Genomic DNA, 72089 nt, shown 5'->3' with positions numbered 1-72089 from the left:
GATATTTGATTGAAACAGGAGGGTCTTTTTGCTCTGTCTTCTTATTTGAGTTAGAAGCTGCTTAAAAATGCGTAGCCAGGGTTTGTGTCCCTGCATCCACCACCTGACTGTTGGCACTTTGTTACTGGTGACTGAACCTGTGAAGTGAGTCCTTGCAGTAAGAACAGGAACAAAAGTCAGGATTCAAGTTCCCTCCACTACACTTTCATTTAGTACTGAGATTCCAGGACTAGAAACAAGGCCAGTCCTGATTAATCATGTAATATTTTTTTTGTCTTGAATATTCATTAAACCTGTTTTCCTTTGGGGCTCTGAGCTCTGATTCCCTGCCTCTCCCTGGTTATGGCTCACCAGCTTTCAGTCTTCTCCATCCCGAGCTCCCTGCATTGTCCCACCTTTCAGCCTCCCCCCATGGACAGCCCTGTTCCTGGGATCATGGCACATCCCCACACCCTGCCACAGTCCCCAGGGGAGAGCCCCGTGCCCCCAGGCTGGGCAGGATGCAAGACAATGCCCTGCAGCATTTGCTGCTCTTCTGGTCATGAAAAAGCTGCACCTTAAGAGTTTGGGGGGGTACAGATGCTTTGAAGATTGCAGTAGCTTCTAACGCTCGTGGTTTTGTACCTCTGTGCTGAAAAACTCTCATTTCTCCATAGGAGTGGTTTAGATCTGTCAAAACTCTGTGTTTAGCTGCTGGTTTAACCAGCAGGGACTGGATTTTCTTTCCTTTTCTGTCAGAGGGTTTGATGAGAGAACTGGTATCAAGAGGATCAGCCAGAGAGTGATGATAATGCTTTTAGCATCTGAGCCAAAGCCCACTGCCTTTTGTGAAAGCCTTTTCATTGACTTCAGCAGGGTTTGATCAGCCCTGTGCCTCACACAGGACTGGGCAGGCTTTGCTTTGAACACAGTTTCAGCATCAGACACCAAAGTTTCCAAAGGCCACCAAGTGGCCCGGTCACAGAAGTTTCAGAACAGGCAGGGCAGCCAGGGGAGAATAGAATCGTTCTCTTCCCCTATGCTTTCAGTTCCTTAAACACCTTTTTCATGCCTCTCCCAATATATTTCTTTTTCAAGTATTCCCCAGCATCTCCTAAAGCATCCAAAAAGAAAAGACATCGACTCATTTTTAACAGATAGAGGTAAACCCCCAAAGATTTTGTATAAATAAACAAATAAATATGAGGCGAGCGAAGAAAGTAAATACAAAAAAAAGATGATTAAATGCTTTGAGAGGCTGACAGGGAGGCATTAGTTTAACTCCTCTCTCACACAGCCTGAAATCTGCTAAATGCACAGAATGCAATTCTCCCCGTCTCTATTTATTGCATTATGCATAAACTCTGCCATCCAGGGAGACAGGCAGATCTTGACATGCTGTGACAAGCTGCCAAAGTTTCTGCAGACAGGAGGTTCCTGAGCAGCCTCACTAAATGAGGACAGCCCACACGTGCTCCTAATGAAGTGAGCGAGGAGCTGTGCCCAAAATCTGCCTCCCTGGGCACCCGCACCAGGAACAAACAGGGGATGGAAAAACCTGGCAATGGGAGCAGCACTGGAGCAGTGGATGTGAACTTCCACACCTCCCAACAGCCATTGTTGCTGCTTTAAATCAGAAATTAAATGAGCATTCTCGAGCCTGTGGCCATCCAAGGATTTAAACTCATTAAGATGCTGTTTGACTCCACCTATTTTTGGGGGGCGAGACCACAGTCTCATTTCCTTCTTAGGTTTTCTGCCTCGTTACACATTAAAAACTGAAAGCTAATTAGCAGCTTGCATAAAATGCAGGAGGGATGAGGGAAGGTGTGACAGAGACAGGTGGCTGTCACCAGGGAATGTCTCTTCCCATAAATGCTGGTGCCCGTTCACAGGCTCCAGGAAACCTTGCTCTTAGGAAAACAAATGCCAGCTGCAAAGCACATGGTGTGTGCTCTGCTCCTCTTGAGCAGCTTTCCCTTTGCACCCCCAGTTAATTACAACTTTGAGGGGTAGCAGCCTGCAATCATGGACGTGCAAACTCATTTCCCTTTAAATGAAACCTGGCTAATGGTTGAATTTTACTGGAACAACTTTCAAACAAACATCTCTGGAACTTAAAAGGAATCTTAAACTCCATTAAATAACACAGTTCCTTCACAGGGATCTCTCCTGGGAAGGGATGTCTTCAATTCAAGTGCCATGTTATGACAAGCATGACAGACTTGATAGCGATCTGTTCCAACTCATGACATTGCTTAAATTAGGTTAGATAGAATCTGTACAGGCTTTCGAAGGAAAGCTCCTCTGGGTGAAAGCACTATTATTTTTGTTAACGGCAGTGAATTACGATTTTCTTCTCCTAGGAGTCATAAACTGTGTTTCCACACAGTGCTACATCATGTAATGTATGTAATACATGATTCCTTAGCAGGGGTGGAAACTGTTACATTTGCATACATTAGAGCCAGAGCTGTAATCAGAATGTGTTTTCCCGCTTCCTTCATTGAATATTTATGGATTTCTTTCCCTCTTCCCCCTCTGCTGCACATGCCTCTCCTTGACCTGGTGTCTTGCTCTATCTCTCTCAAGCTGTGGAAGGGCTGGCGTTCGTGGCACGCTCCTGTTGCTCACAGAGCCCGAGTGCCTGGCTGGTTTTCAGGCTGCTCCCAGCCTCACTCACTGCCACACACATCAGCCACAGCCATGTGGGAAGGCAGATGGGGGCAGAAAGCAGCTCCACTCCATCGCTGAGGGCTCAGGAGCACGTCAGGCCAGGCAGCTGCTGACGGCACCAAGGACACCTGAAGGTGAGCAAGGGGAGGTTTATGCCTATAGCAACACCTGGACAAGCTTGAAAACACCACAGCCAGCAGGTGACAGGGTAGGAAGGCACAGGGTGATGCCTTCAGTGCTGTGCCTCTGTGTTCAGTACATTCCATAGTTATTTCCAAGGGCTCAGGTCTCTAAAGATGATCTTGGGCTCCTAAATCTCTGATGCTTTGCTCAGAAATCCTATTTAACAGTCCACCAAGCAAACCCGGGCTTGTATTCTTTCACAGCTTTGATAGTTCACACCTCGAATTTAAAATGAGTTATTCAAGTGCAAACATAGATGATAGACTTAGAGGATTTGTTCTGGGCTCACATGAGCATACCTGTTTTCCCATCAGGACAAAGCAAGACAGGGGACTGACACCCATTTGTAATTTGCAGAGGGGCTGGAGGGCATCTGAGCAACCTGGACAAAGGCAAGCAGCAAGTGCTCTGCTTTTGATGCCACACGTGAGCACAGAAACAAAGCAGCAGAGCTGGAAGACTGTGAGAAAGATCAAGAAGCAGAAGAAATCCAAATTGCTTTTGAATGCTATAAAACAACAAGAAGTATACACAGTTCTAAGAAAACTGCTTGGATCTCAAGTCCACAGACCCACACTTGGTCTGTTTTGCTAAACACAGTGTCTGCAACTTGTGTGGCAGCACATCTCCAGTCTCCCCTCCAGGTAAAATCTGTGCAAGTGCCTGAGGTTAGGGACAAAATGAGAGGTGGGTGAGGTCCCTCCCTGGCTCCTGAGGAGGGCTGGAGCACTCAGAGGTCGATCAGGGACGTGCTCCCAGGCACATTGCTGCTGATCAAAACAGAGCAGACCTTGCTGGTGTCCATCATGCTGGCAAGGCTCAGCCAGGTTAAGAGGAGCTTTCACATCCACGTGTCAAAAGCCCACAGTAATAATGGGCTGCACATTCAGGACTGAATTATTGCCCGTGCTGGGAGGTTAGAGAGGAACCAAGAGCATTCCTTACCCACTCACACCAATTTAAGCTCAGGTTGCCAGAGTGACAGGTTGTTATTTCTTAGCTGAGAGATCATTCAAGGCAAACCTGAGCCCTGCAGGCAGCCTGTGGGCAGCCCAGCACACAGCCAGGGGCAGGGGCTGTGCTTGAGGCTGCAGGGCAGGGGCCACTGCCACCAAAAGGACACAAAAAGATCCTCTGTGCTGCCACAGAGAAATATCCTCTGCCTCTGAGCAGATTTATGGCTGGGCTGCCTGGGAAGAGCTGCCTTTAATGAAAAGGGGCAGAGAGGGTGGTTATAGAGTGAGATTCCTGAGGTGGCAGTACATGGTACTCCAAAGGTTTTAATACATGACCAAAGATGTACTTACAGCTAAAAGATGACTAGGTGCCTAAAAATGCAGAGAAACCAATGGGACCAGATCTCTGAGGAAGAAGGTTTTTCTTGGGATGGGATTAGAGGAATTTCCAAGTCCTCCCAGTCAAGGGAAATGCAATGACAGGAGTGTGGCACCTCTCTGCTTCTTAAAATTGCAGAAATAGCTCTGCAGAACTGGCCTTTGTGCTGAAGAACAGTTGCAAAACTAAAAGGGAAAAACAAATTTTAAACAGGATGATGCAATCCCTGTGCTGTTGGGACTGCAACAAAGCAGAGTGTCAGGTGGTTTTACTTCCTACATTTGAATTGGTGACAAGTTTCATGGTAAAAAAAATATGAAAAACATCTTGAAATAACTTTGGCCTCTCTCTTCCCACATGAGACTCTAGTCACAATTATCTAATAATTATGTTACAGCCATTTGCCATCCTGGGAAGGACAGACATTGTCACTCTGCTGCTGCACTCACCCTGGAAAATCATTCCTGTAATGCAAACAAGGAAGGAGCATACTTTAAAACACTATCCAAACTCACAGTCCTTAAAGTTAGAGGAACCACACACAACTGAACAGACACAAGTCCTGATTTCCCACCCAGTTCAGGGCAGATGTCCCTGCAATCCCAAAGTATGGGGAAATTTCCTGTTGTATTGGATCACAGTTCTTCAGCTGTTAACCAGCAGACTACAGTGCTGTTAATCTAAAATCTCTATGAAGACAATATTATTTGCAAAGAGAACTCTATATTTATGGCTGATAAATGTCATTTGATCATTTTTGTGAAATTAAATTTAAGTTCATACTGCATGCTCCCCAAACTACTCTATAAAATTACACTTAAAGCAAAAATTATATAAATCATAGACAAACTGATACAGTCCTTACCCCTTAAAATCCTGCATGGGTATTATCTAACCATGATATATGCAAACAGAATGCAAATTAAATAGCAATGGGTGTGGTATATATGCAAATTTCAAACCCTCCCCAGTCTCAATTTCCCCTTCATGAGCTGCCTACAGCTACAACTCAGAATTTATAAGCCTCTCAGCCTCTCTGTCATGGGAATGAGGCAAAAAGAATGGAAAATGATCCAAAGCCAACCTGCTGCCTTAGGCCCTGCTCCTGTCCAGGGATTTGGCCAGCCAAGGCAGTGTTGGTTTGAAGCAAGGTGAGGCACAGGAAGGTGTGGGACTTGTGAAAAACCCCGTGGCCAGAGGGCACCTGGAGCTTTCTGTGCTGCCCAGCAGAGAGCTGGGAGCTCAAGGGCTGGGATTCACCCAGGGAAAGCTCCATGGACAAGGAGCAGCCCTGAGGACACACCTGGCCAGGAGGAAGCCCTGCAGCTGCTGTGCCCACTGCCCCAGTTCCCATCCCTCCCACTTCCATCACACACATCTCACTTTCCCACAGCACAAATTGCTTTCACCAGCACCTCCCCACGGTTTCCAGTGCAATCTGTCTCCTTGTTTTCCAGCAATAATGTGAAATGACAAATTCCATGAAGAACTCTATCACACCTCTACCTAGAGGGGATATTTTTTATGTTGCTAAGGACTAAGTGCCTGGATTTAATTTCTGTGAAAACAGAGCCCAGGTGTTTGGACAGAAAATATTCCCTGTTTCAAACCAAATTAATATTTTGGAGAGTCTTCACTCCTAAGGTGAGAACTGCCAGCAGAAATGACCTGTGCTTGGGGCACATAGGTCAGTATTTTTCTGGAGGAAACATGAAAGTCATCCTTTTTTGTGACCTACCTGCCACTGACACAGGACATCATCACACTCACCCAGCACTGAAGGGAAATGCCAACAGCTTGAGTTGAGTCCTGTACTTCAAACCCAGCCTGTCCCACACTGGTCCCAGGGGGAAATTTTCCATATGCTAGATAACAAAGCATTACAAATGTTCTCCTCTATCTCTCCTAATACTTGAACACCTCCCCACCTTTGATTCTCTTTAAAATTTCTTTTTCAAGCATTTGTTTGAGCCTTCTCTCAAAGGCTGTGGGGACTTCCACCCTGTGACAGCCTCACTGTGTTTTTCTCAAGAGCCTTCCAGTGGCTTCCTTTCCCTCCAGGGCCCTCACCAGGGAACCAAGGCATCACTTTTGGTTTCAAGAGACTCAGTAATAGAGGATCTGTCTGCCAAACCTGGCAGACTCACACTTAACAGTTTTCCCTCACAGTTTCAAAAGCAATAGGAGAAAGCAGTCCCAGAGTCTCTCCTTCATCTTCCTCTTTCCTAACTCACACACTACTAAAGGAAGTTGGTTATTTTTCACTCCTTTATTGGACTCACTGCATTTGTCATCAAGGCCTTACCCTGAAGACAAACCTAAAGACACACCTGAAGGACAGAAGTGAAGGTTTTCCTTATCCCATTTATTGAGGACTAGGAGAGGGAACAGAGCAAAACACACAAGACTGGTCTGTAAGTCTGTCCAGTTCAGTTCCAGCACTCTCAGCTGTATCTCACCACTCACAGCCCTGGCCACTGAGTGAATTTGCTGAATGTTACTACATTTTCTGCTTTTATTAGACCTCCACGAGCCACACAGCCTTCCCAGTCACAGCCATGTAGAAAGGAAACTTAGTATACAGAGCAGAGATAGGGCTCAAAGAACAGAGGATTAAATAATTAATTTTGGTTCTGAGAAAGCACCTCAAAGAAGCACAAATGAGAGCCTACTTTTTAGTTCAAACTCAGGGAAGGCAAACTGTATGTTCCTGGAGACTGGGAAAGTTGCCTTTTCCCCTGTGAGCACCTTTTGGAGATAGCACAGTTTCTCTGAGTCCAGAGTAGCCTGAAAATTTCTGCATGAGAAAAAGGTATTTGAAGAGGAAATCAAGGAAAAATGCAGCTTTGAGCACAACGTGCTTGAAGCCTCATCCACTGCAAATAGAACACCCTAATTTGTGACTGCAAACCTGGGAGTAACACGATGATCAAAGGCAGTGTCTGATAGCGCAGTACTTGTGACTTGTTCCTGTCTGTTCTGTTCCCACCTAATTATCCCTTCCTGAAGTGAATGGCAAAAGAGTTTCATCTGTTTTTACAAAGCTCTTTCCATCAAATTAGTCAGTGAGGTACATGGCACAGTTACTGCTGGTAAAACCTACACCTAGGAACAACTGGAGACAGAAAAACCATCTCTCAGTGCCTTGTTTCTTTATTTGACAGATTTAACCAGCTCCTACAGGGGGAGGCAGGAAAAAAGTGTGCAGGAAAAGGCCCAGCAGACACCACCTTCCTCTAGCACACAGGTGCCAGGATGGTGCTGCACATCCAACACTCCTTTATCCCTACCAACAGAAACAAACAAACCAGAAAACCCAGGCACTTTTCCCTCTCCCCAGTCCTCTCTCTGCCCACAGGAGCACAAACCCTGTGAGGAATGACTGAGGGAGCTGGGGGTGTTTATCCTGGAGAAAAGGAGACTCAGAGGTGACCTCATCACTCTCTACAACTCCCAAAAGGTGGCTGTGGTCAGGTGGGGTTGGTCTCTTCCACCAAGCCACAACTGGCAGAAGGAGAGGACACAACCTTAAGCTGTGCCAAGGGAAATACAGGCTGGATATAAGGAAAAAGTTTTTTACAGAAAGGGTAATAAAGGGTTGGAATGGTCTGTCTGGGGAGGTGGTGGATTCACCATCTCTGGATGTGTTTAAGAAAAGTCTGGATGTGGCTCTTGGTGCCAGGGTTTAGTTGAGATGTTAGGGCTGGGTTGGACTTGGAGGTCTCTTCCAGCCTAATGATTCTGTTTTCCATCACTGATGGGCAAGGTCCACCAAAGCTGCTGTCATACAGGATGCTGTCCTCAGCCTTTCCAAAACTTCATAGGGAATGCTGGCTCATGTCAGGGATTCTGCAGCTCTGGTGAAAATCACACATCTTCCCAAGGATGTAGAGAGAGCTTGGATCAGCAGGGTTATCCACCACTCAGAAGGGTCTTAGCCCATCCTTATCCTTGGAAGGAGCAGCTCCTACCCATGGTCTCATTGGAAGATGAGCAGTTCCGTGCTTTGGGAGCTCTCTCTAGCACTCAGCACTTACTTTATCAGCTGCTGTTAGGCTGCACCTGTGCTTTGTTCTCCTGAGTCTGTCAAAGTAATAATCCACTTGACATCTCCTCAGTCTGCTGTACATTTTATGGTTTTATGGCTTATTCCTCTACAACATCGCTGTGTACGTGCATTTCGGGTGGGCTGACCTTGAGAGGCAAAAGCTGCTGTTAGATAACTACACCCATAAATCCAGCTCAGCCTCGAGTCCTGCTGATCCCTCTCCATGCTCAGCCTAACCCAGGTCTGACTGAAACTCCTGGGAAACCTCTGGCACTTGACATATTCTTCTTTATCCTGTCTTCACGCTTCTCTGACCAAGTAAGCTGTAGTGTTGCTAAGCTTTCCATTTGAAAACAATCCTTCCTTATTTGGAAATAAATTTAAAGCAGTGAATCAGGTAATTATGGAAGACAGATCCGCAAGGGGACAGGAAAGGTTACCAGGCTGTTCCCCCAATCCCAACAGAGAACCATATCTTCTTAAACTATTCATGAAAGGTCTTTAAGCTCTTTTGAGAGTTTCCAAGGGTGAACCCTGCTGCATCTGTATTTAAACACAATTTTTAATTTATTCACATGATTTAGTCCTTGCACAGGTTTTCATATCAATTCTAGGCCCATGGAGTGAATCAAATCAAAGATCATTATTCTTGAGGGGGTGTCAAGGAGTGGTGTTTGCTTTAAACTGGTGCATAAAATACACAAGACACTGTCAAAACAAGCTATGTCTGCACTCTTCAATCTGAAAATATTCCAAACTATACACTGCAAAACACATGAAGTTGGAAAGTAACCTATGGGGACAAATAATGAATAAAACAATTTGATGCCTTTCCAATCTGACAAAACAAAGAAACATTCCGAGCGGCAGTTCTAAGGGATAAAAATCATCCAGCTCTTCATTACATGTGTTAATTTATGCTTTACATATTTTAAAAAACATTGAATTTTTAACTTGGAAACCTGCTATTGCATCTCTCTCTGAGTGACACTTGGGCAATACACAGAGCAGCACTGGCAGATCTAAGCACTGAGCATGCTGCATTTGCTGTTATTACCAACTCTAGCTAATTCAGCAAGGGATGGGGCTTTTCTGAATGGTTGGTTTTCCTAACCACAGATGGCCATCTCCTTCCACCCACAGCTGTGGCCTTGGTGACATCCGTGGGAGGAAGGCCTTTGGGCATTTGACTCCATCACCTTACAAGAACATCAAATTCTTTGATGTCTACCTTAGTTTGTTAAACCAGTTGCACCCAGTTGAGGAAGAAATGCAAATCTTGCACAGAGTCCAGCAGAGCTGAGAGAAGCCAATCCCACTAGGGCTCAGGAAACAGAAACCACCAGGATGAAGTTGCTGTGATAGCAGTGCCCTAAATCTTCTCAAATAACAGAAAATATTTCTTCCAGCTTCACCATTTGATGAATCAGTTCTGAAGGCAGTTGCTCATCCTGGAACACCATTAAAACAGAACAGGGAGGGGGAAAGCCTGACACTGCCAGGTGACTGCAAGATCAGATGCCAATAAAACAAGTCAGACTGGGCAGGATTTCAATTTGACTGCTGTGCTTAATCATGACTGTCTCACTGAGATGTGACTCAATGCTATAGACTCTTGAAAAGACACCTCTCTCACCTTTGCTCCTTCTCTTCAAGAAGTCTAGGATACATTCCACACTCTAGGATATATTTTAGTACATACCAGACAAATGAAGAGGAGGGGTTCACTGTTCCCTAGTTTCAGATGCAGAAGGCATTCCTGCATTGAATAATCAGAATTAAAAATAAATACATGAAGGAAAACCATACAGCAAGAAAATGAGATGATCAGCAGTATGTTCTCCTCCAAAAAGAAAGACTTCTAACTCTCTCAACAGAATTACAGATCAGCTGCCTACCACCACATGGAAACTTAATATGAAGACCTTCAGCTATCATGTTATTATCTGGATTTTCTTAGAGGTAAACACATTTTGCATCCTATTTTCAATACAAAATCTGAAATCTTGTATTCTGGAAGCACCAGGAATCTCAGACTCTGTTGGAATTATTACCAACTAATGAGAGCAGAGATCAGAGGTTAAACTACACACCAGCATGGCTGAAAACAACTGAAACTGCTTTGCCTTTCAAAGAAGCCCCAACTTGTCCTAGGTGAGCAAACCAGTCAGGAAAAAAGTCATTATGTATTTTCTTCTGCTGTTTAGATGCCCTCACTCTGCCTATTCCCTTTATCCCTACCAAGAAGGTCACTCCATGAATCTGTAAGCCAGCAAAACAAAAAGTCAGCTCATTAATCAAGTACATATGGCTCTCCCTGGAAAAGAAACTTTCACCTACAACCAAACTGATGTCTGTGTTTCTGTGCTCCAGAAAAGTTTGTTTTTTGTTCAGAAAAAGCACCAGGATTCAAAAAATCAAATCTACAAAGTCATTCTTTCAATGATAAGTAATTTCTTCAACCTTTTCAAAAGCTGATCCTTGACCTTGAAGATTCTGATGTATGTTCTCCTCTTGACACCTCCCTGCTCCCTGCCAGCTGTCTCACTTTGGCACAGAACAGGGACGCAGCCCCTGAAGCAGCACAGAGCTCTGCTGACACCCAGTTCTGGTTGTCACCACCTCCCTTGCACTCCTAGAATAGTCTGCAGCCTTTGATACAAAAACTGAAGGAACCACTAATAACAATAACACCACAAGTGGGCAGTTCAACCCCAGCACAGCTGCTGCCACTGGTGTCCAGCAAACCTAAGCTGGAGGCAGGCTCTGTTCTCCCATCCATGAACAGCCCATGGACACCCACATCACCCTTCTTCATCTCTTTAATTAGGAAGGATGATTGGGAAAGATGGAGAGGGTGCTGCAGGCTTGGTTACCAGCAGCCTGCAGATGCCAGTGTCCTCATTCTCCACGGGTGCCACCACTGACACCCCCAGCCTGCCAGAACACCTCCAGGAGCACAGCTCTTGGAGAGGAGCAGATGGCTTGAACTGCATCCAAGGAGGCTGGAGTGAATGAATCCAAGCACAGCCACAATGCAGGATGAGGGGAAGGATTTCTTTTAACAGCTCGTGGAAACATCATCTGCCCCTCTGTGGAAAACCACACTGCTCACGTTTGTCAGGGCTGTGCCTTGGGTCTGACACCTTGCAGAGTCTGGCTGCTTAGGTGGCATCAGTAATCCATGAATTTGTCACCTCTGGGCTGGATTATAATAACTCAGTGTGTTTTGAAACTCAGTGTGGAAACTGTGCACCAGCTCCAGCTGGTTGAGAATGGGGAACAACTGCTTATTTCATGGCTTATGCCAAGGGCAGATCTGGTTTGTGCTCAAGTCTTTCCCATGGCTCCCAGCCAGTATCTGATGCCAGCTTAAGGCCCCCAGTTCTATTTTTCAAAGCAATTAGTGTCTCAAGTTCCAACCACATCAAAGTCTGGATTCTCATCCATGAATCCCCATGGCATCTGTGAGCCTTTGAGAGGTCTTAAAGCTCAGAACAAAGCATCTAGGGGAGCTGTGAAGAAAATAAGGTGGGTTTTATCAGGAACTGTGGAATATTTTTCTAGTGGATATCAGGCAAGTCCATACTCTGACACACTTCAGGCATATTTCTTTAAGGTGGATTTACTTCCTTGCCTAAATTCACAATTTTTTCATGCCAAAACTCTTCCCAAAGCCCTCATCATATCAAATGTGGTGAGTTTCTACTCTCATTTGGAAGAATTGGAAGAGGCCCTACAAAGTCTATTGGCAGTCAACCCTGCCACTGCCCTTGCCCACAACATAGAGATGCTCCAGCAGATTAATACCCACAGAGAAAGTACAGAAAAGCAAGAGCAGGAGGAATGTGCTGAATGCTTCAATCCATCCTTAACTTTTTTTTTTTTTTTTTTTGGATGACAGACCATACCCGAGAGGAAGTCAGAAATTATTTCCATTTGGTATACACCTACCTTCTCATATCTGGCAGTTTTGCAGCTTCATCAGATGAATTCTTTTGTCCCATTCCTATTATGAATTGCAAGTAGATTTGGGAGGTTTGTTATTTACTCCTCCAGGTTAAGTGCCTTGACAAGAATCTGGGGTGATGTTATCCCACGTAGCACACCAGCCTGCAGGCAGACTGATTTGTCTCCAGTATCACCTAGTGGAATAATCAGGTTTATTTCCTGTGAAAGCTTGGTTTTCCAGTTCTCCATAATTTTAAGAATTACAAAGGGACTGTCTTTTGCAGATGGACAGGGTTGTATACACATTATGTGTGTTAAGCAAGCTTTAAAATGCAGTTTCCTCAGGAACTGTATTTTTTCTGTATAGCTGTTTTCACTCAATAATCCTCCTGCTGTTTTTCCCCCCTTCCCAATGCATCCCTCTCCTCCTGAACTTTCTCAGCACCAAGTCCTGCTTGTGGTAGATGTGATTATCTTGCTGTTCCCACCAACATCCATGGCACCTTTTGTTAGAAAACAAAACCCAGAGTAGGCAGGCAACCCCTCACATTCATCATCTTCTGCCCTCACTCAGACAAGATTAAAGACCCTTCAGTAATTAAAGATGGAAAGGTGTCATTGAAAGGCACAGGGCAGCAGGGGAAGGTGAGTTATCCAAGCGACACATCTGTGAGTCTCTTGTCTCTTCTGACCCCTTGTTCCGAAGGCTACTGTTTGTAAATCAAGATTAATGAGAAGAACAGCACTTAAATGCACCTGATCATAAATCTGGGAGAGTTAGTACACTCTCTGACAAGATTAATATATTTTATATCTGACACTGTCTGTGAAATGTTCTGTCTTCAATTTATTACTGCCTCAGACCCGAAAGTGGAGCACAAAATTTCCTTGCAGAGCAAATTTCACTTTTTGCAGAGTGTTTTATTTGCAACTCTATATCCATTTTCATTCCTCTTGAGGTTATTTTCATTATGAAATAAACTTTTAATATAATTCCAGTATAATTATACATAAACCAACATATTGGCAAAAAGCCACAGCAGAGTGTTGTTGGTTAGATCATTAAAGCAATTTGGGAATTTTTTGAGGAAACGTCATTTCACCTTATTCAAAACATGGTAAATGAAGAATTGTTCAAAAATTTTTTAGCTGGGGAGAGAAAAAATCTGTAACCTAAACTACTTTTTAATATATGTTTTTACTTGAAACAGATTGAATTTCACATAGACCTGCTTTTCTCCTTTGAAATTTATAATGATCAGCAAATACTTCATTTACATTTTAAAAAGTCTGAACTCAAACTGCAGTAATTGCAATTTACTGAAACTGTTTTTTTTTTTTTCAACTAAGTCAGTTCCTTCCTTTAAATTCCCTCAGCTGATGACTAAGAGTGGTTGAGATTTTCTGTCTTAATTTGAAACAACAGCATTTTTCAAATCTTGAATTTCTCAGCAGTTGGGAAACAATTCCCACGGTGCCGTAACAGCCACAAGAATTCTGTGACAAATTGCATCAGATATCCAGATATTCAGAAGTTTTTGAACATGGTCAATGAACATGGGGATGATTAGTCCCTCAAGTTCTCCTTGGTGGGCTGAGCACACCTGGGATCAGCATCAGACATTACAGAGAGAATTATTTTGTGCAGTGACAGCATGATGTGACACATAACAAGCAGAGGTAATGCCACCCAACTCATCCCTCGTAGCTGAAATCTGGTGGAGCAAGCAGAGCTGGGGTTCAGTCCAGCTGGAGGATCTCCTCACCAGTTGCTCCCCCCTGGTCCCAGTGAGTGAGCCCCAGGTTCCATGGGCTGGTGGCACATCTCTGCCCATGGCCATTCCCTCCTCCCAGGGCTGTACTCATACAATCTGTGCCAGAAAAACACCTCCTGCCCCCTTCTGAGTCAAAACCAGACCTAGAGAATAACCAGAGGGTTGAGTTTTATTCCTCTGGAGAGCAAACTATGGACACAGAACATCCATATTTAAGATGCTCCTTCCACAATACAGCTCCTGTGGCCTCCAGGCTGACACATGCCATGAGAAGAACATGCCTGACAGAAGGTAGTTTCCCTCCCAAGGCTCATCCCTGTTCACAGCTCCTGTCTTTACCCTATTTGATTCTCCTTTGCACAAACAGCCCCACTCTCACCAGTCCCTGCCCTCTGACACCGCATTCCTAAAGGCAGCACCCCACAAAAAGTTTGCTTCTCATTATATTTCTTGATCTTCACTGCCACTGTCACCTCCTCCCACCACACCATATGTTCCTCATCTCTTCCCTGCTGAGCAGTCTCTGGTCTCTGAAATGTGACAGCTGAAGTGACCTCCTCCTCCTGGTCCCCAGCCCTGTCTCAGCAGAAGTCAGGGACTGCAGTTGGCACACTCTGCTCTCCTCAGGAACACACCTGCAAACAAGGGTAAAAGCACGTCCTCATTCCACCCTTAATCAGCTCTCTCTGCTGATGATGTGGGGTTTTGGGACACAGAGGTCTCCTGTTACTTGGCTATAGAGTGTTTAAGCAGTTTCTCTCACCTGGCTGAGGTCACTGGGTGCTTCACAACACAGAATCTTCCCCCCATATGACTACAGGCTGCCCATTTCTAAAGCCTTGCTGTCACATTTTGCTCACCAGCACCACAGAAGAGCTTCTGCCATAGTGTGAGCTCTCAAAGAGACTCTCAAGACACAAGGTCAGAATCTCACCCACAAACAAACCTGTTACTCCTGTTCGTGCTCCAGCTCCGCAGCCAGGACTCAAATAAAGCAAAGTCAAGTTCTCTAATCTTCCACAGTATAAAACACCCAGCAATCAGAGGCTTATTAGCAGATAATGATTTACTTTCTACCCACCGGTTATTTGCAAAGATCATCCACTCTCCCTGTCTGAAGTATCATCAGGGTTTCTCCAAAAGTCTACTCCATTTATCATTAGGGGGATTTACACTGTAAACAGGACAGCTGCATTCCTAAGTCTAATTACCCTGAGAAGACAAAGCACCGTGTGCCTACACATCACACTGGAATTAGAAGTCCAGGTAGAACAGGAGAGAGGCTTTTAATTAAACAAAGTCAGTTACCTTTCACAGAAAGCCTACAATTTAATTTAAGCACACACACAGGAAGAACAGCAGGTCAAGCACCTTCCCCATCTCGTGAACCTGAAGCCTGGTGATTGCCACACACAACACAATCATTTCTACCCACCTGCCTCACATTTCTCTTCAGGAGTATTTCATTCCCTTCTTGGCTTTCTTTCCTTTAATTAGGAGTAAGGAAAGGTTGTAGTGACTTCATAGCATGTCAGATTTAATCTGCATAAGACCCCACAACATGTTGGAGGAATGTGTGGCAGGAGTTTTTAATAAAGGATTACAGAATGCACCTGCTGTGGCTGAAATATTGTGAGCTTTTTTGAAGCTCTGGGAGGCCTGCATTAGGTCAGCCTTGACTTTAACATTTATTACTTACCAGCCTTTGGCATTGGGATGAAGTCTGGAGCATGGTGATGATATCAGCTGATTTAAATTGCCAAAAAAAAGTGATCAGATTGTTTGCACAAAACCAGAGAAGTGTTTGTCTTAATGGCTGCTGCAAAGATGGGTAGGATTCCTCTGCCCCAGACAATATTGGTTTTTTTGTTCCCAAATGTCATCAGATAATGACTTTTATGCCAACAAGTTAATTGCAAAAGCAAAGCAATGAAAATATATACTGAACCATAGTCACGTATTTCCATCATTTGCTTCCAATTTAGTGTAATGAACAGAGAGTTTTGTGAAGGAAGATTGCAGATGCCATGGAAAATAAATGCTATTTCTTTGCAAAACCATCACGCAGCCAAATGAGCTGCCAATTCTCCCCTTTGCTTGCACCTCTTGCACTGTTCACCTCTCCCATCTTCCACAGGGTGTGGGACACGGGGACAGTCACTTTCCCCAGGGGAAGGAGCTCAGCCCAGGACACACTTTTGGCCATTTGGTGCAGGTTTGGGACAGACATCCCCACCCCAGCCCCTGCAGAGCTCCACCTGCTCAGGCAGGTCCAGGACTGCTGGGGCAGACAGAGGCAGCACCTGAACACTCTCCCATGTGTTTGAGAAGCCTCCTGCTCACACTGCCTTTCCATTTGCTGGTTTTGAGGTGGTTTGAACTAAGAAAAGCTGGCTGTAGAGCACTGCTGTCGTGTGCAGTGCCCTGCCTGGTCCAGCAGCTGTGGCAGGAAGGAGAAGTTGCACAGACCATTCACCAGGGCTGCAGAGCTGGGCCAACAGCCCCCTTTGGAGTGCTGGGGGTCTCCTTTGGAATAAATCCCTGTCAGTTCACTGCTCACAGGTGCCAGCCTGCACCAGGCTATTCACTCATCCCAGCCCTGTGCCTTCTAATGGCTCACAACAGAAGTGAGAGACATCCCGAAAATACAGGAGCACTGACAAGTGCTAATGGGACTGCTCTCCTGCTTTAAAGCAATTCTATTAGCACATCATGCTGCAACTGAGGGTAATTATTTCCAAGGGAAATGGCACACCGTGACCCACGATGGGCTCTCACAATGGCCATTAGGCTCACATGTGACTAATGCACATAAAGACATTAACTGAAGTTTGAGGATTTATTAAGATTTGCAGAGACATCTCCAGGGCCACAGAAGACAGTCTCCTTGGGCTGCAGACACCAAATGCAAAGTAAGAAAAGTTCTCGTTGGCTTATGAAGCTGAATAAATTAATTTCAGGTTTTTAGTAGTACTTTCAATTATAAAAGGATACCTCTGCAAATCCAACATTTTATTTAGTAAACGCATGAAAATGAAAGGGTTGTCTCTCATAATATGTAATAAAGTATTACATTTTCCCTTCAGTTAACATTACTTTAACCTACAAGACTGAGGAAAATCCAAGAAGTGTTTGGACAACATTCCCAGACACATGGTGTGATTTCTGAGGCTGTCCTGTACAGGGCCAGAAATTGAATATTGATGATCCTTGTGGGTCTCTCCAACTCAGGTTATTCTATGATTCTACCTCTGAATATCAAGATAATTGAGAAAAAAATAGAAAGGGGTTTAAAAAATAGTGTTTACATTCCACATTTCTCATCTAGCGTTGTTCTTCTCTCCCTTCCTGCGACCTGATGGCAGCACAGCATTGTGCATCAATCCTTCCCTGCCACACATAAGCAAAACACTGATAAATGGGATTCTCCTTGTTCCTTTGCAGCACCCAACTGGGTAAGCCAGTGCTGGAGAGGGATGGAAGCCAGCAGCTGACTCCTCTGCCACTGGAAAATCTCCATCTGTCCTGACACTGGCTCTCTGTCACATGCCAGTCACGCTTTCATCTCCCACCCATGCAAACCCATCCCAGCAAGGGTGACACTGCAAGTTCTGCTGTGCCCTGCCTGCTGCAGCCTCAGAGTGTGACAGCCTTGCCAGCAGCAGGAAAATAAACTCTCCCAGGGGATTCTACAGGGGCTTGTTGAGAGTTTTAGCACCACAGACAACTGAGAGGGTGTCAGTGAGCCACCAGCCTCCCACACCTCTCAGGATGCTCTGCTGTGGCAGGGTGGCAGCTGGTTGCTGCTACAGAGCAGCTGGCAAACCTTTAGCCCTTTACAGGAAACCATTCTGCAGCACCCGTCTGCAGGAACCAAATGCTCTTATGAAGATTTTCCCCGGCTGCACAATGCTGTAAATGCTCCTGAAGAACAAATTGTGCTGTTTTGAAAGGATAAATGACTCTCACCTAATTCTGTCCATGCAAGAGCAGTGCAGGAGGCTTTAATGACTCTCTCTCCATTGCCTTTTGAATGTGTGTTTATGCACAGTTTGGATATAAGGATGGAAGGAAAAGGAGAACAGAAATGAGGAAAATTTAGATCTACATCTCGGGCTGAATGAGCATAGCAGCAGCTTTCACCACACAGCCAAGTTTTGCACTGCCTGTAAAGCCTCAGAGTAGCTGCACACAGTCAATATTTGACAGACAAGTTGGCAAAGCTCTCACATCTCCCATCACCTGCTTGCTGCACAGCAGACTGGGCTGTGGGTGTCTGGGCTGTGGGATGCACACCAGGGAAGCACCACAGTCTGCCTGTTCCCTTGGACCTGTGCCCTGGGGACAGGATGGGAACAGCCCCGGCCCCTGAGCTCTCACTGTCACAAGGAATAAAGCAGAGAGGGACAGAAGTGCTTTCCAACACTGATGGAAAACCTTGGGGCTCCATCATTCCTGCAGGATTTCTATGGATAAAGCTCACACCAGGATTTCCTCTGCATTTACCAGCCTGCCTGCATTCATTCAAGCAGCCTGGCACTGCCTGTGTGTCCCTGTGCAGCTGGAGCTCAAACACAATCCCCACGGCAGGGCTCTGGCCAGGAGCAGCACCAAATCCAGCATTCCTCTGTCCCAGCCCCCTGCCTGGCCACTCCCTGAAATCAGCTGAGAGCCAAACCCCACAGGTGCACAACAGGACATTTGTGAACCTGACAGATAAAAAAAACTTAAAGGATTGACTTTGTCATTCATCAAATATTGATTTGTCCTAGATCTGAGGATACAAGGAATCACACTCTAGAACATAATGTGCAGTGGGGAAAAGCATTAAGAAAGGAAATAGTTTATAATTTCACAGGCTATTTATTCATATATATATGAATAGCAGCTATATAGATATATATCTACTTATCAAGCAGGGAAAACACAATTGGCAGGCTCAATAATGTCATTCCTTCATTAAAAACACCTCCAAAATCTCCAAAGCAATCCTTGAATTGAGCCTCCTGTAAGGAGGAAAAAAAAAATATTGTTGGAGAATACAGAAAACATTCCTGCCTCTTTCAGCTTGTCTGACAGAATATAATTCTGCACACCTATAGATCAGCAGATCAGTGATCCAGGAACATAACTCTGCTGAAATATTCTTGATGTGGTGAGCATTAATGGCTCAGAATAGGCCTGTAGGGTCTCACCCATCAGTGCACCTGCAGCAATTCAGAAAACTGTAGCATCTCTGAAACTGCCATTGGCCCATTAAACCACAGGGCTACAGAAGAACCTCTCTGTAAAGGAGGAGCCAAATCTGATTTGATTTGGCAGACTCAAATAGCCTCATCAGAACTATCAACTAAAATATCTTCAAAGGTGCTTAGGGGGCTTTAGATCATGTTGGAAACCGTTTGCATGCCGTGAATCCAGAACTCCAATGGATAATCCAAGATTCCATTCATGAATTCATGTCAACACAACACAGCAAATCCTCCCCACACAGCCCAGCCAGTCTTCCTCATCCATCAGGGTCTTTCCCCAGAGAGAAGACGCCCAAAAATCTTGGACATCTTGGATGGATTTGTGCCATCACTGCTCAAAGGTACAAGGGGGAAAAGACACAACATTTAGAGCTATACCAAATCCATATTTTAAAGGTTCCTCTGCAAAAATACTTAGAGATATTCGGAGAAAGCCTCTCTAAAACAGAAACTAAAATATTGATATGTTAATCATAAATAAACATCTACCACAAATGCAGCTCTGTAAGAAGACTCCTCAAAGGTATTATAAACAGCTCAAAAAATTTCTTCTTGCATGAATTCCAGCACTCCAGATCTGTTTGGTGTTAGGCTTAATTTTCAATCATGAAAAAAAGAGAAGATTTTGCTAAAAGAATGCAAATATCCCTGTGCTTCATAAAAGAAAGTTCCTTTTTTGACATGATTGCCCTGATCTAATTAAAAGCTGCACTTGTCACATCTTGGAAAATTAACTGTCTTCACACAGAGAAAATGCTATCATTTCAAGAGGTCACAATAAATTACTTATAAACAAGAAAACAAAATTAATTCCTGATCTAAGCATCAAATTCTTTTCAGACCTAATTAAAGAGCAAAAAATCAGCATCCTGAAGTGACTCTGGGATGCCTCTCCACTGGCAGAATAGAAATCTGTGTTTAAGGGAACAACTCAACACATTTGGGAAAGAGATGGAAAGCACCAAATGAATAATATAAAAGATGAGAGACAGGATTTTATGCAAATGTAATATGCATATCAATACACCCCAACACTAGAACAGTGAATGCATCATTATTGTGGAGACTGGGGGATTGGCTTTGTTGTCATTCAATGCCAAAAAATCAATGCTCAGTATCCTTTTCTCATAACACTGTTACAATTCATAAATTATTAACTGGAGCCTTTTGTAAAAAGTTCCTGTTTACAAGGTTACTCTGTAAGTTAAAGTGTTTGTTTGCCCTCAGATCTCTCCTGTAAAGCATCTGTGGGTAGATTTACATGATGAAGTTGATAGATTTGTATTTTGACAGTACATCTGTCATCCTCGCCTCCCGTGTCAAGAGGTTAGGTGTGCACTTGGTGTTATCAGGTGGCTCATTAGTGTCCTGTGGGATGTGCTACCTTGTCTGCTTTGCTTTAAGTGACAAAAACCTGCTCTTTCTAGCCCTTGCTGCAGGAATTCACAGCCCCTCTGCAATCGTTTGTGTTTTCTTGCTGTCGGAAGGTTGGGTTCTCAGCACACGGACAGAGAGAATGTCTCTGGACACAGAACTGTGGGGAAAGCTCAGTCCTCTCACACACCCTGATCCATCTGAGGGTGCAGAGCACCCCCATGGCCTCTCCTTTACAGGCTGGAATACACATTTACACACTAGCACAGCCACATCACATCTTGCACCATCCCTGTGTAAAAAATGCACATTAACCAGAGCCAACAAGCCCTGAGCTCACTGCTAACCTCGGGCAGGCTCCTGTGCTCCCTGCAGGGGCAGTGCCTGATCCTCAGGCTATGAAAGCCATGGGCTACTGTGGAACGAAGCAGTTTTCCCATTACTTTGCAAAGGCCCTGTAAAAGTTGTTGAAAGCAGCAGCACATTCCTCTGCTCTTCCTGCAATATTCCTCACGGATTTGCTAATGCCTCCTGCTGACTGCAGGCACATCTTCAAAAGGCAGAGAGAGAACATCATTGTGCATTCATCTGGACCCCTGTGAACTCATCAGCTCCAGGAGTTCCCCAGGAACCCGAGTGACAGCAGAGTTTAGTCCTGTGAAGAGCGGGGCTGTTCTACAAAGCACCGATTTTATTTTGTTGGGAGTTAGAGTAATGCATTTTACATTGATTTTGCCACTGTAGTAGATTACTTTGTGAGCTACTTAATTTCAAGGGTAAGCAAACAGCTGACGATTTTGCTTGCAAATCACTTGTTCTGGTGAATTTTAAGCAATGGGCATATTTGTTGAAAGACGTGGTAAAGAAAAAATCATCATGAGTTTGTAAACTGGAAAATCACCCAGTGCACGAGCTTGGGTGGATCTGTATAATGCTGTACAGCAACAAATTGATTCTGTACCTAATTTTATCTTGTCCTTTAGGCTCTTTTCCCACTGCTGTAAGGTTCCTTTTCTCATGGCAGCTCAAGGATGGTATCGTAGATGTTCCTTTAAGGTGCATGAAAATTATTTTGCAATTTATTGTGACTCTCTAAGGCCTCAGCCATATGAAGACCACAGGTTAACAGTCCTTGAAATGTCTTGAATAATGCTTTGTATCAATAACATGAAGTATCTTGAGGTAAAGTTGTCCTACCCAAGTCTCATTGTTGCTCCTCTGGCTCACTGAGAGCATTTTTGGGGTTGGATAAACTTTGCCCTTCACAGATTTCTTTTCATGTCTGATCCAACCATTCTGTCTCAGTAGTCCTAGTAAGAAATTTCCTGACTGGAAGGCAGTTCTGTGAAAAATCTCTCTGATGATGCAAATTTTTTTTTAAATGGAGGGAAAAAAGCACATCCACCCACAACCTTGAACTGCAAAGAACAAAAATCAGGATTCTGTGCCAAGAGCCATGAATGGGACCCCCAAACCTTCACCCAGTGAGAACAGTAAAGAGCAGAAGGGATGCTGAATTACTACAATTTGTACAACTTTGTGTAAATTCCTGTACCAACCCATGCAATGTCATGGCAGAATGGATTGTCATTAAGTGAAGCACAACTCCAGTGAGCAAACAAAATGTTTGTGTTCCTGTTTCTCTGCTGGAGGACATCAACACCTAAATACCAAGCATGCAAGTGGGGTCAGTTCTGCAAAATTTCATTTACAAAGATAAAAACCTTTTATACCCCAAATTTAAGAAGTCATTGCTAGTGCTGGATTATCCAATGTCCCCAAATAACCCCTATGAGGCAGATAAAATGCAGGTTATGGCTGAGACAGACAACTGAGAGAGTTAAGAGAACTTTAAAAGCTGAAACCTTCGCAGCAGCTTGAGGTACCTCCCTTTATATCCACAAGGAAATATGGTAGCTGCATTCCAGCTAAAGCCCAGTGTCCTGGTAAGAACACTGTTTAACCACTCATGATTTCACAATGCTCTTAGATACCTTCCAAAATGAAAAACTTACACTGGCTAGAAGAGATTTATAAACCTCTGAGCTTCAGTCCTGGAAGAGTGTACAAAGACTGAAGGTACAAGTGTTTCCTTCTCTGTTATGGAATGGGACAGGAAAGGGAAAAAAAGAGCTGATTTTCCACTTAAGTCTCCCTCATGTCTGCACCTTTTACAAGTCATTACATCTCGAAGAACCAGAAATACATATTCATTTTCAGGACCCATCTTGGGCTGGTAAAATGCAACAGTGGCTTTTCACAGGCTTGTGCCTCCGCATTCAGAGCAGCCTGTAATGATTTTTCTGGCAACATTTCACTGCCTATCATTTTGCATAAATGATGGTAATAACAATATGCTACCAATGAAACAACATGCTACCAAAACTGCTCTTCTTTTGGGTGCATGTGATTTCTGTGTGTTAATGGGAATGTCACACTCACACACAGAGCAGGGCAGAATGACCCCTGAAGTGTTTTCACTCAATTTCTCCTGGTGGGTGGCTTTGTCCTCACAACCATAATGAAGCTGAGGTACTTTACAAAATAATAATTTTATAAAATAAAAAGGTCTCCTGAAGGTTGGCACATGTTGTTATTCTAACCTCTGTTTGTGAAATTTCATCCAAATTAGAAAAATATGATAATTGAGACATTCAACAGTAGAGTTCTAGACTCTAAAGCACAAGCAGGTAACTCTGCCCAGACACCTTTTTTTTCTTTGTCTTTTTAAGTAACTTTAACAGCAAAAGACATAAAGGGAATTATTTAGAGATATACTGCTTATTCATCAAGGCAAATGGAATAAAAGCTCCAAGTTTTATCATTGTTTAGTTAATCCTGCTCTTGCAAATGGGATTCTGGTTTCTCAACTAAACTCTAAGGTAACTGAAGTGAAAAACAGTACATACTTCATATTTTCAGGTATAGGATTCTCATTTTCAGGCAGTGAGAATCCCTGCAGCCTTAACCTTCAAAAATGCACCCTCCTGAACACAACCAATATATTCCAAATTCCAAGGTGAGCAGATTCATTGTGAGTTTGTCCAGAATTATTACCCCAATGCATTGCTGAGAGACACAGTGCTGCAACAAGCAATCCTTTAAATGACATTATTACAGTTTAGAGGTACTAATTTATCCCAAATGTTTGTTACAGGATCCTCTCTATCTCAATAGATACAGAAGCATCTATTGTTATGACAGAAGTCTTGACTGTTCTCTTACCTCAGGGTCTTTTCAGTCTGCAAGCAAATTGTGAGTCTTCAAAGCCATTTTCTATTGTTGTAGATTTGTTATAAACTAACCCTTGAGAAAATTTACAGCAAGTGTAAAAAATTTATCCACTCTCTTTAGATCCAAATTTGAACGAAAATCCTTGAAGATAACAGACTTAGAGGTAAATGGAAAATGGAAAAAAATCTATCATGAATTTAACAGAGTTGTAGGATGCAAGAAAACCTTGAAAGGAGTTATATTATGATAATTTAATTTTTAGATAAATAAAATGCCATATATCTAGTTTAATATATATCCAAGCATTTCTTTTAATACTATAGATATTTTCTTCTCTGACTGGAGAAGACAAGGAAGGTGGTAAGGAATGGTTGAGGAGTGAACAGTGGAGTGAGTCTCAAGGTGAGACAGGATGGAGCTCCTCACCAGTTTAACACTCCTGAAAGGCAGCAATGGCAGATGCTAAATAAAGCACATGATTCTGGCAATCTATACTCAAAAACATTCACCAAAACTGCGAGGAGGGCTACAAAGACAGGCAGAGGGGAGAAAAAAGGACATGGAGAAGCCACATGTTATTTTATGGCTACTGAAATGTCACCTGCATGAAAGGAAAGGCATCAGAGTCATTCTGATGAGGGACAAAAAGAACACAGTTAAGAAATATGATACAGGTATGATCAGGATATGAATCAGTTCAGCTTGGATACTAATATATTGTCAGAGAAGTGAATGTCTGCAATAATCTTTGTCCAGACAACTGCACTGGATACAGCAGCAATCCTCAAAAAAAAAAAAAAAACAAAAAAAAAACAAAAAACAACCCACACAAACAAAACAAAACAAAAACACAAAACAAACCACCACCAGACACATATCACAGCGTTTGTGCAATGAGTCAGAAAAGGCTGTAAATCAACCCAAGATCCTCTGGAAAAAAGCTTCTTTAGGAATATAAAATCTCTGTCATGGGCTGAGCTTTCAGGAAGGCAACTCATTCATTTGGACCGTATTTCATAATCCCATGCTACCAAATTTACTTTGCAGTTTCCCCCCTTCCTCAGTGACAGCAAAAGCATCATCCAGGGGGCTATTTCAGGGCATGTGACACACTGCACTCCTTTGGGGTAGGACTGAATTAGAGAAGTTTTGGTTTTGTTCTCAATTCCACCACAAATCCAGTGTACAAGCACTGGAAAGTTACTTATTTTCTTTGTATTTAGCTTCAAAAATAGACAACTTTTCTCTGAAACTCTTTTTTTTTCCCCTAGGACACCTCAGCAATGGTTTTAACTAAGCATTGCTATGGACCACTTACCAAAATAAATAAGTAAATTCCAGTTATGGGTCAAGACTGTACAAATAGCAAATGAAAAGGATCTTCCCTGATGACACCATGAATATACATGCAGAGAAACAACAGAAATAGTAAAGGTCATTTTAAAATTTAATCAGAAAATCAAAACAATGGAAAAATATTGGGAATGTAGAGCTCATTAGGGCAAGCAGAGTCTATTAACTGTTCAGCTGTCCAAGCACAGAGCAGAAAATCTCTTGTTTGCTTATCACTGAGTACAATGACCACTATGATCCCAGCTGTAATCAAATACATCATTGAAAGTGACCTAAACCAAGGAAATCAAAATCAAGAGACACAGGGCCAGCTCTTTCTACCACTGACTGGTGGAATTAACTGGCTGAGTGCTCCCACTCACTCCAGCAAATGAGAAGTTAATAATTATGACCCTGGACAGCTTCCCACTGCTGATGGGATCTTTCCCATACACTGGAAAGCTTATGCACAATGACCTACATTAGTAGAAGACACCTTTTTTTTTCATTTTTCACCTTTCTTTCTATATAAAAACTGGATGTGCATTGTTACCCCAGTATTTACACAAAGCATAACAATGACTTCTGTCTCTGGGTCACCAGCAGTTCATCTGCACCACTGCACTTCAGGCTGCTGCAATGTCAGGGGGAACAGACTGCTCCGGCTTCACCTCTACCCCCTATTCTATTTATGAAGACTGATGGCAAAAAACTCTAACAGGCAAATAAGAAAAAGAGCATGAAATGCATCTACAATAATAGGGAACAATTATGTGTCTCAAAATGTAACCACTTGGAAATTCAGTCTGTCAAGGAACTGGACATTTAATTATTATAATCATTCTAAACAAGAACTGATTGAAACTGAAGATTCACTTTTATCTAGAATTTTGCTTATGAATTTTAAGTATGTTACCTATTAGGATATAACCAAAGCTATGAAAATCCAAACAAATTACTCCCCTCCCAGTAAGCCTTCCTCATGCAGTACAAGCCTGCTCTCCTTTTTTTGAGGCATCTCAATGAATATTTCTAGCTAATGGCTAAATTCTTTTCCATATCCAGATTCAAAGAGGCAAGGAATATGTATACTTTGCTATTCCCCTAGAGAATGGATTTATTTTAGGACAAGAAAAACTATGCCTGCTTTCAAATTTTATCTCTTCCTCATGCTTTCCTGCCATCACTTATGAATGTAAAGGTTAAACTACCTAGAACTATCTAAGGAAATAAATCTAATTGCACAGCTATAACCAAAGTTTACCCTACAATAATTGCTACTAATTCTATAAGTTCCATCTTTTCACCTTCATACCACCTTGATAGGTACTAAATTACAGTTGAAAATACACTAAGACATAATTTACTAACACAGTCCCACCAATTCACTGGGATCAGCTTTGTATTTTTGTGTTGTACAGTATGCAAGAAACACCTCAGACAAATCCATAAAATCTTACAGGTTGAAAAGACCTTAGAGATCATCTGCACCTGTTCTAACATCAGCATTTTCTTTCTATGATCCCCTAAGATACATTCATGACCTCAACTCATTTAAAATAATTTTACATATCTTTGTGTCATTAAGAAAGTCTTATCCTGGGTGCACCACAAGAAGCTCAGGTGTCCTCTTCCACAATTTTCAGCCAGGTCTCAGATCCTTGAGAATCCAAGGTGCATTTCAAGTAGAACCAAATCTCCTTGTGTTTTCTTGTGAAATTATAATGTACCACTGAACAGCAAAATCCAGGTTCAGGAACTGCAGCCACAGCTGAAAGAAGTGCTGTCCTTTCTCCCAACTCCTTTGCAAGTTCAAAGGATTAAGTCAATCACACCATGACAAAAAGGGGTCTCTGTTAACAGCCAAGAACAGTTCCACATGCCACAGTTCTGGGAGTGGCCCTCAGGCTCAGCCTTTGCTACCGTGTTACCTGTAAAAGAAGAGGAAAGAATTACACAGAATTGACCAAGAAAAGGATGATATCAGGATCATTGTTGCTGCAAAAGAACTGTGCACACAAATAGACAATGAATGAACTTGCCCCAGCCACACCTTTGTACCACACAGAGAAGCAGAATCTACACAGAAATGTTAATTATGCTGGTATTTGATAACACGAGGGAGATTTGCAGATAAAGAAATGGTGGTTCACCATTAAATCTGCCACCAGCATCTCCTGGAAATCTGCTATTTTACTTTTCTTCATGTCACTCCCAACACCACTGCCTCCAGCACAAGAGTAGGATTTGCATCCCAAAGGGCCATTCATGCAAACTGCTGCCCATTCCCAGTGGTCCAGGCAGCACGAGGGGGAATAAATTGTTCCTGCAGCAGAAATCTCCCCCAGGACCCTGGAGGGGCTCAGGGATGTGTACAAGCCTTAATGCACACACAGGGCACAACCCAGCAGCTCTGGCTGCACAATGAGGAGGGTCCTGTTGGATTTCTTGGCCTGGAAATGGGTAAGAAGAGGCAGCTGGAAGGAGGAAAGCTTTGTCAGCTCTGCTCTGCAGAGTCTACATGTGTCACAAAACTAAACAGACACTCAGCATAGAGAAGTTTTTATTTCCTTCCCCGAGGGAACTGATGGAAGATGCAAATTTCTCAGCTTTGCACATTTTAACTGTCCCACTCAGACACTAACTATTCATCTAAATACTGAGTAGTGTCAGCAGTCTCCTGTGCTTCAAATATTTTAGTTCCACTATTTTTACATATTTTCATGGAATGAAAAGATAAAGGACTTAAAGTTGATTAAATGGTATTTCCTCTTTCAGTGTATAATTAACCTGTGGAAGCCAGTGTCCCACGTAGCACTGATCCCAGGGTCTTAAAAGGCTTTAAAAATTGATTACAAATTTAAATAGTAATGAGATCATCTCTAGTGCATAACAGAAAAAAAATTAGTATGGAATGGATCTCGACTATTGTGTTTTAGACATAAGGCAACTATTAAATTGGAAAAAAATAATGAATATGTACACTTTCTGTAATTGTCCCATAGGGTTTTGCTGAGTGTGATTTGAGCAACCCATTGCTGAGGCTCACAGGTGGCTGAAGAGTTTGGTCTACTGGTCTGGCAGTTCAAAGAGTCCTCTTTGTGTAAAATTTTAATAATATACCTAAGAAATATATTGTTTAGTGATCTGAGGCAAATCTTTGGTTCATTTTCAAAATAATAATATAAATTACACCATATTTCCCTTTTCCCTGTGACAAGAGAAATTGCATTTCCACTCGAGTTTCCTTACAACTGTCCACAGGAAGGAAGAGGCAGCTGCATGAAGGAGGATTTGACACCTCAGGCCTTCAGTCACCAGTGCCAACATAAAAGTCTTTGTTCTGCCCCCAACATAAAGGATCTGTCGAAGGCATCAAGGATAATTCACCCTCATTCAAAGGATAATCAACCTGACTCACTCTTCTCCAATAAGGTCCTTTTGGTATAAATATCAGCTCTCTTCTGGTGTGTCCAGAGATGAATCTGTCTTGTGCAATATCTGGAACTCCTAATTCACCTGTCTCACCCTGCAGTGTGATCCTACAATGCTGCTCCTTATCTACAAATGGGTTAAAAATCAGCACTGGGAAAAAACTTGAAAGGCTGAGGGTAATTTTTATCTTGCAATAACCGAGTCCCAGTCATCCACACTGATTCCAGAGTTTGCAGGCCAAATTCCAGGTGTACTGTCCACCACAGGAGAGCAGCAGGACCCAGGCATGCTGCAGAATACATCTTTGGCACTTGATAAATAACATTGGCCATGGACTCATAGAAAGGTTTGGGTTTAGAAGATTCACAAAGGTCCTCTAGTTCCAACCCCTCTGCCACATCCAGGGATGCCACATCCTCTGTGCCACTGTGCAATGTCTGTAGAGCACCAGTATCACACCACAGCCACCCAAAATTTCCTCTCACCAATCCAGAAATTAGTGCTGTTTCCACTCCTCAGAGCAGCCTTTGCTAAACAACATTTGGTGACAGTATTGCTTATTAAGTCAGGCTGCAACCTAATGAACAACATCCTTTCCCAGCTAGAGGAAGCTGTAAAGGGAAAAGCTGAGCATATGTCTCTCCTTGCTCTTGCCTGCTAAGGACTCCTGGTTTATGATGAATTTAGACATGCAGTTTGCTGTGACTTGTTGAACTTCAATGCACTGAACTCATTCTAAATTGCCAAGCAGACAGAGGACATGATATTTTCTCTCCATAAATTAAGAAATAAGATGACATAGCAAAGGTTTGGTTTCTTTAAAAAAAATATCAGGCAGCTACAGGGTGGTCTAGAATTAGAAATATTCTGAACCAACCTGATTTCCAGTGGTGCTCAGTGTGGCACAAGTGGCATCAGTGCAGGTTCCCAACAACTCCCAAGCCAGGCTGGTATTTTCAAAAGGTAAAAGCTGTCCAGCACAGGGATCTAACTTTATGTGACAGTGGTAAAGATCTCAGACCCCTGTACTCAGTCTGCAAATTGAAGAATTGGTTCTGGAACATGATTATCCCTCTAGCACCGAGCACAGTGAAATAGTTTATTTGGCTCACTGAAGACTGAATCAGGACCATTTTCAGTTTGACTGCAGGAGTGAAGGGGCAGTTCTGACCTAATATTTCCTCTCTGAGAGCAACTGCATCAATCACAGCCTTCCAAAATTTTGAGAAGGCCAAGACTAGTGCTCACATCTACATACACAATGCAGTAAAAGCAATCAGCAGACTGGCACCTTTAAATACAGGTGATCTCTGTACTTGCCTTTGTGGTTTTGACTTTATTTCCACTGCTGCAAGACCAACCTGAATAGTCTGGTAGCACTTTACAGTCCTCTCCATCCAAACAGGGGTTCATGTGACACCACCACTTCTGCAGGACAATGGAAGCTGGAAAAAAAGAAGCAGAGAAAAGAAGCAATATCTTTTTTATCACTGTTGGTTTTTTGCAGGGAGGTTGTCGGTGCTGAGTCCAATTGGTTGATTTCAAAAGGTACCAACAATAATTACTGGTTTAACAGTGAATTCCATGGAGGTAAAAAAGTGGCTAAACCCTTCACCAGGTAAATGCAATATGCAAGTGGTGAACAGGCAGGCACCACCAGAGACTGACTCCAGCACTTGAATTGACCTCTGGAAGTGCCTTTCCATCTCCACTGCCTACAAAAATGACCTGTCTCCTTCATTTGCGTGCTTCAATCAAGTCCCTGCAGTAATGGAGCTCAGGCTTCTTGTTTAACCCATGTCTGCATATGGGAGACTGGACAGAGAAATATCAGTTTCCTCCTTCACTGAGTGAGAAAACAGAACTGCACAGAGATGTAAACCCGTGAGGTCTGTCAGCAAATACTGCAGGTAAGGATGGGGAAACCTCTGGAAAGCACTAGAATATCAACTAAAAATCTACTTGCAGTCACACTGCCACTTTTGCAATATGTTTTGGAAGGCTACAGTTGTACACCTTAACTGGGCAGATTTATTAATTTCTACCCTTAAGCCAATTTCTATTAAGACTAAGCCTATTACTTTTAGAAATGTAGTCATGACTTTATAAGCCTGCTGTTAACAGCACAAACACCTGCATGCATTTCTCAGTTTTGCATTGTCCATGGCACACATTAGATCCCAGAAAATTATTATGAAATATATCAGTACACAATCCTACATAATCTATATTGGATTTCAAAATAAAATATGGCTTAAAATGTTGATTCAGCCAGTCTGCATTATGCTATTATGTGCACAAACTATTGAATAGCATGCCTTAAAAGATAACACATTCAAAAGAGATGAACAAAAATAATGGAGCCTACTTCTTATAAAACACTTTTTTCCTTTTAATTTCAAGACATGTTTGTTCTTCTGCAACCTTTAGATTGGAGTGTCAAGCAGGCAAGCTGACATCAGGATATTGCCAAAATGTTCCTTCAATTACTTTTGGTTTGCACTTTTACTGAAAAGCATTATGAAAAAATACACTTCTAGAACACTGCTTTGGCTATTATAAACTAATCTTTCAGTCTTGCAACATTACAAAATAAATGTATGAACTTCCACCAGTCATCTGGGTCTCAGATCATTTGCATTGATACTGACTGATTATGGACATAAAGTTGTGGATAAAAATAATGAGTGGAACCTGACTGTGCATCCTGGGAGGTGAGAGATCATTTCTGATAAGGTCAGTAAGGATGGAATGAAAAACACCCCGAGAAGATGGCAGCACCCAACAGGGCTCCTGCACAGAGAAAAACAGACAAACCAAGGCAGTGTGGGGTGGAAAGAGGCACCATGACCCATCTGGAGGAGTGGGAATGAGGAATGGCAAGCCCCAGGTCTGCTGGGGCAGGCAGGGCTGGGAGATCTGAGGTGGGAGCAGCAGGAACCAACCACAGCAGTGAGAATTGCTGCCCTAATGGAAATGATCACCACTGCTGGGTTAAGGTCTGAAGTTCAATGGAAATTAAAAAACAGCTGCAAGCAAATTCCTTTATAAAATCATTTTTTTATTTTTGTTTTTGGTTGGAAAATTAGCTCTGTTTTGTGTATATTCTTCCCTTTAAACTCAGGACAAATTACAGGCAAATTAAACAAGCCTGCATTAAGGACAAACGTGCTGGAAAAAGACCCTAAATGTCTGTATCAGTCTGTGAAATGCAAATTCAAAACCCAAACAGTTTCTTGCTTTCAGTGTAGGAGTCTACTGAGGGGTATGTGTAGAGTGGGAGAAAACACATCTAATCCTGAGGCTAAGGAAAGAGTTTCAGTTTCTGTGCTGCAGCAACCCACTGTAGTCCAGATATTTGCAAAAATCAGCAAAGCCTGCTAAACCCTTACACTAAGGTGTGAGGGAGAATCAAACACTTCCACTTTAAAAGCCAAAATCTTACATTCATAATATTTTGTTGCATTTAATTGCAACCACACTGGAAGAAAAAACCAACTAATAAAGTCCTTCAGCAACTGTTGACTGAATCAAGCTTCTTCAGTGTTTATATATTTCTGCTATAGAATGACAGTGTCACCTTTGCAGTATTTAAGTGAGTTTAAAATAATGCCTGGCTTCTATTATCTGTCAAATGTAAAAGTGTTTCTGCTATTTGATGTGTCACCTAAAAATGCAGAAGACACTTTTGGTGTAACAAGAAAACTCCCTAAGAAAATGCACAGTTAAACTTGACTGCATTGCTGAATAACAAAGCATAAAAATAGTAGGCATCTAAAAATCTTTTTTTAAAAAAATATTTTTTTAAAATATCTGTTTTGACAGCTTCATAACAGGTAAAAAACCCCTTCAAACAATGTATTTAGAGTTTTATGTCTGACACTGAACATTTATGAATATTAGATTAGAATTGGACTTTGAAGCTTTTAGTTTTATATGTAAGTGAACTGGTTGCAATTTTATGTGCAAAAGAATGAAAACAGGATCTTGTTTATGAATCAATGAAATTAGGGATTTTGGTAACTTTAAGATTTTTTAAAAAGTATGTCTTGAAGTAGATTTACTAAGTTAACAAGAGTAGCAGTCTCTACAAAAAATAGGCATATTACATAGTAAAATATTGATCTAGAGAAAAGCTCTCCATATCAGATGTCCCAGCACCACCTGCATGCCCAATCTTAAGGCTGCATTTTTTAACCAGTGAATTTTTAGCCAAGTTACTCAGTCTTAAGACATCTGGAAGAATTAATACCATAAGCTCGAATTTCTTGGCTTATACTGTTTTCAAACTAATTCACAGAATTCTTCTGTGAAAAAACTAAGTTTTATTGGCACAGACACGAACTGGGCCAGTACATACATTAAGAGGATTAATTACACCAAGATTTATGCACAGGCTCATTATCACCAACGCGCAGAGACGTTTCCAAAAATTAACAAAAGGAAGGATTAGGCCTTTTTGAGGCGGGACCGGGGTGAAGTCAGACATCAAGGAGACTAAACTGGAAGAATGTCAAGGAGGCAGGAGTGAGCAGAGCCCCTCACCTTCCACGCAGGAGGGCTGGGCCCGCGTGGTGCCGGCCACCTGGCCCGGGAAGCAGGAGCACTTCACGGTCTGCGAGCGCTCCTCGATGCGGTTCTTGTTGCAGCACCTGTGCACGGCCACCACTTCACACGTGCCCTGCTTCACCTGGTGCTGGCCTGATCGTGGCAGAGGTAAAGGGTGGAGAGAAAGAAACACGTCAGTGCCTTGAGAAGAAGCCAGGTTGTGCAGTCCTGCAAGATCCTGGGTCTCCCCTGCACCGCCTCAAATCCCCAGGAATGCAAAGAAGCAAAGTGTCTTGTAGGATCTGGCTCATTCCCTGAGTTTGTGCACCAGCCTTTCTTATAAAATTAATTTCTGCAAGTCATTTTTCCCGTCTATCTTCCCTCACCCTAACAAAGCCATAGGGAGAAGAGCAGTTTAGAGTTTTCCATTAGATGAAGGCAAAAAGACAGAACATGCCCCTCTTCCTTTGCCCTCCTGACACCCAACGGGTTTTATATTTAATTCTTTCCCTTCATGAATGGACACAATGGGTAGGATAATATTTAAAATAAGAGAAACATCTTAAATAGTAAGGAAACCTTTTAACACATCAACATGTGAGTACTGCTTGCCATGCTTGACATCACAGACAAGCTGATAACAAGGTAACCTGTAAAGTTGTCATGGATAGTCAAGTTTTGTCCAAAAGAAAAATAAAAACCACTCCCAAACTCTATGGATTTCTTCAGTTCCCTCCCAGACACTTCTGAACAAACCTCTGATAAATATTGTGTCCTCCTGCTTTGCTCATTATTTACTGTCCATTATTTCTCCAAGTTTATCATTCCCCTCCCTTTCTCTTCCTTTCACGTCTCACCTCACTGCTCCTTGCAGCTGATCATTTTCCTCCACTGCCAAACCTCCTCTCCATCCTGCCTAAACCTTCTCTCAGAAACTCCACAAGCCCCTCAGCTCCTTGCATAAGTCATTTCCATATCCTCACTTTCCTGAACAGCTTTCAAGTGCTTCATCTTGCATTTGTCTTGTCTTATTTAGAGTAGAGCCTTGGATGGCTCTTATCTGTTTGTAAAGCACCTTGTAAATTAACAGCACTACAGAGCAGGGTGAGTTACTTCATAAGAGAGCCAGACAGAGAGACAACACTGAGAATAATAAAAATAGTCACCATCAAAGCAGCACAAAGAATGAGAGAAAAGACAGCCAGATATCAGTGTAGGTGTGGCTGATATCAAAGGCACAGAGAATAAAGAAATACAGGGGGAAGGGAGAGAACTATCCACGAACAGACAGTCAGTCCTCCAAGTCACAAACCTGAAAATTACCCTGCTCCCTCCTCTCTCAGTGTTTGCCCTGTTTGAAGGTTTTTGTTTGGTTATTTTGTAGTGGTTTGAGGGGGTTTTTTGTTTGTTTTTTTACAGTGTCTGCTGCTAATTGACATCAGACACACCTTTACAAATGAAATTTTATTGAGGGAATAAGATCACTGCAATTTTTGTGCAGAAAATGTTATGACTTGATTAGGTGTGAAATCTTAACTTTCAAAAAGAGTTAGCAATGCTATTTAGGCTTCTATAGGAGTTTGTAAAAAGAAAAACAGTATTAAATACATACTTATAACTTTTTTAAAAAGTTGGCTTGGCAGTGTTTCTCACTGTGTATGTTTTGGTTTCACAAGTATTTCAAGCACAGCTGAAATACTCGTGAAAAAAACACTTGGCTGCCTGAATTTTGTTGCCAAAATTGTATTCATAACAACCTCAATGGACAAGAAACTATGCATATTCAATCTTGGAGTGGAAATGTAGTGTTCTACTTGAGCACTCAGCTTTTAAAAAAATTATACATACTGAGATTTTTGAAGGTTTTTTTTCCTTTTTTCCCCTGAGGACAAAGCTACACTACTTTTAAGCAAAATGTGCTACAGCAGAAAAATGCATAAGGTATTTTACAGCAAGTTGGCAAAATGCTGAAGATAACATAAAAGTACCTTACAGAGCCACTGTAGTAAGTTTATTGGCAGACTCTGACTTTTCATGCAAGTACCTAATACCCATATAATAATAATCATGGGAAAAAAATGAAAACAGCTAATATTCAGGAGGACAGCAGCTTCTCTGTAAGTTAATATGGAAAACAAACACACCAAAGGGAAAGCAAATTTGCCACTTCATCCCAAAATATTGTTCCTTAAAATGCTTGTAGAAAAGGTGGCACAAGTTCTGACAGAAAAGATTTTGCAAAATGAGATTGCTAATTTAAGAGAGGTTGTTAATTAAATGAGGTTGTTAATTTATTTATTAAATAATTTTAATATTTATTTCATTATCTGTTTATTGGTGCTACAGCCTGAATCAAAACTCTTTGGAGAAAATGTCCATTGGTTTCGTACAGTGCCCACTGTGGTGGCCCTGCCTTCACTGGAATCAACAGCAAAGTTTCTATTCACTTCAGGAGGGCAAGGTCAGAGTCTGGTTTGTCCTTGAGAATGAGATTTTATAAGGGAAGCAATAAAAAGCAAAAATTTTGAGCTGCTCAGGCCACATGTTTGCATTTGCCATGTATCTTATCTGAAAGACCAAGTGACCAGGCCTTGTCCTTAATCAAAGTCACTATTCACCAGATATCAGATGCTGAGATAAGAGAAGAAACCCTTTTTTTCCAGAAGATACATCACAAGGAGGGACAAGATCCAGCTCCAAGGATCAATATGTAGAAAATAAAATGTCTATTTCCCAGCTCAAATCCTGCTTCCTTGAGGTGAACAGTCCTGTTAAGCCAATACCAAAGGAAATCAAACACACTGGCCCTGAGCATACAGCCCCAAAAACCTGGGGCTCTCTTTCAATTATCTTGTTTGACTTTTAAAGCAGTGACTGTGCTGCCCTGGAGTGCCAGGAGTCAACACACACTGCTGTTTGCAGAGGGTGAGATTAAGTTTCCTGATGAAAGCAGCCCTTGGTGAAGGAGCTGTTTTTCTGTCACATTCCTGTTTGGCAGCTCCACAAGCAGGTAAGGGGAGGTGTCCCCTCTTCGTCTCCTGGCAGGAGTGGGATGCCCAAGTTTGGAAACACCACTGCCACACAAGGGAAGGCAGCTGTCTTGGATTATGTAACCAAAAAAAAAAAAAAAAACAACTGTATTCTATTTAATCTGTTAAAAGCCGTTGGGGAGTTTTTTTTTTCTTTATCTCTTGTAACTTCAGGGGGGAGGGAGGTGAATGCCTTCTGATAATAGACCAGCTGTTAAAACCAGGTGGGGCAGTGTTTCTTATCTCTTTCACCACTGCCCACCCTCTGGGGATATCTTCTGTTAATGGGCCATTGAGGCTCACCAGTGACACATTACACCATCCATTGTGAGATGGACCACCCAGTGGGGAGGAGCCAACCATTCCTACCAAGATAAAAACTGAGATGTAGGAACACTAAACAGCCTGTTTGCCACTGGGTTCCCAGAGGAAGACCAGACCCACTGGACCCTTTTTCTACAGGATCATCTCTACTCCACAGAACCACATCTGTCACTCCAGGAAGACTTATTTGGACTGCTTCCAACACCCTGATAGCAGGGTGTCAGGTCGTATTCCTGACTCTGTCAGGGTTTTCTAAGACTTTTGTTTATTTGCTTGTTTGGGGTTTTTTTTTGTACTCCTGCATTTGTATTTTTAATATTCCTAGTAAAGAGCTGTTATTCCTATTCCCATATTTTAGCTTGAAAGCCCCTAATTTCAAAATTACAATAATTTGGAAGGAGAGTTCCAACTTTCCCTGACAGACACCAAACCAAGACAGCAGCACTCCCTCATCCCTAAAGCACAGCTCTGATGGAGTACAACAGTGGAGGCACTAAAAAGACACAGACATCTGCATGCATCATTTGCATTAATTGGATTGCCCTTGTAATAGTCTTTCCCCTCCTACACGCTCACATCGATATTTCCTCCTGCTTGTTCACACACGTCCTGACACTTTTTATGCTGTTGAGCACCATATGAATTTCTCCTTAATATTCAGACACATCTGTGAGCAGGTGCTGAGCAAATGCTGGGGGTTAACGTGGCGCCTTTTGGTCCTGTTTTTTGCCAGTGTTCAGAAATCTAGAGGATAAACACTCATTTGCAGAGTGGCTTTCAGATGTAAGAAAATTCACAGAAAATCTGAACCAACCCTAACTCAATCTGTTCCTCCCTAAATCTACTGAAACCTGTGGTAGCTGCATTCAGGTGCCCAACAGCAGCTAAAAGGAGGAGTATAAGAATTCTCTCCTGCATGTTTTAACATTCATCTTGCACTAAATAAACTTTCATCTTAGGTTTAAAGTACACTTAACATGCAGCTGAGATTATACTGACAGAAACACGCAAGAAACACCTTAAAATATTTTATAATCGATGGATTCTCCGGAAGCCAGGTCATTAGAGGAGCAGGGACTGAAGAGTTTTTAAAATATGAAAATCACAGTAAGTGAATTCTATGCCGGACACATCAGGAAAGCCATTTCAGGGAGAAAGGCAGTACGAGAGAGGGAGAAAAGCTGTGGGGAGCAAAGCCCATAAATTCATAGCCCATCACCTGTAAACCTATCCAGATCTGCACCTTAAGGGCTGTCAGTGTTTGCAGTCAAATTTCAGTTACATCTAAGGGAAGATGTATTTAAAAGGGATCAAATAAGAAAACTCTCCGAAGGGAGAAACCTTTTATCAGCAACACCACCACATCACAGTCTCTGTGACAGAGCAGCTTCTGCATATTGAAGAGAGAACATGGGCCAGCCAGTGGAGGGCAGGGCATGAGTGTTGAAAACCTTTTACCAGCAGTTTGGCAGGTGTGTTGCTGTCAATATCTAATTTCTTCACAGCTCTGCTTCCCCAGAAACCCCATTGCTGCTCTGTTTCACTGAGGACACTTTCTCTGCCTCCCAGAACAGGACTCAATGGGACAGGGCTCCCTAATGGAACAGCCTCCAGGACACTCCCTGCCATGAGTGTTGCTGCCTTCCATCATGAGATATCTACAGGTAACAACAACCCTCAGGTGCCCAGGTCTAGAATATTTCTGAATGACCTCAAGAGGTGGCCACATGAAGGTTCTGTGACCATTTATTTGTCATCTGTAGGATTTTCATCCCAGAAGAAGTTGCTGTGTAGAGCTGCAAGACAACACCCTGGGATTTCAGAGAAAACAGACATCTCTGAAGAGCAAGAAAATACAAACCACAAAGTTATTAGGCTTGGACATTACAAACCAGAGCAAGTGTTGTGGGTAGAGTTGACTCAATAATCACTACTGAACTGTTTATTCTCAGTGGTATTCTTAATATTCTCTGTATTATTCTTAATGCTTTTTTTTCAACAAACATATTTGACAAGACCTTATTTTCACTCTCTTCACAGAAGTCAGAGGGCAGATACTCAATTAATACTTCTAAAACTCTTTGAAATGCTCAAAAGAAAAGAGGGAAATACAATTATTGTTAATAAAATATCAAACATGATAGTGATGCACTTCTAAACCATGAGGAACATGTCAAAGAAAGAGGCTTTCAGAAGGTTGCCAACCAATCTGTCCACATCCATTTCATCTCTGTGACTAATTCTGATCACTCCCAGGGAGTGCTGTCTCAATGCAGGCAGCACACCCCTACCAGAAATCCTGAACAACCACCTCCTCTTTCTAATTTCTTGGCTAAGAAACATAAGGAAAAGACAAATTTAAAGGGAGCTTTTGTCTCTGTTTCATAATCTGCCACCTCTGATGAAGAGAGCTACTGTGCTGTGGAGAGCAAATCTGGAGTAGGATGAGCCCAGCTCAGCACATTCCTCAGAAAGGCTCAAAACCAGCAAGCTTGGTCTGCACAAAATCAACTGCATCATTTATTTAAAGGGTAAGAGGATGGATGTCAATAGGAGGATGAACAGCTATGGAACTAAATATTGCGGACAACATTAAGAGAAACAAATGAGTTTAGAAGTCAGCACTGATGCTGTTTGGAAGAGGAAAGCACTTTAAGAAGCTTGGTGCCAGTTCATCATCTGCCTTCATCTCATGCTGGCTTTTGCTTACAAATAATGAGCATAGGAAGCACACACCAGAAGGCAAACATTGTTAGAAAACCACAAATATTAGAGGACATAACAAATGCTATTTTTCATATCCTTTGCCAAACATATTTACAAGAATCAATCCGGCTCACATGGCAGGGGTCTTCTGAGGGGTAAAAGGGGAATTTCTGAAGATGATAACTCTTTTCAAGAAAAGAAGCTAAAAATTTACACACCATGTTAGAGGCTGAGAATGTCAGAAAAGCTTTTTCTCTACTACCATTCCGTCAGGTACTGGATTTTTTTCATAATTTCACATTTATGTCACAAAGTTCTATCTTAGATGCTCTCCTCCTTCAAGGATATGCAGTATATACGTATACACACACACTTTCTCAGAAATTGCCTCTGAATATACAAATAAGTCCAGCTCCACTTTTAAAGTTCAACCTTTTCACTTATGGGCAGTAAGGGAGTGCTCAGAGATAGTCCAGAACTGCCACAAAAGCCCAGATCAGCTGTTCTAGAATAAATAGACAAGAAATGTCTTCCCATAATCACCTGCCCATGATAGTAGGCAAAGTAAGATATAACACACAAGAAAAAAATCAAACAAAACCAAACAAAAATCACAAAAAAACCCAACCCAACACCATTATTCTTACAATCTCGAATACACTGCAGGATGGTGATTCCTAGTGCTAACATCTGTAAGAAATAAGCAAGCAAAGATACAACCATTTTCCAGAGGTAGGAATAGAGGCTGGAGCTTCCACAATGTGCAGGTTTCAAACCTAAGAGTTTTTCTCATAACTTATGAAGTTAAAGATTTCGTTCTCATCAAGACATTTTTGCTTTTTTCCTTGTGGAAACCAGCAGTATGCAAAATCACAATAAAGATTTTAACTGGAGGACTGGAGAAGCAGCCCTGAACAACTTTAACTTGTTTCAGGTGAGAAGTGACATGTGGGGTAAAAAAAAAACCCTCTCAAAACAAGCAACTAAGTAGAGAGGAACACCATGGGTACAGTAGGTTTGCCTCTGTATTTGAAAATAGGTGAGTGACCTCAAACCCTGATAATGAGACCCACAGAGTTAATGGAATCACAACCCCTCAGAGCAGGGGGAGGAAGCTGCTGACACAGCTGGAGAGGATCCTGTAGCACAGTGAGTTCTGCCACGAGTGTCAGGGGTCACATCCATATGGAGATTAAAGTCCCCTGGAATAAGTAGCACAGGTGACCTTAGATCAGACACAAGCACAGAGACTTCTCCAAGGAAAGCAGCATTAAACCTGAGTGGTCAATAAATCAAAACAGCTGAGAGGGTGCTGGGAATGAGGGGAGGAGGAGAGAAAAACTGCTGCAAATGGAAAGGTGGATGAAGGGTGACCTGGAAGCAAAAAACAAATTAAAACATGAGTGTCTCTATCTCTTGGAGTGCTGGCTGAAGTCGATCAATGCGGACTGCTGCCTTTCAGCTGGGCACCAATATTCATCCTGCTTCAAGTACACACATCACTTGTGCAGACAAAATCCAAAAAACCTCACAGGGCACCTCGGAGTACAGTAGAGTTAATAATTTCCTACGGGGAGCTTCCTATTGTGGGGCTATTTTAGGTGAGGCAGAGGAGAAAATGCAAAGGAAAGATTTGGTTTTCAATCATAACTTGTAGCAAATGAGCAACATTGTGCTCTCTAATATAGAAGTATTTCCCAGGTGTCCCATTAACACTCACTCCTGCTATTACACACCGACCACTATTTTTCTCTCATTTGTTCCTTCCTTCACAAATTTATCATGAGAGAAAGGGGAAGAGAATGAAAGCAGTCCCCTGGAGAGATTTCTGCTTGCCTGAAGAAAGCAGGTACACACACATCCATACAGGCCAGCCTTGTGGTTACTCACCACTTTGTAAGCAAAATTAAATTTTCTGCCTCAAGTGCGAGAGCTGATTTCCTCTTAAAACAGGGTTGTTCTCAGCATAGGAAAGCAAAAATAGCGTATTTGGGACCACAAACTGAGAAAGGCAGTCCCATCCACGTCAATAATGAAGCCATCCTGCCCAGGGTGTCACTAACACAGCCCCTGCAGGCTCCAGGAGCTCACTGCCATTTGCAGTTGCTCTCCCCACCCAGTCTCAGGGCTGTGCTTTTGTCTCAGAGCAGCTTCTTGCTGCTCATCTTTGGCATGACAGAAGTTCATTTAGAAGCATCATAATCTTTAAGAAATTACAAAAAAAACAAACTAGCAAAAAAAAAAAATCCCCAACAAAACAACAAACTTTTAAAGTCTGTCTCGTGCATGCAGCAAAATATATTTTGAGGATTAAGCCTTGTGCCTTTCTGAGCATTCCTCCATCACCTAAAATATCTAATGATCATTTCAGACTTACTTGTGTAAAACAAACATTTGTAATCTACTAAATACCAGAGGTATTTTTAACCCAGTTCAAGGTCGTTCATCAGACTAGAATGATATTTGTTTAGAGAATATGAAGCGCTAATTGTCCTCTAAGTCATTAGGTTTTGTAGATTAAGTAAATGGAAGCTGCCAGAAAACAAAGTAGATGGTTGGGAAAAAAGGATTCTCTAAATTTCAAGTGAAAATTGAATCTCTATTCTCATGTCCAAATAGAATCAGTAAAACTGGGGAGAGCAACCAAAGAAACATTGTACTCCATTTCACTGCTCAAAACTACTCACATTTACAAGGCATGAAGTACTTCTGCTTTTCTGGGGTTCATTTTTATAATGCAAAGATATATTTCCCTCCTTAAATTACTTTGATGGGACTACAGAATAATAGGGCTTGGCCTGAATCTGACAGTTAGAGGTAGGCAAATAAATAATTATTCATTAATTAACCCTCACTTGACAATCTGTTCCAGAAAGATCCAGACATAAATGTTATCATTAAATGGTGTGGTTTATTAAACTCTTCTGGTTGTCCTGTTTTACATTCTTAATTTACAAGACAGGCAGTGAATCCCTCTTTCCACTAATTGCTCTGAGTTTATTAAAATCATAGAGCAGCATTTGTTACCACAGAAGAACTGTCTTTTGCAAAAAGCAGACCCAGCAGATAAGACTGAATTTGAATGATAGATTTCACTGCTGAAGTGGGATGAGTTTTCATGAGATAGGCAAATGGAATTCTGAGGAATGTTACAAGCAATCAGCTCAGTTAATGCACTGGGCAGCAGGCCATCAGCCCCTCAGCTGGTCTCTAATCCTTGGGAAAAGCCCAATGTCTTGATCACCACTGATGAATTATTTTCAAAGTTTGTCTCATTTTATATCAGGTTTTATACAGCTGTAATGATTACCTTGGATTTATCCAATAGAATAGACAAGGAAAGCATCACAGCAGTCCAAGGATAAGATCCAGCTGCCGGTTAAGCAATAACAGGTCATAAAACTAAATTGAACAAATGCATTCTTAACTCTGAGTGGCATGAGGACTTCTGAGTGGCACAGACTCGATCCAACCTGGCTGAAAGCTCATTGAAGTTAAGTTGATTTAACTGCTATATCCAGAAGTGCAAAGCATAAGGGAGGTTTCTAGAATGTCAAGAGATATATTTTTAGTCAACATTGTTGAAATTTGGGGGGGGTTTCTACATGAAAAAAAACCCCAAACCACTGCAGACTGCCCACCCCTTCATGCTGCACTGTGACAGACACACAGTAAAATCTAATCACAATGAAATAAAGTGAGAATTAACCAGGTAACTGTTTCCCATAGGCTCACATTTAAACTCCTGACCCCACCTTACACTGCTAATGACAGAATAATACTTTAAAGGTCAGAATTCAGAAGCTGTCAGGGTCTGTACATTTCCTATTTTATACTGATGACTCTCTGTCAAAGCTTCACCCTTAATAGTTCTTTTTCTTTTCAAGATTCTGCAGCTCTCTTGAGCCTTTCAACTTTCACTTTTTAATCTTCTTTACCTAAAAATAAAGGTGCAAGACTACAATTTTAACATTCCAGTCTCAGGCTGTAACCCAAGAAAATCCCAGAAGGGTGCAGTTCAAACAGCCAAATATGGAAATCTCTGCTCTGCAACTGGGCATGCACAAGTGGGTGCTGCCACAACACACAAACTCTGCTGACATCTCACCTTATTTCCTCCATGCTAGTTACCTTATTAACCCTATTATTTTCTGCGGCAAAAAGTTGGTTTTGAAGTCAGCGTACAGCTACTTTTGCATAAATCTAGCTTTTTCATTTGGCAACTAGCAACAATAAAGATATTTTACCCAGGATTAAAATGTGAATTACTAGACAAAAGCTGCTTGAATCAGTAAAGACAGTGTTAACACACCCTTCTCAAAAGTGAAAGAACTATCAGTTAAAAGATTTTTTTTTTTGTTCCACACATTCCATTCCAAGTATTGAGCTCTTCTTCCATTCTTATTAAAATTGACAGTCCTTGACAATGATTTGGTAGATCTTCCATTTAAATTAAGCCATCCAGCTTGAAGTGAAAAGTTAAAACATAACTTTATAATGGCACAGAAGCCACCATATCCTGTAATATGCACCACAGAAACAAACTGGAGAGCAGCACCAAAAGCTTCCTCCCACATCACATCACAGCTTTGACAGAAAGGGACCACAGCTCTGAGAGAAAATCTGAGAGCTTGGTCCTTGAATCTAATTCAATCTTCACTGCCATCATTCACAGGACTAAGAGAGCTCTTGACTCTTGCAGATTATTGTATTTGGAAGGGGGTTTTTGACCATGAGATGGAAATTCACCCCCCAATAAGGGAGCACATTTATTTTGTGATGCAGCAGGTGCCATAACAGCATTTCCCTGTGCCTGTAGGAAACCAGACAGACACTGGCTTAGCTCCAGGGCACTTGACAAAGCATATTTGGATTAGAGGCTCAGAGGAGCTAGAATTGAAGGGGAAGTCTCAAATTCCCAAGGGCTTTTGAATGTCCAATTCTTATGTTGGCAATGAAATCTATTTGAAATCAACAGCAATTAGACGTTTAAACAGCAGGAAGGCACTTGGATATTTTTCTAGATGTTGGCCAGAAAAAAATAAGTGATTTATGTAAGTCTGAAAAGGAGATTTACTTCATTCACCACAGAAGAGAGGGATTGCTCTTTTTAGCAGGAACACTTGTCACAACTGGGCAAGTTGCAGAGACCATGTAGTGAATCTGTCCCTTGGAAGTATCCCAGGCAGCTTGTCAGATTTGACAAAGTTTCTTTCTTACCAGAAAACAACAGGCCTCCTCACCTGGTGAATTTTTCCTTGGCCCTAATAAGACTATCAGCAAATGCAGAGATGAATTAGAATAGTCATTAAGGAGACAGAGCATAAAAAATGAGCCACAGGAAAGGTCAGAGCAGCCAGGGTGAGTTAAGAAGAGCACGTGCCCTGTCCCCACCGCTGCAGATGTGAAGGGAACAACCAAGGGAGAGAAGCAGATGTTCCTGTTAAAGTTGTTAAAGCAAATTTCATGGCTGCTTTCAAGGATAATGGAGCAGCCATAGGTGGCAGGAGAGGACATGTCATTACCTTCTGCAGTGCTGCTTAGGCTCCCCCAAGAGCCATTGACTTTAACAGCAATGCTCCACCATCTCCTGCCTGTGAAAGTTAAAGGTGACCTGGCACAGTTGTCATTAGTTTCACTCTTTCCACAAGGATGGTACTCTAAATAAAGCAGTTGGGTTTTCCTCTTGAAGTCAGCACATTAAAAAGGAGAAACTTTTAACAGTTTTTTCTGATCGTATTCTCAAAAAAAAATTCAACCCACAGTTATGGGAGGTTTTCTACCCTTAAAAATTGTGTTGACTTTAACTCACTAGAAAACACTTTCTGCCAGTGTGGTTGGCTTTTCTTGATCTCAAAACACACATTGCCTTGCAATATAAATTGTCAGAATAGTGGGTAGCTTTGAAAATCTGTGGACATTGTGAGATTACATTCAGTGTCCTTTTGAAACTCCAGCTCAGTGCCTCAGCAGGGACAGGGTGGGAAGCAGCCATGGTTTGCAATAGCTGTTCCTACAGAGCAGCAGCAGCTCCATAAAGGCACATTCCTCTGCCAGACACCTTGCCTGAGAAGCCAAGAAAAGGTCAGTTTAATCTGTAGTGAATCCCAGCAGCAGGAGACAGCTGCATTAGTGCCCCTGTGCTCCTCAGCCCTGTACAACCTGCTGGATAGCCCATGGAAAAGGACCTCCTTTCCATTCACACCTGCTCAACTCCTGTTATTTTCAAAGCTTCTCAGGATGCTGTGTGGGGTTGGACTGCCTCCCTCACACTGTTCTTTGAGCCTTTAAATGTGAAATTCCAGCAGCCTCTGCTTTAAACACGAACTGCTGCCCTGCCTCCTGCTGCTGAGCTCCCTCCAGTGCCCACGCCACAGGACTCGTGTCCAGCAGCATCATCACTGCCCAGCAGGCACTCCCAGCAGCAGGAACTGGCCAGAATCCCATTAATATCCCTCTGCCAGCACAATCCAAGAAAACAGCAGAAATTCTGTCTCCTATCTGGATAAGAGGGAATGAGACAGCCAGGGAGAAATCCACCGGGCAATTTTTCTTCAGTGAATTTGTTCTTATCAAAGCCCTGAGAGCTCCAGCTCACTGCAAACCAAGCACTGTCTGAGGGCACTTCCCAACTGCAGCAGGCAGGGCTGGCTTAGAACAACATCTTGAGGTAAAAGGCTCTGTATCCATCACTAATCCATCGAGGCTTCCTGATCCTAGGTGATTGCAGCTCGTAATTATTTGCAAGCCCCTCTTGCAAGCACAAGAAATTACAAGACCTTCTTTATAGTGACTGTCCACCTTCAGAGCATGCAAACCTGACCAGCTGAGATTAAACAGTATAATTTACAGGTTGGTTTCTGCACTTCCACTTCCCTGAAGAGAACTCAATTGTCAGCACACTGACAGTCCTGACTAGCCCAGTTTAATTCTGCCTTGGCAAACAGAACTTTCAAGGAAAATAACTCACCCACTTGAGCTGCCATGACTTTTTCTTAATGAAATAGTCTGAGTCCTGTAATGTAAAAATACCTACTTTTCTGCATTTAATAAAAATATGAGTTTTGCTTAACAAATATTATAAAATGTTATTGTTAGGGAACAGGCAAGGTGGTATTCAACATGACAATGCAGAAATAGAAATGGCTTTTCAAGTCTTTTGTTATTTCATATGTGATTAAGTGCCTGCAAGCTTTCTGTTTAAATACTTCTAACAAAGTCATTTACATATTACTCGTGAATTACAGGTGAAATGTAGTTATTTTAATTGCAGTCTCCAACAAACTGCTTCTGAGAACACAAAAATGGCAGTGCAGAATCTAAGGTAAAAATTCCCCTTTATTTTTGGGCAAAGATTAAGGGAGAGACAGAAATGTGGAAGACTTAAAAGATACTAAAATGAGTATAAAAAACTTACTGGGTTTAAAACAAGAACATCCAGCAAAAGATAACATTTCTCTGTGAACCAGTGGCTCTGATAAGGCAGGATACATCTAGAAGAATATTTTAATTCATCCTGAAATCAGTGGCAGATGTCCTAAGGTTATCATAAATATGTACACTTTGGAAATAGCCTTAGCTGGGAAGGGATCTGGCTTCAGCAACAAAACCCCAAAAGAGCTCACTTACAAACAAGAAAACAGGTTTATCCCTACGCTGTTCCGAGCACCCTATGTTCTGTGAGGCTGCAGAATAATGATTTATCTTTAATCACAATTCAAAACCACACAACAAACCAGACAGAGGAGCTGACAGTGAATATGCTCATAATTTGACCTGGCCACATACAGACTGTTCCTAACTCCAAGTTATACAAAGCTATGGTGTACAAGGCTCAGCACCAGAGAGAATTAGACCTTCAGATATTAAAAACATCTGACACTTCACTCAGAGTGTCCTACTTTTACCTGAAGGAAATTTGCCATGCAAGTTTCCTAAAAAAGCAGGGAAGCACCAGAACCACATCCATTGCCAGCACCTACAGTTCCACATGAGTAAATTGCACATTTCAGCATCACCTGTTCCTCTTAACTCAAACACATCCCAGAGAAGAGAGCTGGACTCCAAACCACCACAAAGGTGTGATTCCACCAGGTGCCAGGAGAACTCCAAGGAATCCACATGAGAGTGCCTGAGCCAAACATTCTGCACTGCTGGTGAATGAGACACTCGAAGAAAAGTGTGATAATCACAAAATCATGGAATCATAGATAGGTTTGGATTAGAAGGGACCTGAAAAATCACCTGGTTCCAACCTGCCTGCCATGGGCAGGGACTCCTTTCTCTGTCCCAGCTTACACTAAGCCTCACCCAATCTGGCCTTGGACACTTCCAAGGATGGGGCAGCCACAGCTTCTTTGGACAACCACCCCCACAGTCAAGAAGTTCTTCCCAATATCCCATCTAAAGCTGCTTTCTTTCAGTTTGAAGCCACTCCCCCTTGTCTTGTCACTACAGGGCCTTGTAAATGAGTCTCTCTCCCTCTCATAGCTCCCCTCAGTCCTCACAAGGATTTCTCTGCTCTCTCTCCACACAGCCCACAGTACAGTGCTCTGATGGACCCAAATGATTTCCAGAAAAGAACTTTGGAGGAGGTTTCAAGCATATCTTCCAACCTGACTGCAGCAGTGGGGCACCTGAAGGCCTGAAGCACTGAATTTCATATAAATTTCACTCCCTACGTAAGTTTTAGGTATAATTACCTTAAATATCAAGTCTTTTAAATATCAATAGTAAAATCTCTGACCACCAACACTCTCCTTTAGCTACAAAGGCTGCCCTTTTTTACTCCTCTTGAAACCTATTGAGCCTGTGAGCCAGGGTGGGTTTGTTCCCAGTGTGCCCTGGCTTCACATTTATTCTTTCACACAGGCAAGGCACTGAGAGCACTGAATTGCCACCTGTGGGTATCTTTTACAAGCTAGTGAACAGCAGGGTGTGTCAAAAGAAGAACTCAGCTCCCTTCCTACTGAGAACTATTCCACTTTTCAGTTTGTACTCATTAAATTCCACTAACTATTAGACATGAAATCAGACATGTTATTTGGCAACAAACCTGGCATCTATTTGCAATGGTCTAGAAAAAAACCAGCATTATTTCTCCTTCAGGAATGCACTTTGCTCTCTAAGATTAAAAGGTGCAGTCTTTTGAAAATCATAACTCATTTCTCCTTTCATTTATTTAAAATCATTGACCTTTTATCAGGAACTTCAGTAACATATTGTTATTCAAAGAACACTGAAGTTGGGTAAGAGAGAATAGATTTCTATTTCTTCTAACATTCCTGTTGGTTCAAACCAGAAGGGTATTTTTTTTATTAATTTTTTACATGTCAGAAAAAAATTCTAATCAGTAGAGAAGAAAAAGTTGTTAATCTAGACCCCTATAAAACCTGAAAATACTGCAAGTGAAGGAACAGATGTATTTGTGCATGAAACACCGTGTCAAAATTAGGACTACCCTCTTTAAAAGAGTTTCTCAGCTCATATTTCTCCCTCCTAGCATTATGAGAACAGAGCTGTGTCTGATGATGATTCACAGCTTAAAGCACAGGGGAGTTTCATACGACAGGGGGATGGCAATGACCAGGATGAACAGATCCTGGTTTAGGGATCCAGCACTCTGCCAGCCCAACACACGATCCTTTGTCAGCTTCTGACTAATTTTAAGCTTCTGTATGGGGTGGATTGTTAGGTACTTTGTTTTATGGCACACAGACCATTTGTGGGGAGTCTGTCAGAAGTGGAAAACAGCTTTGTTTGCAGGATTCTGTAAATGGTTTCCTCAGATACCTTCACACTGGAAGGTGCCTCTTTCATGGGGGCTGAGCAGAACCCTTTTCTCTCAGCGGACACCTCTGACCACACAAAAACATGGAAAGTGATGAATTAAAATACTGAAAATTAAATTAAATTAAATTAAAATCCTGGAGCAGGGAGTGAGCAGTTTCTGGCTAGAGGCAAAGAGAAAACTTTCAGTAAGCAATCAGGCCTGGGTGAAAAGGTAAAAGCAACATAGTTTGTGTCTTGTCCTCAGAAGTACTGAACTAAGACAGGCAATTAGGCAAAATGAGAATGGACTCAGTGAAACAATTTGTTATTTGTTTATTATTCACTAACATCTGATAGAGACTCCACAGAAACAAAATCCCTTCCTGGAGGTCTTTGCCTTGCTTAGAACTCATTACCCCAGAGACTGGAGATATCACTGATGCTATTTTAATCCACTAAGCTGCTGTTGCTTAGCTATGTGGCAAGTCCTATAAAACTCTGCTCTGCACAAAGCAAAATCTTCTCTCTCCTGGCAAGAAGTCCTTGAACTTGAAGGTTTGAATCTCTAGCAACTCAGACTGTGGCAAAATGACTAGTCATAATAGCAGTGCAGGATAATGCCTTGTATTTTCAAATTTTAGGTTTTGCTGTACTGTATTAGTGCACATCCAGCAGCTCTTGTCACCAATAATTACTATCCCACAGCAACTACACTAAAATACCCACCAATTAACTAATTTCATTTTGACAGTTTTAGAAGCAGAAGAGGAGAAATATTGATGTCTCCGAAGCACAGTCAGCAGCTGACACACATCTTCTTTCTATCCAAAGGAGCTGCTGTCAAATGAATTGCTTAAAAAGGTATTTGAGGTGGTTCTGTAGAACACAGCAAGGATGCACTGCAGAGCCTCCTGCAAGTATTAATTCTTGGGGGGCTATTAAGGTTGGCACAAACGAAAAATACTCCTTGGTGGCAAGAAATGACAATCTGAGAAAAGCTGTATTTATAGATGGCCAGTATTTTAAAGGCTGAGCAAGTTTTGAGAATAGACATTTCCTCTAAAAAATAAAGCAAATCTTGACTTTTTCAGCAATATGCACTAAATATTTAATAAGGGATCCTGGAGCTTGGGAAGTTTTAAGACACTGTGTTAGAATATTGAACTAATAAGCTCCTCCAGTAAGCCTCTAAATACGTACAGTTAAACATTACCTAGTTTATTTTAATTATTTAACACAGAGACTGAAGGAGGTTAATGTGACCCAGTGGACTTGTTTATGTTGAAAACTATTGCCTCTCCTTAGTCAAAAATCTGCATGCTGAGCTGCATCAGAGCACAGAGCTACAAGGGAGCCATAAGGAATAGAGGTTTACAGCTGCCTGCTAACACCAGGGTGGGAGTGTTTGCACCAGGGCTGTGCCTGCACGGAGACACAGCCCATAAACAAAGTCAGGCCCATTAATTTTATTTACATCACTTGGAAAACTAATATACTTAAGTTAGAGGTGAGGCTGAGAATGTCCTAGACAGTGGGGGATATTGCTTGTTTCCAAAATTTAGTTTTAGAAAATATAAAAAGCCCCATCATTTACTCTTCAGTTCAAAAATTCTAATAGCTAGTGGTCCTTCTCTTTCTTCAGACTAAGGATAATATTTCATTTGGCTCTTCAGCCTGGAGAGAAAGCTGTCTTCACTAAGCCACAGAAAACAAAGAAATAACTCAAACCACCCTGAAAAACTCAAGTGATAGAGAATAGGTACTAAATATTATGGAGAGAAAATCAGCTTTGCATTCTTCCACATCCATCCAAAAAGGAGATGAGGGAAAGGCAACTGTTCATGGCCCCTGTGAGGAAAGGGGGGAATAATCCAGTTTGAAGCAATGACAGCTAAGACCCAGTATATTCACCTGGATATCTCCTCTTTAGAAAGATTAAAAGCTAGTCTTGCTTAAGTAAAAGGCTTGAGTTTCATTTTAACTGGCTATCTTGTTTATCAAAAGAAATCTTGTTCAACAGTTGCTTTTATTTGTCCCTGGGAATGCCAGCACAAGCTGAGGCTTATGTTCCTTTTTGTCCATGGAATGCAAAATCATCCATCTCATGCACAGCATAACGTGCCAATGAACAACATGGCTTAGCTCTGCAAGGACTCTGTTTCAGAGCAATGTTCAGAGCCATCATTTTGATTCTATAAACTGTGTTTATAACATAAAGGTTGTTACAGACTAAGGAGAAAAGCCACTGGGAGCAGAAGAGAGGGGACCCTTAGAGGATCAGCTGGCAGAAGGAAGGCGTTGGAGTTCACCATGCTAACGGAGTCACATGCACTCAGAAGGGAACATAAAATGAAAACGATGCATTTGTGTTTCCTAGAAACAGAGAATCCTCTGTGCTAGAGCTGTCCTATCAGCAGATCCATGCACACAGCCCTGTGCTGCCCTGCCATTGGAGATCTACTGGTTTAAACCTGCAGGATCCTGCCCAAAGGGATGGTAAACATCTATTTCAGCTTCACAGGAGACCTGCTCTGCCACCTCAACCCTTCCTGCCCTTTCTCTCCATCACCTCCTTGGAGGTGGTAAACACGGGTGACCATGACTGTGTTTTGTTTTTAACTCGTTGCTCTGTTTGACTGAAAGGTGTGGTATTTTTAAACCTTCATGAAATCCAGGTGCCTAAATTCTGCAGCTATTCAATTTCCAAGATTTAAATAAGCTGGAGGTTGTGCTTTGGAGCTTTGCCCTCTAGAAAAACAAAACTTCATGAAAATCACTGATCTCGCAGTAAAAACAACCTGATTTTCAAACAAAGCTGAGGTGAAATGACAAAACTTCCAAGTAACATCAACATCATCTTCAATCACCTAAAAATCTCAGGGAAATCAGTGGAGCAGAAACTCATCCACATAAAAAGAACCTAATAATTAGTGATTCCAATGTTTCATCTGAGAGTGAACCCAGGGGGTACCAGAGTCTTTTTTAACCCCAGTCTTGGGAAAAAAAAAAAAAAGCTTAAGTCTTAATTTTGTTGGCTTATTTTTCCTTTTCTGCAGGAATTTCATTAATGCTGTTCTTTAAAGCTGTCCCAGAACTCAGTTATGTGCCCGGAGAGCTTTTAAAGGAAAAGTGCTTACTCGCCTGGCATCTCCCTCCAGCCCCTCCCAGCTCTAATTACAGCCTACAGATTAAAAATACAAATTAGTTGTAGCATTGCATCCTTGGCCTTTTGGGGACAAAAAAAAAAAAAAAAAAAAAAAAAAATCCCAAAAACGCACAGAGCAAAAACATAAACAAAACCCCAAAGAAAAAAAGAAACAGTGGAGCACTCAACCTAAGGTAAAATGTTGAAGTCAGCAGTTTGTACTGGGATGGGGGGGAAGAAAAGATGAAGTCAAATTAAAAAAAAAAAAATCAGGACAAAGCTCACATGCCTGTAGCAGCCTTGCTTGAGTCCAAAGTTGTGCAGTATGCAGGTGACATAATTAGGTCACTGGGGGCAAGGTTTCTTAGAACTATTATATAAAGAAATCCATAAAAGTTCTCAAATTACACACCTTCCAGACTTCAAGAAGGTTCAAAACACCAGCTCTGCAAGTAACCTGTGTAAGTCCTTCCCGGCAGTACAAAGCATTGCAGTTACATATTCCATCATTATTCTGTTCTCAGCTTGCAATTATTTATGGGATCCTGCTAAACATATTTTATAACCTTGTCACTGAACACAAAACAACATTAAAGAAATTAAAGGTGAGCTACTCTTAGTGTTTCCCTGTCATTTGAGGATGAGGAATGACATTGTTCATGTAACGAGTGTGACTAATAAGAGACTTCAGGTGGGATTTTCAGCAGGGTCTTAAGGGAGCACTGAAAACAGTGACCTTTCCTGTTCAGCACTTGCTGCTGATGATCTAATGGATGATATTTAATCCATGATGGTATCTAATGCATGATAGCTCAAAGGGATGATCTCTAATAATCAAAATCTAATGGAACTGAAACCAAGTGTGAGTTGAACACACACACATGGGAGCAGCACAGGTTGTGCTGGGAGGGAGGGACCCCAGAATTTGGGTCACAATCTGCACTGAGAGCAACCTCTGCTGGCCCAGCACTCTCAAAAATAGTTGGGGAGTCAGAGACAGGTGGAGACACTGTAAAATAACATCTATCCTGCTCCTTCAGGGTTAAGAAGTGTTTGAAATTCAAGGTACTCCTTGAAATACATGTCTGAAATACACGGTTCCCCTTTAGGAAAGCTCTATGAAATGCAGAGTCTCACTAAACTCAGCAAACCACACCCATCTCCTGTTCTCTGCAGCAGTTCCATTTACTCTAAAGCTTTTCATAATTAATTCAAAACATGCTGGACAGTTGGGTTGACAAATATCATAAACAAGAGCAAATTGAAATGGAACCAACTAAAGAGAAGAAATAGCTTGCTTAGGACAGAAACAAAGTATTGTTCTTATCACCTGTAGCTAATCCCAACACTTGGAACAAGATGAACTTAACAGCAGCCTGTCTACACCACAGTTAGGTTGCCTAATAAATCTCTTGATTGCACTGTATCATTTCATAGTGAATGTACAGGACCAAATCCCAGTACACCTCTAAGCTGTACCTTTAAAACTTCCAAACTCCCCTAAAACTCCCCATTTTCATACGGATTATTTTATAGGACTGCCAGCTAGAGCTGTTCTGTCCTCTCCATGGATATTCCATCTTCTGTCACCTGGAGCATGCACAGCACTCTCCCACAGGGCCAGGCACAGACCTAGATTAATAATGCTAATGAAATATCTTCCCTGGATGGCACAATTAACCCTAACTAAGGGACCTCTTTATTTTTAAAAAATTCTTCTTCAAAGCAATTTTTGCTTTAGGCTTTTAAGCCAACCAGATAAATCCAACAGCTGGGAGAATCATGTAAGTGGAACAGTCCCAATTTCCATAGTGCAGCATCAGATAATACATTCAGCCAGTGCTGGTGTTGATAAGTTTGAAAGAGTTTTGTGTCACTGTATCTGCAAGCAAGTTCAGAAGGAGGTGAAAAAGTTGCCAAAATCTTGTTTCATTCCAAGATTAAGGGCTGTAACAGAGGTCAAGTCTATACCAGCTCCAAGTTTGCATTTCTTTTTCCATATAGCAATTTTCCTCACTTCATTGTCTCCATATTCTTGCCTAAAACCATCATAAAGACCTGTGGCTGGGACTAAGTCTCTTCTACATATCCAAAAGGAAATACTGTGGATTTACAGTTAATAACTCAGCATTTATAGCCCTGCTGTTCTAGGGAAATAGTCTGTTCTGATCTCATATTTCCTGCTTGCAACAAACAGCACTATCCTTTTTGCAACCACTTAATGCCATATTCACACCCTAGTAAACACAAGTATTTTAAACTTAGAACCACCTCCAAAGAAAGCAGGTGTGATATTTCCTAAAATAGAGATTTGTACAGTTAAGGGTCTCTCTTCAACATGAGAAAGACCCACAAACATTAAAATTCAAATAATAGTAACACTCTGGGAATCTAGGTAGAGCCTGAACTTCAATCAACAAAACAGAGCTTTTGAATTTTTAACATCTGGTCTCTTGCAACTAAATGTTGAGAGTCAATGCATTTTTTTTAATTGCTCTTGGCTAATTAGTAAATACTGTAACTGATAGCAAGATATATTTTCTCTCATAGTGTCAGAGTCCACACACAAATAGCTAAAAAATACAGCAGTGACACTGAGGTGAACTGCCCACACTTTCACCCTAATAGATTGTTAGCCTTGGAGGTGAGCTGGATCTCATTTAAATACTGGCACACATATAAAATATTGCAGGTCTTAGCACCCAGCATAAAATCATGACATTTGGTTATGAAACATTTAGTTATTACATATGCTTATAACATAAATGCTAAACATCTCGATGCTATACAAGATGTTGTTACAAATTTTAAGAAACATAATTTACATTTTAAATAGGCTCAGAAATTCAGATACGGCTTCTAACACGAGGATAGTAACATGAGGAATGTGAGACTGCTCAAGGTCAAACCTAATTACAAAGCCTGCTAAGATGAGGATCATCTTTTAAGCAGTGCAAAATTAAATTATTTGTCAGCGCTATCAGGCAGTAAATACCTGCCTGTTTTAATTGCTGCTGATACAGCCTAATGAAACTCGGAAAGGAAATGCTCAGGCACAGTTTTATTTCCCTTCCCAGGTCAAGATGTGCCTGACAAGCAGCGGCTGACCTGGAAAAATCTGACCCTGCCCTCGGAAAACCTGCGACAGCAACACCCGTGCTTGGAACTACAGAGCGAGCTGTGCCTCTCCTGGATGCACAGAGGCAAATAAAAGATGAAGAGGGAGGAAAAATCCTGTGGAAATCCGGGAGAAGATGCTGCGAGAGGGAGCAGGACCGTGCTGCCATCCAGCGGGGGGCTCAGCGCAGGGGCACAGGGATGCTGCGGGATGCTCCGGGATGCTCCGGGATGCTCCGGGATGCTCCGGGATGCTCCGGGATGCTCCTCCTGCCCCTGCACAGCAAGGCTGAAGCTCACAGAGAAAGGAAAATTGTCAGATTATGCCCTTTTCTGACCCAGAGATGCAGCAACTACGAGGCGTTTTTAAAACTTTTATTCCATTTTCAGTGTCACATGAAGGGTGCGACAATACAGGTGTTACAATTCACACCATCACCATCCATTTCCTAACCACCAACCCAAACTATTCCCTAATTACAATACATTATAATCGTTTCTTGGCCTATCAGCTTTTGCCACACTGTGCTGTTAATGCCTTAAAGCCAATTATCCAAAATTACCCCTCGTGGGTCCTGCTACAACACACCTTTTCACAGTTCTATTTATTCTAAGTATCTAGTCTTTATTTGCAAGGCTATCCTTTGAAACTTGTTTCCAGTTCCATTTCTCTCTCAATTCCATTTGTCCTATTCCATGGCATTTCTAAGTTAGCATTTCTTATCTCAGAGTTTGCATACAGATGCATACTTCTGTCAGGCTTTGAGAATTCCCTACAAATCTGTTTCCCACAGAAAATTAAGCAGGAGTTGAGTGAGGAGCTGTTGCAAGAGTCTGCTCCTTTTTCTTGAGGACAAAAGAGGCGCCTCCTGCCCAGGTACCCTCCTGGTGCTGCCTGAGATGGACTCGATCCACTTCGACCCTGCACCTCTTAAAACTGGTTTTAGATGCTGGTTTAAGATGCTGGAGCCGAGAGAGGAATGGTTACACAGAGCTTTGTGCAAGATCTTATCTGTCTGATACCAGCACAAATTCCAAGTCTTCACATCTAGAATTTCATTGCACTTAAAATGGAAGTTCAGCACTACCTTGCACAAAGCCATTTGAAGAATCCTACTGGCTGCTAATCTGCTGTGATAGGTATCTAAATATCTTGTTAAGTCTAGCTTTAAAAGCCTGCATCTGCCTTGTTTCAGTACTTGGGAGCTCAGAATTTGTGTAGAGCAAAATGAGACTTTGATATTCTGCTATCTACTTGTCATCTCATAGATAACAGAAGGGCTAAGAATTTGCAAATGATAGCATAACATTTTCATTATCAACATCATTACTTGTGGATGATGAAGCAGAGACAGTGACAACAATTTAAAGCCAATTCTGATTGTTAGGGTACCATGTACAGGGCAATTTATGAAGAAGGTAAATCTCTGATGCTAATAGGAGTCTACAGCAAGACATCAATGGCACAAACTCCTCCAAATCAAGGAGTGTGGGAGGGAAGCAGGGGAAAGATGGGCTGACTTGGGACCAGAAAAGAGGAAAAGACAAAACTTTCCCCAGAAGTTTCACTGCACAAGCAGTACTCTGCTCTGTGAGACACTGCTGAGACAGAGGAACAAGTGTCAGTCTCTGTATTTTTCATACCTTTGTATTTCCTGTAAAATTGCTACAAGAAACATAAAATGATGATCTAGTCACTTTTAATTGAACCCATCTTTAATCCCACTACACAGAATTCTCCCAAAGAGCAGCAGTGGTGTAGCAGTCAACAAAGAAGGAGATGATGTTTTATTTTTGATGTCTGGGAGGAAACAGGTGAACTGTGACTGATAAGCAACACTTACCAGTACCTGATATTCAACTACACCACTGATGGAATGGGACAATCATAATCCACATTTCGTCTGGTTTGATTGTCTTTTTGCAAAATTGGAAAGCCTGTACAGTCAAACTCACAGAAAATCAGGGGCACAACCAGAACTCTTTAACTCCTCAGAAAGCCACGAGTGCTACAAAAAACACTCTACTGGAGTCACAGAAAAAGCCAGGGCTGCCCTGTGATTACAGGCTGTGCATTGCACCAGGCAGCAAGTCAACTTTTACAGAGAACCTAAGGAGTATCTTCCTTGATTTGCTGCCACAGGTTCAGTTCAGCTCTGTCTGAGCAGACACCCAGCCCAGGATACTCCCAGTGCTTAATTTCAGGAGGACTCATTTAGGATAGTTGTGTTCTGTCAGTAAAGAGATATCCTTGATTTGCCTCTATACCAAAACACAATAAACCCATTTACCTCTTTAAAAAGTTAACTGGTTAACTTTTTAAAGTTAAAAAAGAGCATTAAAACCCTGATAATTCACATACCCCTCCAAACAAGACTTGCACAGCACCTAACATGAAGAATAAGCTCAGCTTTGCACATTTCTGCACATTTCATGTGCAATTTGCACATGTTGCTTCTCAACTGCATTTTAAACTTTAGCACTTGTTTGGATACAGGAACTGCAGACTTAACTGAAAATGTACAATATATTATTTGATTCTAGTTAAGAGGTTATGTAACCATTAGTGCAGATCTATTTATCTCCCTCTCCTTTCATCATTCAGAAATTGAAATGTGATTTTTGAATTTCAATTGGCTTATCAAGTGCTCAATGACATCATGAGATCCTGTCTCCACTGAAAGGGATTTCTGCCTTTCCTCTTCCTTGAAGCCTCAAGTCCTGTTCTCCCTAACATGCAGTCCTCTCACAAAGCAGATAGCTTGAGTCACCAGATTTATGCAAAAAAGACTAAGCAGCCCTCATTGCCCCAGAGAGCACTTTGCAATTGGATGCTGTTTTTACACACACCCTTACTGAAGCACGGTGTTTATCCTTGTGATTTTCACACCGATTTCTTCTCATATCCAGAATTACTTTGTTCAATGCTTTATTTGCAGTGTGTTAAATCACAATGGCTCCTTATCTGCTGGAGGCCAGTACATGCTACCTTGGTGTTACCTGTGCTTCACACTGACCCCACTTCTTCTCTCCCCATCCCCACAAAGCCAAGTAACAAACCATTTCCTACTCACCACCCTAACATAAGAGCAGTGGCAATTAGCAATATCCACTCAGCACAGCCATCTGCTCAGGCTGCCACAAACCAGACGTCTTCCCAAGGCTTGCCCCTGACTGAATTCATCATTGCACAACAGGCAGCTTTCCCTTGGTCAAGGAGTGACCCTGCTAATAATATTTATCATCTAACAGATCTCAGACTGAAAGGTCCTGTCATATTTCACAAAAAATTATAGTGAGCAAAACCTAATAAATAAGAATAAATGTCCTTTCTTTGCAGTGCCTTTTGACCAATTCAGCTAACAGACTCTGGACTGAGAAATACTGGAAATAAGTTTGGGAGGGAGGTCCCCAGCCTCTTGCCAGCTCTGATAGGTGTGTGCCTTGCTGGCCAGCACAGTGCCACGATGCTGTTCAAGTGTGTTGTCTGCATAAATCACAGCCCAGCCACCAAGCCCCAGGCAAGATTATCTAAACCTGACCCCTGGCTCTGTTCTGAAGTGAGACCTGCTGGCTTCCAAGACATGGAAGTGTTCACCATGCACACAAGGGTTTCACCCCCCATCCCCTAAATGAGAATAATCAAACTTCCTTTGTAAAGCAGTTTATGTGGCTGACAAACACTTTATATTGCTTTGGTTTGGCTGCCAGAGGAGTTACCCCACAGATCACTATTAATTTAGACTGCAGAATTTGGGGCAGAGACCCTTCCCTTTTTTGGAGAGATGATACAGAGAAAATGCTGAATCACCTTTGTTCCCTGGTAAACTGGTCCTTCTGCAGCCATAGTTCTTTTTAATGCTGCTTTGATGCTGTTCTTGCTACAGCCCAAAGAAAAATGGAAATGATTTTGCAAAAAAAGCCCTACTCAGGTTTTGGGTCTGATCCAGAATTCAGTCAATCCAAATCCCTTGATACTGGGGAAGGGTCAGGAAAATTCTTTCACAGTCACTACTGGATTAGATTTGTTGCCCCAGAAGAGGACATGTTTTCAGAGTAAACTCTCTTTTCTCTCTGGCTTGGCACAAACTACCATGTGATGCAGTCTGATAAAAGGATGTTTCATTACATTAGCATAGCAGAATTATTTGTCAGTTCCAGACTAATTATCTTGGCTCCTTGTTTGGGGACTGTGGCATCCCTTGCAGTAAATTGCATTTTGCTGAGGGCAGCAATTTTCCTCCATTTCTAAAGAATGTCAACACAAAGTTGTGGGGTCTTTTATATTTTCAAATAAAATGTTAAAAATAATGTGTACTGAGAGGAGGAAAAAAGCCCATCTGTCACAATGTTTCTGAATGAAATATCAAACTATTGCTTTTTTCTATATAATTCAAACATCACACAACATTGAACATAGGTCTGATAATAAAACCCATTATATTGTCTCCATATTTCTGAAACCTTGGAAGAAGAACAAAAGCTGAAAAATTAACTCTATGCAAGTAAATTATTAAACTCTATTGTCAGCAGCCATTCTTAAAAACAGACAACAGAGTTGGACACTCAGCAAAGCAAGTGGCAATCCTAAAGATCAAACTTGTAGAGCAATCTGACTTTCTTTTAACAATATGCATTCAGAAACATTAAAAATTGAATTATTTTTTATAAAATATTTTTTATATATATATTTTTTCCTCAGTGACACAACAGTACTAACTCCAACTGGGTGCATGCAGAGAACAGCAAAACCAGCCAATGTGATGCAGCTGTTAAACAGGTCTGCTGAACACAGATCCTGCCATTCCACCCCAGCCAATTTGCAACAGTTTGTAAAAAAAAAAAAAAAAAGAGACATCAAAAGAAATCTGCATATTCCAAAATATTCACTGTATCTCAAGATGCTACTTGAAGGAAACACGAGTGTAAAACAGAACAGGTGTCAGGAGGATGCAAGAAAGAAATAAAGCCTAGAGAAATCTTGCCTCACACTGACCTGGTCATTATTTCTCAAAATAACATAAATAAAAAAGACTAGTGACCATTCATGCACTGCAAGGCATATGGGTGATATCCATAAGGAGAAAAAACAGGTGGAGAAAAAGAAAGAAAATAAATAAAGGCAGGCCAAACACCAAGCAACAGAACTGTTGACCCTAGAATTTTTCACTCATAACTTCTGGCATTTCTGGAGGTATTGGCAAAGATTGCCACACTGGAAGATAATGAATGTCAGTGTAGCTTCCATTCCAGTGTGATGGGCAGAGATTACCCTGCTGGAGCCTACAAGACATCTTTAATCTCCTGATTTAGAATCCATTGTCTGCTATCAGTTGTCACTCTCCTGAAGGAATGCAAGGATGCTGCCAAACACTGAAAAACAGCTGCAGCAAAGAGCTACCAGCAGCAGTCCCGAGCAGTCTGTTGGCTCTGCCAACAGAACACTTAAATGTTAGTTAAAAAAAAATTAAAAAAAAGAAGAAAAATTCCATCTCCATGTTCTTCCATTATTAATTAAACATTTTCTGGTTTCCAAGAAGAAATGCTTGCTCAAACATGCCCTTGAAACCAGGCACATCAACATCACAAGGTTTCAGAGTTAAAGTTGAGGGCAGCTCTCTGGAGGGGAGAGCATTTCACTGGGCAGGAGAGCAGAGCTGGGCACTCCTGGCAGTCTGAGAGGACCAGGCACAGGGGAGGCATGTGTGATGCTACAGCCGAGGATGACAACAGATTTCCTGCCCTTAAATGCAGGGGGAATATTTTGTACTCACCCACAGCCAAGTGGGCAAATGAGAGCCACCATGGAGAGTTCAACCTGCCCCAGGCTGCCTCTTCATCAGGTACCACAGCCAAAACCAGACAGCCTAACTCACCAGAAACTGCTGCCCATTGCCAAGGACGTTTATTCAAGCCTGTGCAGCCACCCATTTGGATGGAAGGCCTTACAATTACATGGAAATGGGACTTTAGGCTTGGGGCAGGCTCTGCCCTGCTGCCACAATCAATGGAACTGCGAGGCTGTGGCAAAGCAGCCCAGCCAGGGATCACAGACGTGGTGATCAATAGCAGAACAGGCCCTAAAACAGTTTCCATCCCTCAAAATGGCAGTGATTTGGCAAGCACTAAATGGTGAATTCTGTGAGAATGACTGCTTTAAGCTCTAATAAAATCATAACTATGAAGTTTAACTTTTCTGCTGAGACGTATCCAGAGTGGGCTGGAGACTAAATCACAGAAGAATCACAAACTCCCACTTCAGTGGAGTCAGGACCTCATCTCAGGCAGGTCTTTTAATCATTTCAGAGCAAGGAACTCGATGCAAGTCCTTTACATCTCAATCTCTTGCCTTCATCACTCTTGCATCCATCCTCCCAAGGACTCAGTGTGTTGACCTCCACATAAACCCAGAAGAGAGCACGTGCTGCTTTTTGTTGCATCACTTCACTCAAGTGAACACCAAGGACAAAATCTTTTCCATTCTATTTGTGGATTTACACTTATCCAACTGTTTTTTTCTGCACAAGATAGTACAAGATTATCCATTTGCAATGTAATATTTTTTTCTGTTATCAGATCTAAGTTTGGGAGAAGTAGATTTAAAAGAAAAGCCACAGTGTAAAGAAATCTTTCCTGGTTAGAATTTTGGTCAATGGAATATAAAGATTATAATTTACAGCAGGTGGCAGCTATGTAAAAAAAAATGATGGTGTCAATGTAAAATGAATAAAATAAAGATAATATTTTCGCAAGCTTTCCCCAATGGCTTTTAAATAAGGTCACTTTGATACTGCAGGAAAGAGCTTGGTATCAGCCTCCTGCTCTGCAGTTTGACACACTGGGCTTGGCCATTTGTATTAAATGAGACTCTGTCTTCTTTTAATTACAGAATTCACCCCCTCACGCACACATTTTTGAAACAATGGCATTTGATACATAAACCTGCACATTTAGCAGTTTGTCTGTAATTCTCCCCCTCCCACCCCTCAGTTCCCAGGAATACACAAATCTTTTCACATGCAATCACATTTCACACAGGTAAAGTGTACATTCTTGGAAAATTACACCAGAAGCTACATTTTACCCTATAAACGAGTAAATCAACACTGAATTGTTGCTTACTGGTAACACAGCTATGCATCTAATTTGAAGTCATTGTCAAAGTCTGTCACATATATTAAAAGCTCTCATTGTTATTTAAGGGAAAAAAATAAAATATTTCTTATGCTGTTTTTCTCCTCAAAAATAAATATACCAGCAAACTTCACACAGAGAATTCTGCTCCTTTTTGTCTTAAAGGGAACCTATTTCTCAGGTGAATTGCCTTCTCTACCTTATTACCTGAAGATATTACAGTCAGGGTTGTATATTGTAGCTACCCTATATTTAGAAGCTGGGTAATAAACCACATAAATAGCACGTTGAATAAAACATTAAGACATAAAAGGAGTTAAATAGAGCAAAGGGCTAAAGCTTATTGTGCAGTAACCACGTCTGACCCGTGGAAATACGAAGGGCTCATAATTCTAGTTAGCAAAATGCAGAGTTGGGGTTTAAATCAGGAGGAAGGCGGCGGTGGCTGAGTGCTGGAGCCCCTTCCACAGCCTTGCAGGGCCCTCTGGTGGAAATGGGAATCCATCTCACGGCTGGAACAGCACTGCCACGGAAAATGATGCTCCAACCCCAAAATAAGGTGAGAAAAAGCAGCGTGGTGTGTCCCTGTTTTCTTGGAAGCAGCAATATTCCTAATACAAAGCTGTATTTTTCAGCTCGCCATTCAGAAGATTAAATCCTGGAGCCTTTGTAAGTAAAGAATATTTTCTCTGGCTCCAGTGGGGACAGAGTCTGTCTATAAAGCCCTGAAAGTAAAGAAAAGAAGTCCTTAAAGTTGTGAAAAACTGCAGCTGACGTAGAACATTCTGCCCAAAAATTTAGAGCCTTCAGCAAAGCTGGAAGCATTTCAGATGAGCATCATCAAATAAAGTCTCCAAGAAGCCAAACTGCACCAGTAACTCATGACAGGAACTGCTCAGCTGGCTGTGCCAGCTCAGGGTCTGCAGGGGCAGCCCTCACATGAGCTGACCTGACAAAATGTCTTTTCAATGCTTCTTCACTTGTGACTTAGAGCAGTGAGGTGGAAACAAATCTTTTCTGGTACTGAATGTATGTGGCTTCATCCAGCACAGCATGGAATTGATCATTATATTGGTATTAAGTACTCAAGAACCTGAAATACTGCCCAGTATTTTTTTAAAGAAAGTAGAATTGGTGCTTATGCTTCCCTTAGTTATTGTCAGGGCAGAAGAGAAACTCTTCAGAAGGGTGTTCACAGCAACAAAGTCAGATGAACATGCTCATGTTTCTTCTCCACACAGCTATACAAGGAGGCTGCTAAAATAATCTGCACAAACAGCATCTTCAATGGTGATGAGAAGAAAAAAATTCTGCTTTACCTTTTGACCTGTCTGTCAGAACAATGTTCCAATGAAAACCAGGCTGTGGCCTCCAAGATCCAAACTGCTCCAAAGGCAGCACTGGCTTGCAGGATTGAACAGTTCCTCCCCTGACAGGTATTTGATGGTGGTGAATATTTCACAGAACAAAAGAAAGAACCAGGTCTGTCTTACACTTCATTACAGTGGAGAGGTCTCCATTGTCAAAGGGATTTCTCAATGCCATTCTCCCCCTCTTTTCAGGAGCAGAATGGTTATTGGGTCCATAAGATCCAGTCTCTGTCTCTGCCTGAATAGGGCAGACAGATGTCAAATGTCATTTTTTCAAGCACCCTCCAGCATGACCTAGGTCAATAATTGTCTTTTCCCAGATTAGACTCCTTAAAAATGGCTGTATTTTAAAAAGAAAATGTCGATTCCCACTTTTCCTCTTAAATTCTCTGGTCTGCTCTTAGTTAATAAAGTTTCTTAGCTGTAGCTTAGTACATTTATTTAAAGGTGCTGATGATATCAAATAAATCACTTGAAACACACTCTTTGTCAGGAGCAGACACAACCTGTTCTTAAAAACCAGCTCCTCTCAAAGCATCCCAGGCTGGGCACCTCGTGCCTCCCAGCTCAGCAGGTGCCTCTCAGGTGACAGCTGCTGGACCTAAAGGACAAAGCTTTTGCTGAACCCAAAGCTTGGAATCATTCCTCTAATGTGCTTCAGGACATTTTACAATGTGCTTCAGGACATTTTACTTTGAAAAATGTGAGTGCTGCCTATTGACTGCAAAAATTTTATCTCAATTGCTATCCGAGAACGTGCTAATTTGTATGAAATAAATGAGGCTAATTATTTGCTTTCCACCAAACAGGCCCTGCTAAAAGCTCTGAATTATTTGCTTTCCTGATGAACAAGGCAGCACCTTGCTCCCATAATAGATTCCATCAGAGATTTGATTATCCATTAGAAGGTCAATCTGTGTATTGTGTCAAGCAGCAAAGATAAAAGGAGCCTGGGAAATGCAGGCCCCTGGAGGACAGACCCCTAAACCCTCTGTGGTGCCAAGAGCCAGATCCAGGGAGTTGGGGAATCAAAAATGGGATCACTGCTTCATCCACCACATGGAGTCAAAGTGGGAGGGGGTCACTGCAGTGTACAAAGGAGGAAACTCACATTTGGGGAAGAACAGGACACCACAGTCTAAAAAGGTGCATGAAGGCTCCAGCTTCAAGGGTGTCTATTTGAAAAACAGCTCCACAGTTGGACCAAGCTATTGATGGGAAGCAGAACCTTCTTTTAGCTCACCAGAAAAGAAATCACAGAACACAAATATGCTTAAAGTCGAGCAACTTGACTGTGTTGGTGGTAGCTCTTTGATAGGGTGGAAGGAATTCCTGGTTTCAATTTAAGGTATGCTCTCAAACACTCTGAAATTTTATATTAACTAGATTTTCATGATTTACATAATACAAGCCCACAACACAAGACCACTGCTGCCTTATTACAGGTATTTCCCTTAGGTACACAGGCAAAGTGAATCTTGAAAGGCCAAAAATAACATTTCTTCTGCCAAGACCACTCTCCAAATGACAAAAGCTGCAGAAGGCTCTTCTCCAGGTTCTTCTGCAGAGCCAGCTCTGAAGTGCTCTGCTATTAACTCGTGATTGTGCACAGACCCCCTTCCTCATGGAAGTGATACAACAAATTCCCAGGACAAAGCAGCAATGTTGGTCATCCTCCACCACTGCATTCCCTGGAATCCCTCCTTAGGCTTTTGCCTCACAATGCAGTTACTCTCCATGAACTCAGGCTGTATTTTACAGCAAACACAAGAGCTGCACAGCCAGGGAAAGCTGAGCTGGTGGTGGGGGAAGGCAAGGAGGAGGGTTTGCAGCTCTCAGAGACACGTGCAGGCCAGTCAGTCCTGCTTGCCAGTTCTGAAGATATTTTGGTGAGCACAGGAGGAGCCTTCAGCTCCTGCCTAGACAACCACTGGAAGCAGCCAGGAGAGAGATCAATAGTTTGTCTCTTCTGGAGGATGGAGCCTCTACCAAATGCATCCTCACCTCCCAGCCCTGAGGGGAGTGGATGCTAACATTAGACCTGGACCCACAAGAGCCTGGCTCAGAGCTAAGGACACTGCAGACGGGTTTGAGGACCAACACCTAATTTAAGGACAGGGCCACATCTCAAAGAGCAGCACTTGCAGAAATCCCCGAGCCAGCCTGGAGCTGACCATGGTGCTGAGAGCACATTGTGGAGCTCCCAGCCAGACTTTCGGCCTCTCCTGAAAAGCAGCACTGACAGGGGGTATTTTGTCACCTCACCCCTCTCTCTAGTGGATCAAAGGTGGCACAGTCTTTGCACAGCTATCTCATTTTACTTAGGCCTTCCACAGATACCTTTGCATTAGCACTGGTATGTCACAGTGGACACAGAAAGAACCACACGAGGACACGCTGGTGAGCAAAGCAGGAAAAAAAGGGGCTAGTTTATTTACAAAACTCAGTTTTATACATTTCCTATGGGGCCTGTGGATTGGAGGATGGAATTCTACCTTTCAATCTACATTGGTCAAGACAACTGTCAATCACCTTTCTCCTTTTACCTAGAAATATGTAAACAATTAAAACCAGTTAGCAAAACATGGCCATTGTTTATAGTAGAAAGTGCGATAAAGTAAAATTTCTGACTCCAACATGAAGAACATAACAGAAGGCTTAGAAAAGTCTTCAAAACCAGGGTGACACTGGTACATCTTCATCTCTTTCTGCTTCCAAGCTCAAGTCTGCATGATCCTACCAGAGATGTTGCTACAAAAATCCACTCTGGAAAGTCAATCCAGCTTGTTCTGAGGTTTTTTCTGACATTTATAATATGATAACACATCGTGCCTGATAAGGTATTCCCCTACTACAATAATATATCCCCTCAAATGCAAGATCTTTGTTTTCCTCACTGTGCCAGCTAGGGAAAGCAGGAGAGTATCACAGGCTGATCTAAGCACAGGTCAGAATTTGTGTCAGTCAGGGAAAGAGTTGGCTAACCTGAGTCTGAGGGCTTCGATTTATTGCCCACCAGAGCAAATGATACTGCTGTAAAGTCAGTTGATAAGGACAGGATTAAGAGGGTGAAGGTAAAGATACATCTCAGAACGTCTTTGGATAAGGATAAAGCAAAATTACACAAACAAATCCCAGAGTCCTAGCAGTCATGAAGTCACTCCAAAAACCTCCTGCAGAGCTTCAGTACATAAATAACTAGGAATAAAGCCACGAAAATTTACAATAACTCTTTTTTTTCCTTGCAGGTGGTGTATTTTTAACCTATTGCACTGATTATAACATGCTGTCAACAGCCTCATCAATTATCCATTGCTAGAAAGTGGGCTCTAACATGCTGCAAGTGGTATTAATTGGTCTCAGTAGCACATAATGAGTTTAAAAGCTCCTACCTGTGTGCCCCCGGGGATGGTGACTAGAGGCGGACAACAATTTACAGCAGACCATTAACACATAGACCAGAAAGAGCCAGTCAGACAGAAGCATTGATTTGGCACAGAATCTCATCCTGGAGGCAGAAAAGGAAGCAGTTGAGTGAAAGAACAATGCGAGTAGGGAATAACATAAAAACAATGTGGGGAAGGAAAAAGCCGAAAGGAGGCTGAAGAATAACTAATGTGGCTTATTGCAAGGCAACACTCCCAAAATCATATTCATTATCTGGTTGGGATCAATTCTTTGTTAAGGACGTTTTATAATTAGAAGCAATATCTATCACACATCATATTACCCACAAACACTTTTATAATAACACATTGAGGGAAATACAGTTCTATGAATCTGAGATAAGGGATGGGTTCTTTTGGCTTTTATTATGATCCAGCCACACTCAAATTTAAACATACATGTTTATGAGTTGTGTTACTATTTTTAAACTCCCCCAATAACACACACAAAAAAAAAGTTATTTAACTTAACACTTCTCAGGACATATTTACTAAAGTTACCAACTCTCCTGTAGCCATGCACAGGACTTGGCTGGGTCTCCCAAAAACAAAATATTTGTGAGATTTCCTGGAGATCAGCCTGTTTTCTGAGGCTAAACCACTCATGAAGCAGCATCTCAGTCAAACATGCACTCACTTCTCTGCCAGGGTGTTGGAAACTGCATTTCAGAAAACATTTGCTCTAAAGAAGGTGTTATTACTCTTATTCATGTTATTCTTAGAACTAAATTCCCCAATCCTCCGTCATTTTTCTGCAAATATCTACAATTAAATCCCTCAATAGCTTATGTTATGCCATTCATCATATAGAAAGGGAATCTAATCATCTTTTTAAACTCAGTTATGATGATTTATTGCTTGCATGATACAGAAATGGGCGTTATGTAGTTGAACCCTTAGATACCATGTTCCACACTTTCAGCAAATTCTGCAAGCAGGAATACATCAAATTCATTAAAGGCAATTTATAGATTTGCATAAATTAAACCAAATACTGTTTTCATGGCAGTGATGTTAGTCTGCAGTTAATCAGCAGGCTGGGATTTGGGCAAGCCCATCATGGGTTTTTTTGTGCCAAAAGGTCCTTTGGGAACTACTTTCCCTCTGCAGATTCCAGTTTGAGTTTTCCAAGTGTTTTCTAAAAATTTATCTGTAGATCTCAAAAATACCTAAGACTATTCAGCTTATCCAATATTCAAGTGCTAAAGAGACAAGTTCATAAAAAGAAATCCCAAGCAACGCATGCCTTAGACAGCTCTACTGTCACAACCAGGTGAAACATTTGGATATTGTTTAAATTTGATAAACATCTACTAATTAAACCAAAACAGAGGTCATGTTTTCTCATTTAAAATTGCTTGCACAACTTCCCTTTCCACACTTTGCAAAACAATATTTTTTCTCTAATTGTAAATGTTAACAAAGCCCAAACAAATAAAAAATGCACTTATTAATATCAAAAGTTAAGAGAGCCAGAAGCCTGCTACACGTAAATATATTTTAGCAACAAACACTGGTTTACACTTCAGAAAGAAATGCATTGGTGCAAACCCCAGCACCCTCAGCCTATTTTTTTTTAATTACATAAATATTGCAAAAATAACCGGCCCACCATATTTACAGATTTTAGACAATGAAAGAAGCCACACTTTAAGCACTGATTTAGCAAAATTGTATCTTTTGGCTTCTTGGATGCTCTGTTTTAAGCCCAATATGTTGCCACCCTGAATACAGGAACAACACCCTGATGGCCTTTTACAGCTCTATATAGGAGACTTCTGAGAGCATGAATCAAGCCCAGAAGATAAACACATCACTGCTCCTTATCTACCCTATGAGTACCCTCTTCTGGAGCATCCCAGAATAATTCAGAGCAGCTGAACCTGATTCACCTCTTGGATCCAGCTGATACCAGCATAAATATCACTATTGTTGTTGATCCAGTATTAGCCTAAGAACACTGCCTGGTATGTTCTAAAATCAGTGTACTGTTTCAGATTTTGGTCATCCAAATCTTTCCCAGGTGATTGAACCTCTTTTTTTTTCTTTTTTCTTTCTTTTTTTTTTTTTTTTTATTTTTTTTTTTTTAATTTTTTTTTTTTTATTAGGAGAGAGCTGAATTTACCCTTAGTTGTTTTCTTGGCCTCTCCATGAGAAACACACAGGTTACAGCTCATACACCATTATCAGTGAATAGGATGCCATCATCCTCTCAGCTTCCAATCCCATCCTTCTGCTGCTCTAAATGCAAACACTCAGATCTGATCCAAGTATCACTGGATACCCCAGCTCTGGTGTCACTCTGATGTATCACCACAAAGACAGAAACCTTCCTCCAGGTCTCCTGGATTTAACCTGTGGAATTAAATACCCCAGCTCAGGCATTCTGAATGTGCCATTTCTGGTGGGAGTTGGTGGAAGGGACAGGTGTGATGATGGACAGGTCTCAAACCATGCATCACAAGCTCAGCAGCTCCTGTTTCAGCACTTAAGTGAACCCAGGCATTCCCACCATTCCCAGTACAGCATCAAACCTGCTCTCAGTGGAAATGGTCATGCTCTGACCTGCATTCCAAAGTTTTCCCCAGCTGAGTTTGACTCTTTTGAGACATTAAACAAGGAATGTGAAACCAGGGCTCATCAGGTTAACAGGGTAACCTCAGCCCTGTGTGAGAATGTTCAAGTCCAGCAATAAGTGTATCACTACAAAGCATCCACTTGGTCATATCCAAACTGAAAGGCTGCTAAAAGCATCCAGTACCATCCAAATGACACATCTGCAGACTTCAGTCTGCCTTGCAGGTAGACAGGACACAAGTTTCTCAGCCTGCTAGCGTAAGGAAATACAAGAGGATCTTTGAAAAGGCAGAGAAAAAATGAAATTTGGCAGACAGATGCAGCAAGGGGTGCTGAGCCCTTCAGCGTCAGCGAGCTGCCGCTCTCAGAAATGTCAAGCCTTCATTCTCTATTGGATTCAAGTGGATGTTGTTGCTAACCAGAACAGCAAATCTTCAGTGTCATTTGAAAGATAAAAAAGTGCTCTTACCTTGGGGACTTTGCAAGAATTTTGTTCCAGTCAAACACAATTATTTCAGTGTGTTTTTCATAGTTATTCCAGATTCCCATTTGCGGCAGCAAATAAGCCTTTCTGCATCTCAGAATTTTTTCCTTCACTTCGGGGACCTAGAAAGAAAGCCACATTACACTGCAATTAACGTCTGCAAAGGTGCTGTAACACACAGCTTTGTTACCAAAATCTTAGTTTCACAGTGCCATCTACAGTGCAATCCAGGGCAAAAGGCAGCAGTTGTGTTGCTCTTTCTGAGAACACAGAGAAGCTGAGGTGAGGCAGCTCTGAGGTATCACTGCATTCACCAGAGGCAGGGTTTGCTGTACTAGGGGTTGTAAACAAAGTGTGTGCAGCTCATGGGGTCTCATCACCACGAGTCCTCTCAGCACCCAGCTGCTGGGAAAGCTGCAAGGTCTAAGACTGCACCATAGTGCAAACACATTTCCACACGGTTTCATGAAGCCTCCAACAGTTTGAAGCAGACAAACTATTAAAAATAGTGGGGAAAATCTGTCATTGTCTTCATAAAGGTTTGGCCCAGGCCCTGGAGCTGGCCTCAGCAGCAGAAGGTCACATCCCAGGGGTGTGTCTGGGGTTTTGCATCACTCTGACCCTGCCGCCTCCCCTCGCTTCAGCACCACCTCACACCCAGCCCACCTACAGCCAGGAGCTACACCTTGAAATCTCCACATGGAAACAGCTTTACAGCAGCACTGACACGTGTTCTGCAGAATAAGGAGCTCAAACATTCCATTTTATAGACATTCAGGCCTCTTTGCTTTTGCTGTTTGTATTTGTTCTCTCACTTCCATCCCTGGGCACAACTTGACCTTCTGCTGTTGAAAACATGACACGGAGCAATTTGTGAGAGTAATAATAATGTGGTCTTCACCTGCACAGCCATCACAATAATTTCCTCATCTTATCTACCATCCTTTCCATTTCACTCCTCCTTTGATCAATTAGAAATTTGCTTTCAAGAAACACCAAATTACAGCACCACGTTGGAGGGCAGAGCATGTCTGGGGTCATAAAAGGACAAGGGCAGACACCTTTCAGCAGCTCAACACTCTCAGAGAATCACAGAACCTTCCAGTCACAGGCTGGAAGGGACCTTAAAGCTCATCTTGTTCCAAACCATGGGCAAGGACACCTTCCACTGGACCACGTTGCTTGAAGCCCCATCCAACCTGGCCTTAGCAGCTCCTTTTTGTTCAGAATGCCATGAGAAAATAGAGTAATTGCTGGAATTAAAGAGGTGCCAGGCCAGCAATCTACAATTAATCACATTTTACTCTCTTTGCTTTCCAAGGTGGAGTTCTAGGGTGAGCCAAAATCAGCAGTTCTACCAGATTAGCACTGGAAATCAAAACAAAACATGGGCAAAGAGTTGTTTTAAGAAAAAGCACTACCATCCTGTATTAATCCTTTCTTCCACAAATACACATAAAATAAAAATAAAACAAAAGTGTGCCTCAAAAGACCTATTAAGAAGAAGCAAACAAACAGGATTTTCAATATAGCATTGACTGACTGAAATGGTTATGTGGTACATTTTTACCCATTTCATAACAGGACAGGTAGATAAATATATTCTTACAATGCTCTTGTAGAAATCAATACTGCAATACACTAACTTGGGTTTTAGTGCTTATCTGTTCCATAATTTTTATTAGAGAGGAAAATAAAACCCTGTGCAGATGCATCTCCAGGTAAATACAAACACCAGTGTAACCTGTTGTGTAAACACATGTTAAACACTGGTAAAAGGCAAGGGAGTATTGATTAGTCCAACTCATTCTAATTAAGTGGATGCAGCGAAAGTGACAGATGATACATCCACCTGCATATCTCC

At 41.9% G+C, this 72089-nt stretch overlaps 1 protein-coding gene across 1 annotated transcript; it reads right to left on the bottom strand.

The window, feature by feature from the left end:
• Positions 1-29867: 29867 nt before the first annotated feature.
• On the bottom strand, positions 29868-71166 carry TAFA4 (TAFA chemokine like family member 4). Its single transcript, XM_063411678.1, has 4 exons — positions 70211-71166; positions 67111-67226; positions 33120-33275; positions 29868-30019 (listed from the first exon to the last, which is right to left on the bottom strand). Exons 1-4 carry the CDS (start codon positions 70288-70290, stop codon positions 29868-29870), a joined length of 504 nt encoding a protein of 167 aa, XP_063267748.1. The 5' UTR covers positions 70291-71166.
• Positions 71167-72089: the final 923 nt, after the last annotated feature.

Source organism: Prinia subflava, chromosome 14 (genome assembly GCF_021018805.1).
Source record: "Prinia subflava isolate CZ2003 ecotype Zambia chromosome 14, Cam_Psub_1.2, whole genome shotgun sequence".
Classification (NCBI taxonomy): Eukaryota; Metazoa; Chordata; class Aves; order Passeriformes; family Cisticolidae; genus Prinia; species Prinia subflava.
This window is presented reverse-complemented; position numbering and strand designations above follow the sequence as displayed.

Bases quoted from the DNA above. Each gene is read 5' to 3' on its own strand.
- TAFA4 (XM_063411678.1), bottom strand. From the start codon at position 70,290: ATGGGAATCTGGAATAACTATGAAAAACACACTGAAATAATTGTGTTT. The intron at 33,276-67,110 runs GTAGGAGCTTTT...TGCCACGATCAG, and splicing joins CCATCCCCGGGGGCACACAG to GCCAGCACCAGGTGAAGCAG. The intron at 30,020-33,119 runs GTGAGGGGCTCT...CTTTTTTTCCAG, and splicing joins CCAGCCCTCCTGCGTGGAAG to CTTCCATTGTCCTGCAGAAG.